This window comes from Cavia porcellus, unplaced genomic scaffold (assembly GCF_034190915.1).
Source record: "Cavia porcellus strain 051 isolate PalLab524CR breed Dunkin Hartley unplaced genomic scaffold, mCavPor4.1 scaffold_22, whole genome shotgun sequence".
Taxonomy (NCBI): Eukaryota; Metazoa; Chordata; class Mammalia; order Rodentia; family Caviidae; genus Cavia; species Cavia porcellus.
The window spans coordinates 27665978-27738066 of record NW_026947505.1 but is presented as its reverse complement, the minus strand read 5'-3'; the positions used below and the strand labels follow the sequence as shown (position 1 = coordinate 27738066).

Here is a 72089-nt window from a genome sequence, read left to right as displayed (position 1 = left end):
CCTTGTGAATGCTGTCTTTAGTATATACTTAAGCACTTTTACATCTTTGAGTCATCCAGATAATAACTACTTTATTCTTCCATTGGTTTGTATTTTAGATCAGCTTTTATCAAGGTAACGCTTACATATAATAAACCACATCCTTTCAAATTGCACACTTGGCTGGGGTTATAGCTCAGCAACACAAGTGCTGGCCTGGCAGGTGCTGAGTTTGATTCCCAATAACAAATTAAAAAAGTGAACACTTGGGTGAATTTTACAAGATACACATACCTGTGAAAACACTATCATGGTCAGTGCTAACAGTACTTGATATGGTCAAATTGATTTGGTTTGGTTTCACTTGGTTTGATTTGATTTGGTTTGATTTGGTTTGGTTTGGTTTGATTTGGTTTAGTTTGGTTTGGTTTGAATTTATTGACAAATTTATTCTAGTTACCTATTCCAGTGCATCTGCAATATCTTGTTATGGCTTAATTTGTATTTTCCATTGACTGGTGTAGTTGAGCATCTTTGCTCATTTGAGCAAAGGTTGAGTCAATCTTATACTCATTTTCTTTAAAATTGCCAGTCTTATAGAGACTGAATTTCAGGAATACTTTATATATTATAGATATAAACTCTTACATTTGAGAATATTTTCACCCCCTCTAAGGCTTATATTTTTACTTATGTCTCTTAACTGTGCCTTTTAAAGAGCAAATGATTTTATTTTGCTGAAATTCATTCTAAGATTTCTTTCCTTTGTGCTTTTTGTGTTCTGTTTAGTAAATGCTAGCTGTAAACTGGTGTCACAAAGATTTTTTTCCTCTGTTTTCTACTAGAAGTTTTATAGTCTAAGATTTTACATTTTCATCTATCTACAAGTTAATTTTTGTGTATGATGTAAGAGTCAACGTAGTTTTTGGAGGGTTGTTTGTTTGTTTGTTTGTTTTGTTTTCTATATGGAAAGACTACTTCATCCAAAGACTCTCCCCATTCACTGCCTTGGTGGCTTCGTCAAAAATCAATTGACTAGCGGTGTAAGATGTAAATCTATCAGAATGCTCTCTTCTGTCCCACTGAGCTATGTGCTTATTCTGCTTTTTTTCACATTGTGTTCATTACTGGAAGTTTGTAGGAAGTCTTTAAGTCATGTAAGTCTCATGAGTTTGTTCTTTTTTAATTATATGAACTATTTTAAATCCTTACAATGATATAAATTTTAGCATCAGTTTGTCATCTTTTAGAAACTTTGATTGGCATTGAATAGAATCTATTTATCAGTTGGGGCAAAACTGGTATCTTAAAACTGTTGAGTCTAAATCCTTTACAGGACAGCAAATATCCACACCGGTCTCAGAGCACACTGAAATACAAACCATCTAAATTCATTCTTTCCAGGATTTTTACTTAAAAATAATATTCAGTGAACTCTTTTAAACATAGGGATTATCTGTTCAACAAGCATTACAGCAGATCCAAGAGCAAAACATTCTGTAAACCTGGGCATCTAGCCCCCCCTAAAAAATCTCCTCTAAAATTGCCACACTAGTGTTGCTAAACCTAGCAGTTCTTGCCTAAGAATTTCCACAGGTGTTCATTTGCATGTATGAAATTCCTCCTGTCACATCAGTTGTTAAGCAAGTTGGGTCAGGTTTCAAGTCTAATTTATGGACATTGGTTTCTGACTGTCCTCACAGAAGAGATACCAACTTGCAAATTTTCCAACCATTCCTACAGATGAAAAGATTAGAAAATAAGCAAAATTTAAAGTATGATCTACTATCCAAGCTCATGTTATCCAATATCCAGGGTTAGAAAACATCTTGAAATTGGAACGTTGTTCAGCAGTAGAACACTTGCTTAAGATGTGTGAAGTCCTAGGTTTAATCACGAGCAATGCAAAAAAAAAAAAAAAAGAAGAAGGGGAATGGGGAATACAAAAGCATCTTATTAAATATTATTGCTTCAGGTGTCTTCCCCATGCAATTTATGTGATATATTTATTAATCTGTTTTTCATTGCTAGGACAAAATGATGAACATGCAAAAGTTTAAAGGCACATAGCTGGCGATAGCTAATAGGAACCACACTGGCTGACAGTGACCAGGCTACACCCGGCCACAGCTCTCAGGGCCATTGCAGTCCCCTGAGCTCCCTAGAGACAGGGACGGGCAAGCGAGAGCAGGAGGTCAGAAGGTGGCTCTGCACTTCCCTGAAAAAGGTGAGTAAACATGGGCCAAGCAGATCCTAAGAAGCAAGAAACAGAATGTCGTCCTGTGCATCCTTTCTGCAAACTTGCCAACAGGAGCACAAGAAGAGGCACCCAGACGCTTCCGTTGACTTCTCCAAGTTTTCTAAGAAGTGCTCAGAGAGGTGGAAGACCATATCTACTAAAGAGAAAGGAAAATTTTAAGACATGAGAAAAGCAGACAAGGCTCATTATGAAAGAGAAATGAAAACTTATTCCTCCCAAAGGAGAAACAAAGTTCAAAGATCCCAATGCGCCCCAGAGGCCTCCGTCCGTCTTCTTGTTCTGTTCGGAGCATTGCCCCAAAATCAAAGGCAAGTGCTCTCCCCTCTCCATTCAGGTTATTGCAAAGAAACGAGGAGAAATGTGGAATTACACTGCAGCAGGTGATATGCAGCCTTAGGAGAAGGTGCCAACCTTAGGAGAAGGTGCCAAGCTGAAGGAAGGGCATGAAAAAGACATTTCCTACCGAGCTAGAGGAAAACCTGATGCAGCAAAAAAGGGAGTTGTCAAGGCTGGAAAAAAGCAAAAAAATAAAGGTAGATGAGGAAAATGAAGAGGAGGAAAATGAAGAAGTAGATGATGATGATTATGATGATGATGATGAATTTGGTTGTAGTGCAGTTGTTTTGTCTCATCTATAAAGCCTTTAACACCTGCACACAACTCATTCCTTTCAAAGGAAAATAAACTGAGATATAAGGCTGTGTGCTATTTGTTTTTAAACTTTACAGTATCTTTTTTTTCTGGTATTGTTAACCCACTATCGAATGTGTCTGTAGATAGCTTTGTCCTGCTGGCATTTTTAGTAGCCACTAACCTTGCCTTGTACAGTATTGTTCTATTAACTGAATACCACTCTATAATCACATAAAAAAAAGTTGCAACTGCTTTGTTGACATTCTGAATGCTTCTAAATAAATACAATTTTTTATTTTAAAAAATTTTAAGGAAAAAACAATTCATTTTGAGATCACAGTTTCAGAGATTTCAGTCCATGGTTAGAGGACTCCAAGGCAGAAACATCACGGCAAAAGTGCTTGGTGGAGAAAATCTGCCAATTTCATAGCATCCAAGAAGCAGGGAGAGCAGGAAGAGCCCAGGAGGAAGGCACCAGGGAGCAGACAAAGTCCCAAGGCCATGACCCCACGACCCACCTAGACACACTCAAAAGTATGCTCTACTCATCTCCTAGATGTCTCTCATGTCAATTAAGGTGACAATCACGATTAGCCAGCACGGTATAATGCTGACTGGTAAACCATCTTCTAACCCCACCTGCATCATGTTTCCCCAAATTCTCAGATCCCATCCTGGCACCTGGCTTTTCGGGTTCCACTGCAGAACATTTATCCATCTTGACCATCACAGCTCTAACTTGTCACTCTGATGTGGCCCTTTACAGGCTTGCACTGTAAATCATGGGCCCTATACTGTCCTCACGTGGCCTGCCCACCTCTGAGCCCACTGCTCCAGATGCCCCTGAACCACAGCTGTCACCCTACTGCAGCTGCCACACACATGCAAAGCTGATGTACACCTGTGCCTCTGTTCAGTTCCTTACCTGGAAGGTCTCCACCGCCACACTCGCCTCCACCTTCCCAGCAGGCAGACAGTAACCACACTGCAGAAATAACTTCTGACCCCTCAAATACTCACTCCTCCTTTGTACCCCACATTTTAATACACTCATGTTTTCATGTTTATCTCCCCTAGTAGACTATAATTTTTTAAAGGTGTCCTTCTTTCTACTCTCCAGCAGCAAAAACTTCCTAGCACATGTTAAATGATCATTATGTGCTTGTTGAATTAATGAAAGAACAAATTAATAAATAATGTCTTCTTTAATCCAACCAAGAAAATATGACATGTATCTCCCTACACATAATTCATCTACTTACAGTTCAGCTTTATATAAAACTTTGTTCAAACTAGAATTTCTCCAAATGACAATCATTCAGCTGTTTTCTATCATTTCTTTAAAAATTTACCAGAAATTCTATAATTTAACCCTTTCCATTGAGCCTTTTTCTACTGTAATCCTGATTTCACTTCTCTCGTAAGCAGGTTTAAGGCTTTATTTTAAGCATTTATTTAAGTTGCTTCTTTGTGCCAGATACTAAACTAGATGGGGAGAGGGGTTTGGGGTTTTAGTTTTTAATTTCTTGCTGATTTGCTTAATTTTCACAATGCCCACGGATATTAATATCCATGTTTTGGCAGAAGAGCATCAATAATTTGCCAAGTCTCCCCAGTTAGCAGAGGCAAAGTCAGAGTTTGATAATGGGGCTGCCACATTCTGAGGACTTGCTCTTTACTCCTTGCCAGGGCAGGACAGAGGGAAATATTCTAGGCTGGATTCTCTGATTTTATGTTCATTCTGTAATGAATTGTCGTATTACACAGAATGAAATATTTTTAAAACCACAGAATAGAGCCCTCAAAATGAGTGGAGCTTATGTTGGATGAGAGATAAAGGCAAAGCCTCCTTGGCTCTGAATTTAAAATCTCATATGTTCAGAAGTAATTTTATCACCCAGGACCATGTTTCCTGAGGTTTAAACTGTGAAATACCAAGCATGCGAGTGTAGAGGAGTGAGTGGGGGCTGCACCAAGAATGAAATCACAGAATCATGGGACTTATCGCAACCTGCCAAATTCATTTCAAAAACATATACTCACATCTCAGATCCTCTGCCAAAAACAACTCTCATTTTCAAGAATAGGAAGAGTGGGGAGGTGAGGTGGTTTACATCTTCTTACAAGAAATTTCCATCCACTGGCTTTAAATTTTACTTTTTATTCAAAAGCACATCATGTTTTTATGTTGAAAACTTCCTAGGAAAATGAGAGCCAGTCTTCACACTCCAAAGCAGAGTTTTGGTCTGACTGGGCCGTCCTCATACTCTTGCTAGAGTGACTGAAACCTTTCAGATCAAAAGGAAGTGATCGGTAAGTACCTTCGCTGATTCTTAGGTCTTCTGGAGGAAGTGGAAAAACAGAGTCCTTACAATTCTGAGTATTAACAAAAGATTCAAAGAACAACTTGGCAAGAGAAGAAGGGTCGATCTGACAGCAGACTCCTCCAGGTCAGAACGAAGTTTCTGAGGCCCTGATATTTATAATTTTAGGGTCTCTCTAAGAAAAGGAAAATGAGCGTACAAACACAGATTTAATCATGATCACAAATATTTATCTTGAATGTGAGGCTAAGTCCTGAATTAAAAATTTAATATAAAGTGATAAATATAACAAACGAAATTCTCCCCCCCAAAATCAGATTTTTTACTAAGTCTCTACATATTTTTCTAATTCTCCTTTTTCTATATTTTTTTGGTTGCATGTCCTTTTAAATCACTTTTTCCTTTAAAAAATTAAATATTTTAAGTATTTTCTACAGAGAGAAAATTATTTTTATTTTACCTTGACTTAAATTTGGGGTTTCTGAGCCAGGCGTGGTGGCTCATGCCTGTAATCCCAGCACTCGGGAGGCTGAGGTGGGAGAATCTTTACGAGTTTGAGACCAGCCTGGGCTACAAAGTGAGCTCAAGGCCAGCCTGAACTGCATAGCGAGACCCTGTCTCAAAAAAGACAAAAAAAAATTGGGGGGTTCCTTTCAACCACTAAAGTTTACAATGATTTATTTTAGCTTCTTATGACATTATCGGCAATGCCACATAAATTTTAAGATTATTGTCAAATTTGGAGAAACCTCTACCATGTATTTTACATAAAGAGACTGTAAAATTTGGGGGAGAAATGTCCACGAACAACTTTCTGGCTTCATCTGTCTCAAACCTCACGCTTCTGCTACCTACATACTACCAATGTTAAGCTGTTGGTGAGATGTTCTTGTATCCAAGCCAGGTGGGCGAGCACGGCAGCCAGCTGGAATATCTCTGAAAGCCCCTCCTACTCCAGGGCAGCTACTAATCACTTACCTGTTTAAGAGAATGCTTGCAAAACATCTAAACAAATTCCAGCACAGTGATCTGAATATTTGTGTTGCCTCAAAGTTCATATGCTGAAATCCTGATCTCCAAGATAAATGTATTAGGAAGTACTACCTTTAGAAGGTAATTTAGTTTCTTATGAAAAAGACCCACAAACAGGTCAATAAGACACCATCTATAAATTAAAACAAAAGAGTCCTCCCCAGATAATGACGCTGTCACACTTTTTAATCTTGGACTTCTCAGCCTCCAGAACTATAAGAAATAAAGTTTCTGTTGTTTGCAAGCCTCCCAGTTTGTGGCATTCTGTTATAACTACTCAAAGAGACTAAGATGCCCAATAACCTAAAACTCAATATATCTGTAAGTCAGCTGTCCCTTGGCTTAGTTCCCAATTCCCCATGGCCACTCATCCCAGGGCCTTCCCTGGGGATGCTGTCAGTGTTGAAAGAGACAGCTGTGTTCATTTATCTTCGGTGAGATACCTTTGTAGATCTTACAAAGCTGCATGAACACAGGAATACATTTTGCCACTTCCTTAAACCTTAGCTGAAGGCCATATACCCAAAGGGCCCTGAGCCCAAGTGACATTGGCATCACAGTTACAGCCAACACAGGACTCCCTAGTTCCTTATGCCCTTGGTCTTCCAAGGCACGGTCTTCCATCATGGAAAAGACATGGCTGAGCTCCTAAAGTACTGACCGTCCCCATAGTCAAGTTACAGATTGTCTAACGCTTGGTAAAGAAGGAAGACATCAGTGACAATCACTGGATTAGGTGGTCCCATGGGTATCCACATAGATTAACTCATTTATCTCTCACAACAGCACTGAGAAGTGTTCTTTGCCACACATTAGGGAAGAGGCTCAGGGTAGACGAGCAGCACAGCAGGACCAGGACAAGCTGTAGGAGCCCTGGGCTGCTCATGCTCACTGGCGACTTGCTCTAACCTTCCTCTCTTCCCCCTAATCAAATTAACCCACAATCATTAACAAGTAGAAAGATAAAACAAATTACCTATAGTCACATTACCTAGATGCAACCATAGCAACATTTTGATATATTCCCATGTTTCATGGAACACAGAAATTGAAAGCATTAAATTAAATCAATTCTATTTCTTTCATTATTAAAGAAATATGTTCCTTGTCAAAAAAAAAAAAAAAACATGACAATAATGAAACAAAAGCCACATGTATTTGTTTCTTAAGACTTTTGTAACAAAGTGCCATAGATTGAATGTCTTAATAGAATTGATTGTGTCACGGGTCTGGAAGCCAGAAGTCCATGAACAATTTTAGATTGGCTGGTTCTTTTGAAAACTGAGAGAAGGAAGATTTCATTCCATGGTTCTCCACCCCAGCTTCTTGAAGTTTTCTGGCCAACTTTGGTATCCTTTGACTTGTAGAAGCCTGACTCTAATTTCTGCCTTCATCTTTACATAGTGTCGTCCCAGTATGCAGGTCTGTGTCCAAATTTCTGCTTCTGATGAAGACACCAGTAATACTAGACTCAAGGCCCTTTCCATTCCAATATGATTTCATTCTAATTTAACTAATTAATGACATCTGCATCTAATTTTAATGACATCTGCAAAGACCCTATTTCCAAATAAGGTCACATTGTGACATATTGGGGACCAGGCCTTCAACATATGAATTTGGTCAGAGGATACAATTCAACACATAACTACCCCAGATCCTATGAGCCAAATAAAACCAATATTAGCAATGTATTATTGTATTGTTCAGAGAATATGGCCATAAATTATTTTGACATTCTTTCCACTGGAATTGGGGTCTATGTCCCTTCTCTTTGAGTCTGACAAGCTGGCAATTGCTCTGCTCAGTAGCCCTAATACTCCAGTCATCAGGGCCCAAGCACCAGACCAGGAATGAAAGAATTCCAGTTCCCTGTTATCAAGTCATCCCCAGCTTGAGTCTTACTGAGTGGCAGCCCCAGACATCAAACCTTTCCCACTATGCCCTGTTGAAATGCCAGACTCACGGAATCTATAAGCACACTAAAACAGTGATTGGTCGTGATGATTAATTTTCTGTAAACCTAACTAGGCTGCAGGGTGCCCATTATTCTGGATGTGTTTGTGAGGGTGTTTCTGCATGAGATTAACATATGAATTAGTAGAATAAATAAAACAAATCTCTTATCCCAATGGGGGGAGACCTCACTGGAGACTGAGTAGAACAAGAAGTAAGATAAATGGGAAAGTATTCTCCACCTATCTTCTTGAGCTGGGATATTGGTCTTCTCTGCCTTCCAACTTAACAGTTCTCAGCACTATATCCCAACTATATAAATTGCTAAGCCAATACAAACAGACGTGCAGTCACACATTTGTGAATGCAAAAACAAAATCTAACTCAAGTCTTCTTACTCTAAATGCAGAACCCCTATCTTTTGGTTGCTAAGTTCAATGCATCTATGGGTGTTAGTCACAAAGTAAGACCAAGTGAGATCATGGTCTTGAAAAAAAAAAAAAAACCCTTCAAAATGTAAATAACTACCTTCTGGTTGGCGTACTTTGTAACTGTGATTTTTTTTTAAATGTGTTACTGTAAAAAGGTCTATCTATGCTGCAATGATTTTACTTAATAAAGCTAGTAAAGAATTAGTGACACCTTGTGGCTAAAATTTAATTCATGTGCTACCCATTTGCAGATGACAGATTTGCCCAAAGGTTTTATCCTCTTCACTAAGAAGGTCAGATAATAACAAAAAATTTCTTGAAAGAATAATCTAGGATCACCAACACTACTTCTGTAATTAGATATTCTCTTCTGTTACTGCATTTAGACTTCCGTTCTATCACCTCAGACGAACTACCAACCATCAAGTTGTCCTCAGACTATAGAGTTCAAAAATGACTTCCCTGCCAACAAACCCAATAGTTACTTCTCAATTCTCATCTTCCTTAACACCATAGTAGATTTGACCATACTGACCACACTGTTCCTGAAATCTCTAGTTCAACAAGACCACATTCCATTTCTCTCTTACCTTTTAGATTTTAGGAGCCCTCTAAGCGCTTACGGGTGCCAAGTTTCTCTCTCTTGACCTTTCCACGAGTCGTCAGACTCACATCCCTACCTGTCCACATGATGTATGCCGATGGATATCCAGAAGCACCTTACGATTAACATGTCCAAAACAGAGAGCTCTTGATTTCTTACTCCTTCCAAGAAATGACTGTGTCTCAATGAATGGTGTCATTATGGTGCCATTTTGCTCAAGCCAAAAACTTAGGGGTCATCCTCTGTTCCTCTACTCTTCAGCCCCATGTCTAAGATAACCCCATTAGCAGGTTATCTTAACTCATTCTCCACAATGTCTCAAACACGCTATTCCTCTCCATTTTCCCTACTATTATCCAAGTCACTGCCCCTCTCTAAGCTTCTGCAACACCTTCTTAACCAGTATCGTACTGTTCGCCTCTCACAATCCAGTCTTCATATGGCAATTGGTAACCTTGTAACCTATAACTCAGGTTATATCATTTGCCCTTAAACCCACTGTAGGGTCCCCCTTGGCCCCAACTCCCTAATCCCACCCCACAAGGTCCTACTGATTTACTACCTAGCCACCTCTACAGACTCTGGGAGCTCATTTCCACAACTCTCCCCTGGCACTCCACATCCAGGTCACCTGGACCTCCTTCAGCTCCCAAACATGACAAGCTTTCTCAGTCTTGCTTCTTCCTCTGAGTGATATCCAAGCTCCCACTCTGCCTGGACTACTTTCCCCGAAACTTTATGGGGTTGATTCCTCACTGTGATACTCAGGTTTCTGTTAAATATTACCTTCTCAGCCTCTCCTACCCATAACAACCTAATTTATTTTCATCATAACTTTTTCATTCTCCCAAAATTCCTTCTTTTATTCTTTTCTGATTTGTTTTATTTATTCTGTTATATTTGCCTATTATCTTCTTCCCTATATTAAGATGAAAGTCCCATCTGTCCCTAGCTCTTGCAATAGTGCCTGGTACAGAGAAAACGCTTCATGTTTCTTGAATGGTAAACTATCCTAAACTCTCTTTTGCATATCTATCCATGCCTGAAACAGTCTGTAAACCAAGTGTGGTGGCACATGCCTATAATCCCAGCACTCGGGCATCTGAGATAAGAAGATCACCATGAGTTCAAGGCCAGCCTGGGCTAAGTGAATTCCAAGCTAGCCAGAACTATATATTGAGACCCTGTCTCAAAACCAACAAAAACAAAAAAAACACTGAAACATTGGCCTTATGCTCATTTTTTTACATCGAAATTTAAAAGAAGCTCCCTCTTTTTTTACATTAAACCATGCACTTCTGAAATTCATTCATGCAGTAAATTGTCTCAGCCAAACATGAAGCTGTATGGGAGGGCCACAAATCTCAACAGGTCATTACCAAGCCCTCGAGGAACTCACAGACTTACTAAAGCAACAAACATGTTAACAGATGCCTATAAATGTCACATGGTGAGTAAAAGACAGCAGTGTGGTAGAGAAATATGTAAACCCAAATTAGAGGCCACATAAGTGTCATCCTAGAGAAAACAATGAGATCTGAGTCTTAAAGAGTGAGGATAAAATTATCTGGGAGAAGAGACAAAGAGAAAACCAAGAGCAGATATGGAGGTGGAAACACACTATGACCGTGGACCACACATTCTCAGCTTTGTTGAGAAAAAAAGAACAAGGCACACACAAGTAAGATCTGAGGTTAGAAAATAGGTAGTAACAGGCAGTTAAAGAATATGGTGTAGTTTAAGGAGTTTGATCTTTCTAGGCCATGTAGTTAGATAGAAATCCTAGAGGAGGCTGCCAGTGCAGCCAGTTACAATTCGCTGTATCATTCTATGGCTCCACAGAAGATGCAAACTTAGGATACAGGGAGTCAGAGTGCTCAGGACAAAGTCTCATAAGACTAGTAAAGATTTGAGAGAGAGACAGGGAAAACTCAGAATCAAAAAAAAAAAACCCCACAATGTAAAATACATAGGACTGACCAGTGTCTCCTGAGATCCGCGCCATATTAGAACTTAGGACGCTGGGAAACCAAGTAACCAGCCTGCCTTCCTGCTAAGCAATAGTGAACCTACTGGTGCATGGGCTGAGAGTCAATCATCCCATTTCCCCTACCCTCCTTCTCCTGTCCCCCCGTTAGCAAATGGGAAACAGAAATCTGAGCATCTCTTGGGAGGTTGACCATAGCAAATAAGGAGGATTTCCTTCTATCATCTCTCTGAAGGCAAATATTTTTATTACTGTTTTGCTTTATTCTGATTAATGGTACTGCTCTATTCAATATTCTGTTTTGATAAGTTCTATAATGTTCTGTATTTCATTTTATTTTGATATACATGATTGAAAGAACAACTATTGTAAAGATAACAAAATATACTGTGATACCTATTACTGTTATCCTGGTAACCTGCTGGGAAGTTCTATACCAATTTCACTACATGGTCTCAGTTGGCTTTATTCTGTCTTGTTGTAGTTTACTACCTTCAAAATTAAAAAAAAAAAACCAGATAGGACTTAGTGACTTTTAGGACATTGAGAAAGACGGATAGTGAAGGGGGCAATCATAAGAGGAAAGAAAAAAGAGGTTTGGGGATGGAAAAATAAAGATCACATGCCCATCCTTTGGAGCCTATGTTCCAGAGTCAAACAGACACAGGGGTGGTTTTGTTTCTGCTACTTACTTGTATGATTTTAAAAAGTTACTTGAATTTTATAAGCTTTAGGTCTCTTGAAAATTAAACAATAACATCAGAATCTATTTCCTAGGGTCATTATAGAAACTAAATGAGCCTGAGCATGGTAGTGTATGCCTGTAACCCCAGCACTTGAGAGCCTGAGGCAGGCGGATCGCTGTGAGTTCAAGGCCACCCTGAGCTTTACAGTGGATTCAAGGTCAACCTGAGCTGCAGAGTAAGACTCTGTCTCAAAAAAATTATAATATTAAAAAATAAATGAAAATGTATATTTGAAATGTTTATCATGGTATCTGCTATACCAGAATCTTCATTATTATTAAGGAATTTTAAATTATTATCAATCTCCCTGTGCCTGTGGTCAAGAATCTATCTTTCCTCCTCTGACTATAGGGGAACTCTGTTTCTAACAAGACCAACCCCTCTGCTTCTGTATAACAACCTATCTGCTGTTTGCCACATCATTGCACCAATTCTTCCCCCCTCTTGATCACATCCTTCCCTCATCTCTCCTTACTGAGTCTACCTATAAATATGTATTCAGTCAATTTGCCTATATAAAATACAAAATCTTTAAAATAATACAAAATCTTCTCTTGACTCAATTTCTCTCTAGCTACCAACCCATTTCTTTCTTTTTCTTTGCAGCAAGTCTCTGTGAGTCACAAACTTCCCTCCTCCCACCACTCTGAATCCATTATAATTGAGCTTTCTGGCCTACAAATAGCATTAGACATGGTTGATTGCTCCTTCTCCTTGACACTGTCATCACCTGATTCCCAGGTAGTCAGACTTTTTGCCTTTTCTTCTTTCTCTTTGGCCACTCTTTTTCAGTCTTCTTTATTGTTTATCCCTCATCTTCCTAACCTGTAAGTATTGGAGAAACTCAAGAGTTTATCTCTATTCTCTCTATGTCCCCTTGGGTAATCTCTCAAACCTCATCGATTAAAATACCACCTATATGCTATTGAGTCAAAAATCTTCTTCTCTACCCTGGCTGAATCCCCTGGAACTCCAGATTCCTGTGTCAAAATGTCTACTCAACTACACCCACTTGGATGACTCATGGGCCTCTCAAGTTTAATGTGCCCAAACAGGGTGCTGCAGTGACTTCAGTCACGTATCCCCCTCTCAAGCGGGATTGGTGAGCAGTGCCTAGCCTATGTGACATTGCTGGCTGAAACCCAGTAGGCTAGCACAACCCAGGTCCCAGCGCCTGAAGGTAGATTGACCTGGAGAGGCGGGCCCCGCATAGGCTGCTTGGTCTGCAACTTCCTGGTGTGCTGCAGTGGGCAGGAACACCTAGCCGGCGCAATTCAATCAGACTGTGGCTGATAGGGAAGGAAGCTGGGCCTCCTATATACGCTTGCATATATAAGGAGCAAAGAATATGGGAAGAGGCAGCAACAAGAAAGGGTCCTCAGCCCCCAATCCTGAAAAAGAGGCAATAGCAGACACAGCACCAATACATATAAAGTGCTATCTCCAGAGCCTCATAGACAAGTTCAGGAATGAAGTTATTAATGACCTGAAGCTAGACATAAGCAGAATAGTTAGAGAAATGCTAAGCACCACCCAAGAAAAAAACAGATGGTGGAATGGAAGAACAGAAAAAGAGGGGAGAATTGTTTAATGGAGAAAATAGAGAAAGCATAGAATACGTGAAGCAGGTTCAAAGAGATTACCAGGAAACTAAAAACTCTATCGAATACTGGCATAACAGCTTGAAAGAAACTAAGGACAGATTTTCTGAACTGGAGGGCAGATTTGTAATATGGGAGCATGAAATGAAACACTTCTTAAAAATAACAAAGAAACAAACAGCAATAATACAAAGACTAGAAGATGATAAGAGGGTCTATAACTTACGAATTAAGAACATAAAAGAAGTAGGGACACAAACAAATGAACTACAAAAGCTCTTCACAGAAATAATCCAGGAGAATTTTCCTAATTTAGCAAAAGGTAAAGATATTCAGTTGTATGAAGCATACAAGACCCCAGCCACCTACAACCAAACAGAGCAACACCCAGGCATATAATAATTAAAATTCCAGAAATCCAATACAAGAACAGAATATTAAAAGCCGTCAGAGACAAGAAACAGATCACTTACAAGGGAACACCCATCAGAATTACAGTAGACTTCTCGGCACAAACCATCAAATCATGAAGAGCGTGGGGGGAAATAATTCAAGCTTTGAAAGATAATAATCTCCAGCCAAGATTGATATATCCTGCACAACTATCCCTGGAAATTGATGGAAAAATAAGGCACTTCCAGGATAAAGAGGAACTAGGGGAATATGCAACCACCAATTCAACTCTACAGAGAATACTGCAGGATAGTCTAAAAAAGAAAAATACGAAGAATCCAGAAATAGCAGCAGAGAGGCCACAATGAATGGAGCAGAAAACAAAATGAAGAAGACAAACTGACAGCTACTGACAGAAAAAGAGCTCAACAAAAATGAGGCAGAGAAGATTGGATGATAGGAACAGCTATTTTGGAGAAAATGACGTCTTAAGAGGTAATATTGATTTAGTATCATCTTGTTTTGAAGTCTCATCAAGCTTTTGTTCTTCTGTCTCCATTGGTCTAAACAGGTTGTATGTTATTGGATTTTATTATATATGATAGCATAAGAAAAAACTTTTATAGACAAGGAGATTATACAGAAACCATTGTTCATTTTCTGTTAGTTGATTCTAAATATCCTGTAATACTGTCATTCTCTTAAATGGTTTTACATTGTTTTGATATATTTGATGCTACAGTATATGAAGTTATACTCAAAGATTTCAAGGAAAGAGACAATATGGTAAGTACTTTTATGTCAGGATTATCTTGTGGTGAAACACTATTTTGCTTAAATGGTTATGTTTTGATCTGCACTGTTTTGCTGTTATGCCCTCTTTTATCTCAATCTCCATTTTATTATTTACTTTTTATTTTTATCCTTTTAATTAAGGGAAAAATAAATTTTAAAAATGGCAGGATATATTATAGTAACCCACTTTGACTTGCCATTATCTTGATTTAAAGCCCTGTATTGCTCTCACCATCTTGTTTTGACTGATGTTCCTCTATTCTTTTTTGCTTGATAGTACCAGGTTCGAAAGTTTAGGCAACAGCTGTGAAGATAGTGGGATTCACTATGACGCCCATTCTGATTGACTATTATCTACTTTTGAAGACCTATAAATGTCTCCAATGTTTTGGTTTTGTTGGTTTTGTTGTTTACTGTTTTGTTCAATTTTATTATACCTGATGATATAGGCAATTCTATTAGAGATAGCAGGAGGCATCATGGTAACCATTGTTGATCACCTTGTATTATGCTTTTACATTATCTATTATGTCCACCCTTTTGATTTGACTGACTCTGTTCTGCATTATGTCACATTTGGTTCTACTCTCTTCCAAAAAAGTAATAAGAACTGTGGGAGCAACAAAATCCAAAATGTATAATTGTCATTGTACAAAAGAGAGGAAAAGAAAATGCTCTAAACACTATAACTGCATGTATATTTAAGTGTATAAGATAGCTAATGATATTACTGAGTTTTGTTGGATCATTGAACAGAACTGTTTGCAGTCTCACTGTTGCAATGTCTACTTTATAAGCTTTAATTTTGTAACATGAACAATTATTTCTAAGATGACAATATGTAATCCATTAACTAGTGATTTCCTACTGTTTATTTTTTTCTGTAAACCTGTATAACTTGTACCCTTTCTCTGCTTTTTTTATCTTTCTCATTAAATAAAATTTTTTTAAATGTTAAAAAAAAAAGTTTAATGTGCCCAGAGCTGAGCTTCCAATGCTCAACCCAAATCACATCCCACTCCAGTGTTCAATGTATCAGTAAATGGCAGCTCATTCATCCAGTTACTCTGGTCAGCAACCTTGGAGTGGCTTCTAGCTATGACTGAGTACTTCAGTCAGACCAAACTTCCCAAAGGAAAAACTGTAAAAATCTGTAGAAAAAAAACAAAACCTAGTGAAAATCACCGAGATTATTTGAAAGCATTGGAAAGCAATTAATATGGTCAGGGTATGAGGACCTGGCATCCCAGTGAGGAGAGAAATATATACAGTGATGTGGAGCTTTTCCATTGATTTATCTCCTGGGGAATTTACTAAGTACAGGGTATTTTGGGGAAACCAAAAGCAATGCTTAGAGAGGTGTCAGGTGCATTTTAGACCTAGAGAGATGAAAGCTGCAGTTGAGAACTATAGCCAAGACTTGAAGAGACAAGACCTAAGAGACAGGGAGAATGCAGAGAACACTGCCTGACTCTTAATCTTGATTTTGTTGATTTCTAAACTGGAAAGGCACTAGCAAACAAGAAATCTAGCAGTTTCTAAGTGTCTACAAAGCTCAGGAGACCTTGCAATAGTCTCAAAACTGAGAATACAAAAAATGGAATTCAAGCTCACTCAAAATTGGAGAACAGTTAAATATGCCAAGATTTCTTGTTGAGTGATTACAGAAAAGTACCAGGGCCCTGGTCTAGGACCACCAATCTCCTGCTTAAGGGTACAATGACAGAATAAAACAACACAGATTGGAATATACACACACACACACATATTAGTTACAGGGGGCACCAGGATGGTCAAAGCCCAATAAGGACTAAGACCACAAGGCACAATGTCCTTGGGCTTTATTAGGTTCACAGTTTAATTGGAGGGGAGGGTGCTGCTGGGCTGCAGGAAATAGTGGGGATGCACTGCTGACATAGTCAAGGTTCAAGAATTAAGGAGCATTGCATTTTTAGAAAAGCACACAGGAAGAGATCACGGCTAACTAGTAACCTGATTGTCTGCTAACTGAGTTAGAAGGAATTTGCATGATTCAAGTCCTCAGCTGCCTGCTTTAAGGTGCCAGAACTTAACAGACCGTTTACTAGTCTCAGATCTGGCTGTTGGCTTAAAGATTAATCTGTCTTTAAACCAGCCACACAAGTCTTGCCACAAGTTATGTAGGCCAAAGACAGACTCTCAATTTATTTTTGTGCCAATTTATTAATATTAATTATTGTCTACTCTGTACCTCATCAAGCTGGTCTTCAGCAAGAAAGTCTCATTTTTATGGTTTAAATCTAGTTGTTCTCCCACATAAGTGTGGCTTTTGAGAGGTGGCTGGATCATGGCTACAAACACATTGCTAGATTTCAGTGCCAGCCATTAATTTTTCAGGAAATTTTGAAATGGCTAGAGGAGAAGATGACATTTTTACTTATTTATTTCTGTATTGAAAATGACATTTAAATAACTGATGAATGATGATACTTTGACCAGCAAGGATCTTATCCAAAGTACAGTCAGAATGGCTCAGAGGCTCAAAAGCCCAGGATGTACTTGGATAACTCTTCAGTAGGGTGTGCATAGATGAATTGTGGGCATTCCATAGAAAGAAAGTTAGCACCATGTCATGGAAACATTGAACATGAGTTTATCAGAGTGTTTCTGCCATCATGGAACAGAATACCAATCCCAAGCAGTAGAAACAAGACGTGTATTATTTTGCTTGAGTTCAGAGATAGAATGCCTGCATTGGTATCCTGGAGGCTCAGTACATTATCAATACAATAACTTTTTCCCCCCACCTCTCCACTCTCTCACCTAGATCACTGGTATCAATAAGATAGCAAGAAGAGTATATAGATTGGAAAATAGAATAGAAAATCCACTTTTGAAAAGCATAAAAATCTTGCCTGTAAACTACCAAGTGACCGGAGTTACATCGCATCATTAAATTGGGGAACTATGTAGATCACATTTGGATTAGATGAGCCCCTCAGGTTTTAGGACAAGAAGCACTTGTTTGATTGGGGAAAGAGAGGAACAAATGCTGTTAGGAGAATGTTGGAACCAAGAAAAATGAGTGTTGATTGGACAACCAATAGCACTGTACAATCACAGCTAAAATTTCTGAAGAATTTGATAGCCACCAAAAATTCTTGTAGAAGCTTTTAACTGCAACCAATTTCTATTTTTATTGTACTCCCTCCTTGTACTCAAGATAGCAAAATATTTATCTCTAGACCAGATTGTCGTGTCTTGTTGAAGATCAGTTCAAAGACATTAGCAATTGCTCTGGGGTTAAAAGCTCCTAGAGGCTAGAAGCATGATTGATTTTTAACCTTCCTTTTTTTCCTCTAGTTCTGGTTTGAAAATAGGCTGAAGGGGAACAAAGGTATAATCAGGGAGACCAGAAAGGAGGCATCACCCAGTGCACCTGGCTGAGAGGGTGGCTGGGACTAGTGAGTAGGGGAAGGTTATGGTGAGAAGTGGTTAGATACTGGATCTATTCTGAAAGTAGAAACAGATGGATTGGCTATGGGCACAAGTGAAAGAAAGGAGCCAAAGATGACCTTAAATATTTGCTTAAATGTTGTACATTGTTTGGAAAAGATCATACAGAAGCTCTAGCTGATTATTGTCTTTCTCCAGAGAGGATTTAATTTTGTTCTAACTGGAAGTTGGAGTACGGGCAGGTGACCTTCAAGCAGAGTCAGAACTTGTAAGGACTGATCCTCTTCTGGTTTTTCCTTGTCCCAGAGCATAGGTATCTTAGTTACTTTCTTGTTGCTGGGGACAAATACTGGACACCCACAAGTTAAAGGAGCAAAGTTTAGCTTACAGTTCATAAAGGTTTCAGTCAACCTTGTTGGCTGGCTTCAATGGCAAAGTGGAGTGACAAAGGAGAAATAGTCTATGGCAAGGAAGGCAGGAAACTGGGAAGCAGCAGCCTCCTTTTCCCTTCTGTTCTATTCAGGTTATAAGCCTGTTGGTTGGTGCCGCCCACATGCAGGGTGGGACTTCTGTCTTTAGTAGATTCATTCAACCACAACCAGAACATATGCCTTTTTGCAAGTGCTCCACAATGCTAACATCTGCTTTAGACCACAAATCAGTGAAGGAGTCTGGGAGATAATAATACAAAGGTTGACATTTACCAGGTAAGGTCTTAAGTATTCTACCTTTATTAACACTTTTGATCTTCACAACAAAAGCTATGAGATATATTCTATCGTCTATTTTGCAGACTAGGAAAACAAAGTGCCCACAAGCATACACACACACACACTAATTCGACTGAGTGTTACAGGTGGGCCCACTGCAGAACCTGGATTTAAACCAAGTCACCACTTAGCTGAATTGAAAGTTGAACTGCAAATGCAAATGATCACAAAGGATACATCTGCTTCGCTTCGCAACAAACTGCGAGGTCTCTAGTACTAACCCCAAAGCATCTTTTGTTTCTGGGCACAGGCACAGACCCACCCCAGACACTCCAACCTTTGGAGCGTGGGGTTTGATGATTAAGGTTTAGGGGAACTGTGTCTTTCTCTGCACAGTCGAAACAAACTGCCCATTCCTTTCCCCAAGTTAAGCCTGTAAGGCGGCCCTCGTCGCTCCAGGCGCCCCAAGGTTTTTGATGCCCTGGAGGTAGGGGAACGCAGAAAAGACTGCGGAAGGGCGCAGTAGCCCGCGCGGAGGGGCTGGATGTGATGACCCCGGGAGACACCAGGAAGGCAGCGTTTTCCCAGCCCACACGTAACAGAGCCGGGAGCCTGCTCCCCAGGGCGTCATCACTGGGGCAGCAGGGTACACCGAGGTACTGTGAGAAGAGAAGCCAGGCGAGGCCGCCCTCGGAAATCTCAGGGGCACTTGGGCCTGTGAGAATAACGCTGACAGCGGCCATGCGAGGCTGCAACTCCAAACCCGGCGAGGTTCCGCTGAAACTGACGAAGAGCACACAGGCACTCCAGCTGTTAGAACGGCGCCTACAGCCAGAAAGCTCCCAACGCGCAGGCGCGCCTGAGGGGGGGCCATGGATGGGCGGAGCCCAGAGCCGGAAGTGCCTCCCACAGGAACTGCCTCGAGGTCCCGCCTCCAAGAGAACCTTTGGTTGCTGGGCAACTGGTGCTGGCGCTGCCTGCTGGTTCTATGCTCCCTGGAAAAGGCTGCCTGTAGCTCTCTCCTACAGCCCTGACAGCCTCCCTTCCCCTTCGTCGCTTCGCGTGCCGCTTCTCTTCGCTTCACTAAATCCGAATCCTTGGCACTGCTTGACATCTCTCTGCCTCCCACGCGTTGTTAGTGCCCACTTGCCGCAAAGCCAAGTTCCAGCGCAGGCAAAGCAGTCTGACCCCGGACCCTTCCTGCGAAACCACAGCTCTCCAGTCATGGCCACCTACACCTACACCAGCCGGCCCCGGGCCCTGCCCTGCCAGCGCCGCCGTTATCGGGACAGTCTGTTGCAGCCGTGAGTGACCAACCGGCCCGTCTCCACTTGCACTCCATCCTGGGTCCAGGTCCTGGCAAAAGCTGCCCAGGCTGCTTTCCCTTGTGTACACTCTGCTGAAAGAAATTTTCCGCGGTCAATAACTGCCGTGGTGTAGAGGGATGAAGCAAAAAGGAGCATGGCTGGCCTCTCTTAGTTCATTTTAGTGATAGTGAGTTGCTGGCATGATCCATAACCTGTATACAAACTGCCTTATTTCACAAAGCTTGTCAACTAATGCTTATTGAGGACTAGCCTCATACTAGACACTTCACTGGAGGCATTCATATTTTCTTAATCCGTAGTACTGCCACCTTGGTTTCATAATTCATTATGCATATAAGGAACCAAGGCACGAAAGTGTTAGACGCAGAAACGAGTACAAATGACAGCCTCATAAAGTTCTTTCCACACTTGTCTTTGGACAGGAATTAGGTTATTCATCCATGTACAGCCACAAATTGTACTTTTACACTAATGAATACAAATGTTCAAACATCTATATTTAGAAAAGACAATACACATTATGATTCCCTTAAAGTTATTTACCTAAGCCTCAAATTTTGGAATCAGCAGAATTTCACAAGAATGCAAGTTGTATGGAAGCAAGGACTTTGTATCTCATTCACCTAGGACTATGCCTAGCATGTAATAAGCACTTAATACACATTGTCTAGGTGGTGACTGACATCAAAGTGTAACTCTTGATGTTTATTTTACACACTGAGTCAAAATTTATAATTATCTTATTTTGACAAGGGTTTTTAGTAAGAGAGTTCTAACACTTAAAGGAAAAACAAGGTAGAAATTTTAAATTTGAAGATTTATTTTTATGAAGATTCAGTGTAAAAAGAACTCTTTCCAAAAACATGTTTTGGTAAAATTAAATGGTTGCTCACAAATCCTATTATTATTAAATCATTATTATTAAAACATTATTCAAAAAATTAGAAATGAGAATGTATGCTGATTCATTTGGCACAATTTTTATAAGTAGCAGATTTGTATATTATGTAATTTTTTAAGTAATTGATTAGTAATGCAGAAGAGAGTAAAATTTCAATTTCAAGAAAATAGTAGCTTATAGATGGTAATAATTGATATCCTTATGCATAAGGATGATATCTGTCTACAGTGTCCTTATGAATAAAATATTGAAAAAGTAGCCAGGAGAATACTGTTAGCTAAACTTTCTGGTGAATGACTAGAAGACTATGTCCAAGAAAGTATACCTTTATGTCAGTCTGTATATATCGTATACAGATATATGATATATAATATATGATATATCCTGTATAATATGTGATTTATCCTATATATAGTCATATCCTGTTCAGAGTTTTATATAAAAGAAATAAATCTAGCCTCTTTTCTACATCCTTATCAGCAATAAGTGTTAGGAATTTTCTTTTTTCTAAAGCTTTTTTTGTTTTTGTTTTCACTGTTTTGGCTTGTTTTAAATCTAGCCTGTTCTCTAAAGTTCTCACGTGTTCAAAGGTGGGACTTTCAGAAAGTTATTTGATCTTGGAGATGCTGTACGTAACATGGATTAATCCATAGATGAGGTCAACTTCTGAGTAAGGTGTTGAGGTGGGGCCTAGTGGAAGAGGCAGTAGCTAGGGAATTGACCCAGAAGAACATATATCTCCCTTTTGGCTCCTCCCTTCTTTCTCTGCTTCCTGGCTACCATGGGTGAGCAGCTTTTCTCTGAGGTAGGCTCTTCTGCTATGCTGTTTCTGCATTTGAGCCTGCTGACTATGGACTGAACTTCTGAAACCATAAGTCAAAATAAGCATCTTGGTCTTTAAATTACAGGTGTCAGGTATTATGTCCTAGCAACAAGAAAGAGACTAAGACAGCTTTGTTTCATTTTTTGTTTTTGATAAGGTCAAATCAAATTTTCCACATTAAATGTCTTCCAGCTATAGGACCAAGAGATCTTTTTTTTAAGTCAGTAACCTAGTTGTAGCTATAAGCAATAGATGGATGCAAAGATTTGAGAGTAGAGTCAGTATTTTTTCTGCATTAGGTGCAGGGACAGGGAAAAGTAAGGAAATCATGGATGACTCTCAGGCTTCTATATTAAGACAACTGTATGGTTGGTGGCACTGTTTAATGAAATGGGAAACGTGTCATAACAAGTTGAAATGGAAGAGTGATAATTACATTTGGAAGTTGCCTTCCAAATATCTTATGGGCAACTGGATATACCTAGCATTCATTGAAGAGTTATGGGCTAAAAATAAAATAAAATTGGTGCATGGATCATATATGAAGCTTCAAAAATAGATAGGATCATCTTCAGAAAGCAGAAGGTGGAGCCTTGAGGGCTTCTCCTTCTCAGAAGGAGCAGCAAAGACTGAGAAAGAGCAGTCAGAGAAGTAACAAAACATAATCAGAAGAAACTGGTAAAGGAAGAAGTTAAAATTTTAAAAAAAGAATATGTTTGTATCACAGGGAAATAGAAAAGAGCACTTACATGAAGTGCTACATACTACCAAAGGCCAAGTAAAATAAGCAACAAATTATGTCAGGATGTGGCTTCAATATATGATAAGCGAACAGCTTATGCACAGTCAGATCGTTTCTGATAGAGTGCTGTTATTGGTGTTGGTTGTGGTCTGGCTTCACAGCTATTCATAGGTTATCTTTCTAAGAACTTAAAATGAAAATATCGGCTGCACATTTGTATTTTTCATCACTGATCATTCAGATCCCTGAAATTAGAAGTTTATTAAGAGTTTAAACATACCTTTTAAACATCCTTGGATTTAAAGAACAATGAGAAATTTGACTTGTTATATTTTTAAGCCTGATTCTTTTCTTTGTATAATTTTTCAATACTCAAATAAAGCTTTTTTTAGTCCTTTAGGTTAGGTTCCTTTTCAGATGGCCCATTTTCACATTTATTAAGTGAAATAAGATTACAGATTTACAGCCTGAGTCCAGCTCTGCCACTTACTAGCAATATGACTTTGAGTCTATTTCTTCTTGGGTCAGATAGGAGCTATAGTTCCCAAATTGAAGCTTATCATGAACAGGAAATAAAGTAATATACATGAAAGAGCCTGGCATTGCACAAATGGTAACTATTCGTGTCCTTGTTTTATGGGCCATTCTCAAACAAATCTATTCTCTTAAAAATAATTTATATTAGTCTACAACATATTACAAATGAGTTTACTTCAAAGATACGATGGATGCCACAGATAAAATATTTACTTAGACTTTGCTGTTTTACAGAGAGGAAGAGCCTGTCCGTTATGGAAACATAATGTACGACAGACGAGTGATCCGAGGCAACACATACGCACTACAGACAGGGCTGCTGGTAAGCACGATTTAAGTAGTCTCAGAGTGCTTTCTTTGTCCATAGGGAAGCATCAGTTTGTATATTTGCGTTAATTTCAGAGCCATTGCAGACTAAAACACCAATAAAATGAAATGAGGATGAATTACTAGAAAAGTTAAATTTTAATAAAAGATATGCAGAAACTGTAGCTGTGTCTCAGTGATACAGTGCTTGCATAGTATTCACAAGGTCCTAGGATTAATTCCCAGCACCACGGAGGGGATTTATTTATTCTCCAGTATGCTTCCTAGAAGCTCAAGACAAAGGGGTATTGTTTAATAGGCATACAGTTTCCGTTCTGGAGTGGATGGTAAAGATGGATTTAGAACAATGTGAATATACTTAATGCCACTGAATTGTATATTTTAAAATGATTTTAAAATGATTGAAGTTATAAGCTTTTCATTATGTATATTTTATCATATTTAATAACTTTAAAAACCCTTTCAATGCAACTCTAGCAAACTGCTCTGAAAGTTTTTAGACTTTTACTATCAATTTCTGTAGTTGTTATAGACCAATCTAAACGTTCCAAAAACTGCTATTCTTGGGCAGTCCTATCTACTACATTTAGATTTGTTTAGCTGTGTCATACCCCAATACTGTTATCATTTCATCAAAAAGTCTGAGTTACATTTGATTCAACCAGTAGTTACTTAATGAGATTTAGGTCCTGCACTGGGTCATTACCTAGGATACAACAATGACTAAGACGTGGTATCAATTATAGTTAGTGATTGGCATAGAAATGAAATATAGTTAATGTATAAGCAACACATGACGTAAATAAGTAGCACAAGATGGTCACGTATGGAGTGTTAGTCTAAAGTAGTATTTGTGTTCCATAGTAGACTCTGCATCAGAATTGCTGGGAAAACTTATTAAAAATGTGTATGCTTCAGCCCTACTCTGCTCCGCCTGCATTAGAACCTGTAAGGTTAGGACACAGGAATGTGAACTTTTAATAAACTTCTATAGACAATTCTGGTACAGACAGATCAGGGTCAGCATAAATATGTGATCTGGATATATGTTTTAGCAATTTCTTTTATCAGTACCGACATATATAAAACAAAAGTGAAAAAAAAAGATCATCTTTGGTTTTTTTTCTTTGTCAATTAATCAGCACTTCATCTTAAAAGTCTGCCCTGAGATTCCACTTTTGCACAAGCAAGAATTCACACATTCCCTCTTTAAAAAAAATAGTAGTGCAGTAACAGAACAAGCAAACAGAAAGACCTCAAGATGCAAAGAGGAAAGCAGACTGGCCAGGAACTTTGGAACTTGAGGACCGGCACATTCCTCACGGAAGGAATGAGTGCCTGGGTTTTGTTTTTGCCTCCTGTCCATCTTGTTTAGTTAGGCCTCCAGAAAAACCTAAAACCTGAAACCACAACCCCAAGAAAAGCCTGCTCCATCTTCCCAAGGACTAGGAAAGGGGCAACCTTGCAGACCAAAAATGTACTTTTGATAACACTAACCCCCAGCCATATAGTAAGAGAAAAACTGAGCCACGCCTCCCCACAGTGCCAGTGAGGCTGAAAGGAAGCTGCACTTCCATCCCCACACGGCAGCACAAGACAGTGCAGATCAGTTCTCTGCTCTGCCCCTTGAGGTGGTGTCCACAGGGCGGAGCAGGAAGCTGAACTACTGCCACTCATGGGCAATGAGGTAGTAAGAAATGGCAAGAGTCAGTGCCCCTCTTTTTCTGGTGGTAGCAGGAGCAGCAGGGAGATGAATTTTCAGTTCTGTTTGGTAGTAACAAAGAGAACCAAGTTTGGATGTGGAAGTATTTGGTCAGTGCTTTGATTCCCTCAGAGAAAAATCAGATGAGAGAGAGAAAGAAAGAGGATAGGGGAGACACAGCCAATCATAGGATGCTAAAGAGTGAAAGCAAAGGATCTACATTCATATTATTGGAATCTAAGGAAGATAGGAGAAATAGCATGGGATGGAAAAAATATTCGAAGAAATACTGCCGGAAAATTTCGCAAATGTGCTGAAAGATACACATGTTTAGGAAGCTAAGTGAACTCCAAAGGTAAGCCCAATGCCTCAGTTACTTTTCTCTCATTGCTGGACAAAATGCCCAGCAACCCAAATGAAGAAAGGAAAAATTTATTTAGCTTGCAGTTTGTGGAGATTTCAGTCCATAATCAGCTGGCACCAAAACAGGATGGCATGGCACCCGGGCAACACTTCAAGGTAGCAGACAGAGCAAAAGAAGGGCAAACAAGCCTCTTTTCCTCCTTTATTTTATATTGCTCATAGGCCATCTCCCCCACCACACTGGAGTAGTACTCACAAAATCTCCCTGCCCTCCTCTTGCACAGGACAAGGATATTTACAAATTAAGAACCTGGCTCTCTGCTGAGTCTTTTAGTTCTAAACTTCTAAACTTCTCAAGTTGACACAGTGTTTCAACCATAATACCCAAAGAAAGGCATTCCAGGCCACATCAGAATCAAACTTCAAAATCAAACTTTAAAACTTCAAAAAACTAAAAACAAAAAATCTTGAAAGCAACTAGATAGAAATTGTAAGCAATGATGTAAAAGCAGCCAAGACCACCAGACTTCTGTAAAGGAAACATGGTATAGAATTTATTGGTGCAGGCAGACAAAAGACAAAAAGGCCGTCTGCAAGGAACAAAGACGAACAGGCTTTGTTAATAGGGCTTGAAAAAAGGCAAGGGACAGGAGGTGGGAAGATCTTGGTAAACATCAGTAATCCAAAGTTCTTTAAATGTCCGGTGCCTCAGTGGGCAAAGACCTGGGGCATCTGGTATAAATGTTCAGGTGTCTTCAAATGTCCCAGTGCTTGGAAGATTCCAGGCTCCATCTTAGTTCTTTGTACAACGTCCTGTGTTTGCCAAGGGCAGCCCCAGGGCTGAGCCAAGTCTCCACTGAGAACAATGCGTCTGTTGGCAAACAGAAGGTGCTGAAGAGTCATGCCTGAATTGACATGAAATGACATGTTAACTAAGCAAGATCAATGATTTGAACAACAGTGGATTTCTCACCTGAAACATGAGGGCAATCCTAAAAGCAAAGGACTAAACTGTAATTCTAACCAGTAGAGTATGGCATTGGAAACTATGTCAAGGGTGACTGAGCCTGGCTTCAGGTACAGGGAAGTTAAACTTATGTTTAAAACTGTATACCAGGGCAACATAAAATCATAGGCATTCATTATAGCCACAGGAAGATAGGGAAGAGAATAAATGGAAAAGAGAAAAAACAGAAGATGGCAGACCACTCCTAACATACCAATAATTATGTAAATGGGTACTGCATACATCAACTAAAAGTACAAAATGGATCAAAGATCTAAATATTAAAACAGAAACACTAAATCTATTGGAGGACAAGATAGGTAGAAAACTTGGATACACAGGGGTAGACAGGTAATTCAGAACAAAACGCAAACTGCATGAAATACTTCAACACATCAACAACTGGTTTCACATCTTATTAAAAAGTTTTTGCACTTCAAAAGAAATGACCAACAAGGCGTAAAGAAAACCTGCAGAATGGAAAAGAATTTTAGCTGACAATCCCTCACACAATGGACATATCCAGAGTATATAAAGAATTAAAAGACATCAAGCCCCCCAAATTCAAAGACCCTTTTCAAGAATGGGCATCTGAGATGAACACACATTTCACAGATGAAGATATATAAATGGCAAATAAATACATGAAGAAATGTTCACCATCACTGGGCATTCGAGGAATGCAAATTAAAACAGCTTTGAGATTTCATCTCACTCCAGAAAGAATGGCTGCGATCAAGAAATCAACTGATAATAAATGTTGGCAAAGTTGTAGAGAAAAAGGAACACTGCTCCATTGTTGGTGGGGGTGTAGACTGGTGCAGCCACTATGGAAATCAATATGGAGAGTCCTCAAAGCTAGGAATAGAAGTTTCATTCAACCCAGCTATTCCCCTCTTGGTTATTTTCTCCCCAAAATTGAAAAGATCATGTCACATTGATATATGTGTACCAATGTTTATAGCAGCACAATTTGTAATATCTAAATCTTGAAAACAACCCAAAATGCCCATCAACTGCAGAGTGGATGAAAAAGATGTGGTATTTTTATATGATGGAATATTACTCAACTATAAAAAAGGGCAATGTTGAAGCCTTAAATAGTCATCTCAATACAATCCAAAGACAGTCATTGAAGGGTTTTAGAAGTTATGTGCCAAGAAATGAGGATAAGGACCACATATGTGTTACAATAAATCACAATTTCATAAATATAAATAAATCTGCAATGTAAATTCAACCACACAAATTAGACGGTCCAACTCTTCAAATGACAAACTTAATAAGATTTACCTAATATAAAACAGAAGTTCTAAATAGTCCTATAACTATTAAAGAATCAAAGAATTTAAAATCTTCTAAAAACCATCAGACCAAGATCATTTCACAAAATTCTACCAAGAATTTAAAGAAGAATTAGCAACAGTTCTACAGTCTCTTCCAAAAACAATAAGAAAAGCACTTCCAAATTCATTTTTGAAGCCAGCATTATTACTGTGATACCCAAGACAATACAGTACAAAGAAAAAATTTGGACCAGAATCTCTCCTGAACTTATATGCAAAAATTCACAGCAAAATTTTAGCAAACAGAATCCAGCAGTAAATAAAAAGTTGTATACTATGACCAAGTAAAAAATGACATAGTGTTCCAACATTTGCTAGTCAATCTAATCAATATGTCGTTAAAGAAGAGAAAAATCCCGTAATCACACTCATTGATCCAGAAAAAAATTTTAATGAAATGCAATATTCATCATAAACATCACAAATTTAGAATTGAGCGAACTTCCCTCAACTTGATGAATATTTATCTACAGCTAATATCACAATGAAGAGAAGCTGACTGCTTTTTTCCTAGAACTGGGAACAAGGCAAGGGTGACTACTTTCACCCCTGTGAAACACAGTGGTACAAGTTCTAGTCAGTGCTGGAGCCAAATTTAGAAAGAAGTGAAACTGTTCCTAGTTGTAGGTGGCATAATTATCTACGTAGAAAATCCAAAGCAAGCTACAAAAAGGATCTACAACTGAAATTCCAACAACATCACAAGATTCAAGATCAACATTTTAAAAAGCAGTAACATCTATGGGTACTATAGAGAAACACTTGAAAAACAGTTAAAAATACAATGCTGTTTATAGTCACTCGCAAAACACTGAGATACTTAGATATAAATCTCACAAAACATGCATGGAATCAATAAAATTCTGATGAAAGAAACCAAAGGAGATGGAGATAAATGGATATACCATTTGCACAGATTGAAAGAGTCCCCATAACAAAGATGCCAGGGATGCAGCTCAGGGGTAGGGCGCTTGCCTATCAAACAAGAGGCTATGCTTTCAATCACCTTTTTTCTAGAAAATTAATGTTATTTTTCCCCAAATTTATATTTAAGTTCAGTAGAATTTCTAACAGAATTCCAGAGATTTGTTAGATCTAGACAACTTCTTTTTTTTTTTTTCTTTTTGTTTGCGTGTGTGTGTGTGCATGCATGCATGCGGGCCTGCGTGTTGGTAAGAATCAAACTCAGGGCCTTGTGCACACCACCTGAGCTACGCTGTCAGCCCCAGATAAAACTTATATAGAAAAGCAAAAGAACCAGAGGAGTTATGACTACCTTTAAGAAGAAGAATAAAGTGGGAGGAATCACTCTATCCAGTGTTAACACTTTCCATATAGATCTAGTTATCAAAACAGGGTTGTTTTGGGTAAAGAATGATCACATGGACCAATGAGACAGACAAAGAACTTGGAAATATACCAGCACAAATATCCCCAATTAATTTCTGTCAAGAGGGCAAAGACAATCTTGTTTGCATAAGGCTCAGGATTGAACCTAGGACTTTTTTTTTTTTTTTGGTCTTTTTCCTTTTTATCGGTACCAGGGATCGAACTCACGACTGCAGGCGCTTTATGCCGCTGAGCTAAATCCCCACCCCCGAACCTAGGACTTTTACACCAAGCTATATCCCAGCACTTTCCTACTTCCTATTTTGAGAAAGTCTCAGTAAGTGGCCAAATTGCCCTGATGGGCTTGAAGTTTCAGTCCTCCTGCTGCATACAGTCCTGGCATACAGTCATGTGATACCACACTTTGCTAAAACAATCCTTCCAACAAAATTATCTAACTGCTGGGGCAACTAGACACATAGGCAACAAAATTAAACTTTGTTCTTAGTCTCACACCATTTACAAAAATTACTTTAAATGGATCATGGATTTAAAAGTGAAATTATGAAATTTTTAACATAAAATATAGGAGAAGACGTTCAGAACTTGGGGCCAGGAGAAAATTGTTAGACATGACACTAAAAGTATGATTTATTTTCAAAAAATAATAAATTGCATTTCATCAAATTAAAAACCTATGATGCTTGGAAAACTTCATAAGAAGATGAAGAAAGGTTACCAAAAAAATCTGCAAACTGCATATCCACCAGAGTTATGTCTACAATATATAAAGAACCCTCCAAACTCAAAAATAAACAACAAAAAACAAGCCAACTAGAAAATGATCGAATGATAAAAGCAGACATTTCACCAAAAGGAGGAGTTATTGATGGCAAATATGCACATAAAAAGATGTCCAAAATTAGCCATTGTGGAAATACAAATTTAAAAACCACATGATATGTTACGCTCCCTTTTTTTTTTTTTTTTAAGACTGGATCTCACTATGTAGTCCTGGCTGGCCTCAAACTCATGGGAATCCTCATGCCTCAGCCTCCTGAGTGCTGTGATTACAGGCACACACCACCGTGGCTGGCTTACACAGCTCTAACTTTTTTTTTTTTTTTTTTTGATTCAGGGCCTTGTGATACAGTTCAGTATGGCCTTGGGCTCACTTTGTAGCCCAGGCTGGTCTCAAACTTGCAAAGATCCTCCTGCCTCAGCTTCCTGAGTGTTGGGAGGCTGGGAAGCCACCACACCCAGCTTAAATTCTAAAATAATGATAGTAATAAGTACTTAAAAGGATGTAGAGCAACTAGAACTCTCACATATGGGCAATGAGAATGTAAAATGATGCATCCCTTCTGGAAAACTGCTCAGCAGTTACTTATAAAACTACACATGCACTTAACCATTCAGTCTCACAATTGCATTCTTATTTACCCCAGAGAAATGAAAACTTACGTTTGTACATAAACATGCATATGAACACTCTTAGTATTATAGTAGTCCAAAACTAAGAATTCATTGTTAGTGTTAAAATACTTGAGAAAAACAGCGTAAAGGAGGCAAGGTTTATTTCAGCTTCAGTTTCAAAGGTTTTGGCCCGTGCTTGGCTGTCTCCGTGGCTGCAGGACTGCAGTGAGGCAGACATCATGGTGGCAGGAGTGTGTAGCAGAACCTGCTCACCTCTCAACAGTCAGGAAGCAGAGAAAGCACCAGAGAGTGAGGGGCAGGGGGCAAGATACAGCCCATAAGAGAGTGTCCCTAGGACCCACTCCCTTCAACTAGGCCCAACCCCTAAATTTCTGTCACATCCCAATAATGCAGTGAGATTACAGACCCATCCTGAGACGGCATCCTCAGGATCCATTCACCTTCCAGAAACCCCATCTCTATACACAGTGAGCTTTTTGAGCAACAGTTTTGGTCCAAACCATAGCACACATCCTAATCTTCCTTTCAAAGGGTAAATGATGAACAAACTGGTATTCATACAGTCCACTACTATTAAGTAAATTTGGAAAAAACTGAGCAACGCAGTGACCCTTAAGGGCATTACATTTATTGAAAAAACCAATCTCTCCAGGTGTGACACCACATGCCTGTAACCCCAGCCCTCAGAAGGCTGAGGCAGCAGGGTTGCCACAATCCAAGGCCAGCCTGGGCAACATAATGAGTCCAAGGCCAGCCTGACTTATACAGTGAAACCCTGTCTCAAAAAAAAAAAAAAAAAAGCTTTTAAATAAAGAGCGTATCTCAAAAGGTTATGTGCCACATGATTCCTTGTCTGTTTTGCCCTCCCAAAAAACTACTATTTCAAAATAGCTGGTAAAAGGATTTTACTGTTTCCAACACACAAACAAAGGATAGATACACCAGTTACTCTGATCTGATCATTACAAATTATATAAATGTATTGACATATCACACTGTACTCCACAAATATGTATAATTACTGTATATCAACTAAAAATAAAAATATATTTTTTAATAACTTTAAAGATAAAGAACATAATATTGGCTATCAAGAGCAGCAAAGGCAGGAGGGGGACTTGAAAGCAAACATAGAGGACTCCTCAGGGAGCCCCTCTGCGTAGTGAGACAGGTCTGTATCGTGACAGTGGGTTTGGCTTCAGGACTCTGCATATGGGGTAAGATCACATAAATCACATCTAGAGATGCAAACACTAATCAATGATGGTTACAATTGTGAAAAATAATTGACCTCTGTTGACAGTATTTTCCCCCTGTTTATTTCGTGAATTTGGTATTGTGCTATATTAGATAACAATCAGCATTAGGGGAGGTGGATGAAAAATACACAAGACTAATTCTACCATTTTGTGATCTCCTGTGAGTTATTCCAAAGAGATCTTTTTCTTTTTCTTTTTTTTTTTATTTAAGGAGAAAAAAATAGAAAAAGGGTAGAAGTTATACAGAATTTCAGAAAACATAAACAGTAGGAAATCACTAATAGATTACATAGTGTTATCTTAGAAATAATTGTTCAAGTTACAAAATTAAAGCATATAAAGTGGACTCTCAAACAGTGAGACTGGAAACAGTTCTGTTCAATGATCCAACAAAACTCAGTAATACGGTTATGTATCTTATACACTTAAATATATATGCAGTTATGTTCTTTAGAGCACTTTCTTTTCCTCTCTTTTGTATCATAATAGAACAGAGTCAGTCAAATCAAAAGATGGACATAATAGATAATGTAAAAACAAAATACTAGGTGATCAACAATGGTTACCGTACTGCCTCTTGCTATCTTAAAAAGAATTGCCTATATCATCAGTTATAATAAAATTGAACAAAACAGTAAAGAATAAAACCAAAGCATTGGAGACATACAGGACTTTAAAAGAAGGTAATAGTCAACCGGAATGGGCATCATAATGATTCTTACTGTCTTCACAGTTATGCCTATACTTTTGAACTTGGTACTATCAAGCAAAGCAGAATAGGGGAAAATCAGTCAAAGCAAGATGGTGAGGGCTATACAGGGTTTCAAATCAAGTTAATAGGAAATCAAAGTGGGTTACTATAATGTATCATGCTATTTTTTTATTTTTCCTGTAATTAAAAAGATAAAAATAAAAAAGTAAATAATTTTTTAAAAAAGGAGATTGAGATAAAAGAGGGCATAACAACAAAACAGCGCAGGTCAAAGCATAACCATTTAAGCAAAATAGTGTTTCACCACAAGATATCCTGACATAAAAGTAGTTACCATAGTGTCTCTTTCCTTGAAATCTTTGAGTATAACTTCGTATACTGTAGCACCAACATATCAAGACAATGTAAAACCATTCAAGAGAATGACAGTATTACAGGGTATTTAGAACCAACTACCAGAAAATGAACAATGATTTCTGTATAATCTCCTTGTCTATAAAAGTTTTTGCTTATATTATCACATATAATAAAATACAATAAGATATAACCTGTTAAGACCGATGGAGACAAGAGAATAAAAGCTTGATGGGACTTCAAAACAAGATGATACTAAATCAGCACTAGCTATTATGATGTCTTGTTTTCTCCAAAATAGCTGTTCCTACCATCCAATCTTCTCTACCTCATTTCTGTTGAGCTCTTTTTCTGTCGTTAGTTGTCAGTTTGTCTTCTTCATTTCACTTTCTGCTCCATTCATTGTGGCCTCTCTGCCACTGTTTCTGGAGTCTTGGTATTTTCCTTTTTTAGAATATCCTGCAGTATTCTCTGTAGAGTTGAATTGGTGGTTGCAAATTCCCCTAGTTCCTCTTTATCCTCGAAGCACTTTGTTTTTTCCATCAATTTTGAGGGACAGTTGTGCAGGAAATATCAATCTTGGCTGGAGGTTGTTATCTTTCAAAGCTTGAATTATTTCCCCCCCACACTCTTTGTGATTTGATGGTTTGTGCCGAGAAGTCTGCTGTGATTCTGATGGGTGTTCCCTTGTAAGTGATCTGTTTCTTGTCTCTGACAGCTTTTAGTATTCTGTTCTTATATTAGATTTCTGGAATTTTGATTATTATATGCCTGGGTGTAGCTCTGTTTGGGTTGTAGGTGGCTGGGGTCCTGTATGCCTCATATATCTGAGTATCTTTACCATTTGCTAAATTAGGGCAATTCTCTTGGATTATTTCTGTGAATAGCTTTTATAGTCCATTTGTTTGTGTCCCTACTTCTTCTTTTACATTTTTAATTCTTAAGTTATAGATCCTCTTATCATCTTCTAGCCTTTGTATTATTGCTGTTTGTTTTCTTCTTATTTTTAAGAAGTTTCTCATTTCATGCTCCCATATTACAAATCTGCCCTCCAATTCAGATAATCTATCCTTAGTTTCTTTCAAGCTGTTATGCCAGCTTTCAATAGAGTTTTTAGTTTCCTGGTAATCTGTTTGAACCTGCTGCACATATTCTATGTTTTCTGTATTTTCTCCGTCAAACAATTCTCCCCTTTTTTTCTATTCTTCCATTCCACCATCTGTTTTTTCTTAGGTGGTACTTAGCATTTCTCTAACTATTCTACTTATATCTTGCTTTATTTCGTTAAATACTTCATTTTTAAACTCATCTATGAGGCTCTGGATATACTGCTTTATGTCTATTGGTGCCATGTCTGATATTGCATGTTTTCTGTCTTCCTTTGCGTTTCCCTTTCCTGCATCAGTGTTCTGAGGATTGGGGCCTGAGGACCCTTTCTTGTTGCTTCCTCTTCCCATCCTTTTTGTTCCTTCCATACAAGCGAATGTAGGAGGCCCAATTTTTTTCTCTTTGCCGGTTACGGTCTGTTTGAATTGTGCCGGCTAGATGTTCCCACCCACTGCAGTGTACTAGGGAGACACAGACCTCAGCAGCCTCTGCTGGGCCTGCCCCTCCAGGTCAACCTACTGAAAGCTTCACTGCTAAGGTGCACCTCCAGGGACTGGGACCTGCTTTGGGCTAGCCTACTGGGTCTTAGTCAGCGGCATCACCCAGGCCAGGTACTCGCCACCAATCCTGCTTGAGAGGGGAATATGCAGCTAATGTCACTGCAGCATCCTGTTCCAGCAAGTCTGCCCGGTCCCAGTATGTCCTTTGCTGGAGCCTCCTACTCTATGAAAGGGTCCCCGTTCCGCTCACTCACAGAAAGTCGATGTTGGGCTCTCTGCCAGTCCTGCTCTCAATTCTGTTCACAGATTCCTGCTCTCAGAGCTTTCGCGCGTCTCTCCCTGCCCAGCAGATTTGGATGCAACATCGGCAGCAGGAAATTCAAATCGCAGCTTCCAGTGGCACGGGTTCTAGCTTCCCACGCTGAGGTTTTATCTGTTCCTGTTATAGCACCAGGATTGGATTTCCAGTTGGTTTCTCTTAGCTTAGTTCGTTCCTGGGCCAGCAGGGTGTATCTCCCCTTGCTTAGGAGTCCTCGTACCACACCATCCCTGGATTTTAAGCAGGGTATCTCAGAGAGCCTCCATAGCTGCTGCTATCTATCCACCATGTTCTCCTGGAAGTCCAAAGAGATCTTTTTCAAAATGTGTTTTCGCTAGACCATGAAACAGTTTGGCCAGGCAATATATTTCTAAAATGAACTTCATGTGTTTAACACCCTCTTCTTTTGAGAACTGAGATTTATAATTCTAGCTTATAAAAAAATAAGGACAGCTTCCAGGAGAACATGGCGGACAGATAACAGATACTACAGAGGCTATCTGAAAGGCTTGGTTCAGAAGTCAGGAAGGGTGCAGAGTAAGGAGACATAAGCAGGTGGAGATATGCTCTGCTGACTCAGGAACGAACTGGGTTGAGAGAAACTAACTTGGAATGCAGTCCTGGTGCTAAAACAGGAACAGAAAAGCCTCAGTGTGGAGACTGGACCCCGTGCCATTGGAAGCCGCGATTTGGGTTTCCCGCCACACGGCGACTGCCTCTACAGCAGCTCGGCGAGGAGAGAGACGCGCGGAAGCTCTGAGAATGGCAATCTGCGAATGGAGTCGAAAACAGGACGGGCAGGGAGGCGTGCACTGACTTGTGGTGAGGTGAGTGAGAGAAACTGACACTCTACCAAAGTTTGACTCCAGCGGAGGACTTTCTGGGTCCAGGCAGTCCTGCGGGAGCAGGGCACGGTGGCGACTCCAGCCACACATCCCCCTCTCGGGTGGGATTGGTGAAAAGTGCCTGGCCTGCGTGACGCTGCTGGTGGACCTGGTAAGCTGGCCCAGCCCAGATCCCAGAGCCTGACGGTGGCCGGGAGGGGCGGGCCCCGCATAGGCTGCCTGGTCCGTAACTGACTGGTGCGCTGTGGTGGGCAGGAACACCTAACCGGCGCAATTCGATCAGGCTGTGGCTGACAGGGAGAAAAGCTGGGTCTCCTATATAAGTTTGCATAAATAAGGAACAGAGAATATGGGAAGAGGCAGCAACAAGAAAGGCTCCTCGGCCCCCAATTCTGAGAAACAGGCAATAGCGGACACCGCACCAATAGACATAAAGCACCATATAGAGAGCCTCATAGATCAATTCAGGAATGAAGTTATCAATGACCTGAAGCTAGAAGTGTGCAGAATAGTTAGAGAAATGCTAAGCACCACCCAAGAAAAAACAGATGGTGGAATGGAAGAACAGAAAAAGAGGGGAGAATTGTTTGATGGAGAAAACAGAGAAAGCATAAAATACGTGAAGCAGGTTCAAAGGGACTACCAAGAAACTAAGAAGTCTATCGAAGACTGGCATAACAGCTTGAAAGAAACTAAGGACAGACTATCTGAACTGGAGGGCAGACTTGTAATATGGGAGAATGAAATGAAAAACTTCTTAAAAATAACAAAGAAACAAACAGCAATAATACAAAGACAAGAAGATGATAAGAGGATCCATAACTTAAGGATTAAGAACATAAAAGAAGAAGTAGGGACACAAACAAGTGAACTACAAAAGCTACTCACAGAAATAATCCAGGAGAGTTTTCCTAATTTAGCAAAAGGTAAAGATACTCAGATGTATGAGGCATACAGGACCCCAGCTACCTACAACCCAAACAGAGCAACACCCAGGCATATAATAATAAAAATTCCAGAAATTCAATACAAGAACAGAATATTAAAAGCTGTCAGAGACAAGAAACAGACCACTTACAAGGGAACACCCATCAGAATTACAGCAGATTTCTCTGCACAAACCATCAAATCACGAAGAGTGTGGGGGGAAATAATTCAAGCTTTGAAAGATAATAATCTCCAGCCAAGATTGAGATATCCTGCACAACTGTCCCTGGAAATTGATGGAAAAACAAGGTGCTTCCAGGATAAAGAGGAACTGGGGGAATTTGCAACCACCAATTCAACTCTACAGAGAGTATTGCAGGATATTCTAAAAAAAGAAAAATACAAAGAATCCAGAAATAGTGGCAGGGAGGCCACAACAAATGGAGCAGAGAACAAAATGAAGAAGACAAACTGACAGCTACTGACAGAAAAAGAGCTCAGCTGAAATGAGGCAAAGAAGATTGGATGATAGGAACAGCTATTTTGGAGAAAATGACATCTTAATAGGTAATACTGATTTAGTATCATCTTGTTTTGAAGTCTCATCTAGCTTTTGTTCTCCTGTCTCCAATGGTCTAAATAGGTTGTATCTTATTGGATTTTATTATGTACGATAGTATAAGCAAAAACCTTTTAAAGACAAGGAGATTATACAGAAACCATTGTTCATTTTCTGTTAGTCGATTCTAAACACTCTGTAATGCTGCCATTCTCTTAAATGGTTTTACATTGTTTTGATATACTTAATGCTACAGTATACGAAGTTGTACTCAAGGATTTCAAGGAAAGAGACAATATGGTAACTACTTTTAGGTCAGGATTATCTGGTGGTGAAACACTATTCTGCTTAAATGGTTATGTTTTGATCTGCGCTGTTTCGCTGTTATGCCCTCTTTTATCTCAATCTCCACTCCATTATTTATTTTTTTATTTTTATCCTTTTAATTAAAGGAAAAAAATAGCAAGATATATTATAGTAACCCACTTTGACTTTCATTATCTCGATTTAAAGCCCTGTATTACTCTCACCATCTTGTTTTTGACTGATGTTCCCCTATTCTGTTTTGCTGGATAGTATCAGGTTCGAAAGTTTAGGCATCAGCTGTGAAGATAAAGAGATTCATTATAACGCCCATTCTCGTTGACTTTTATCTACTTTTGAAGACGTACAATGTCTCCAATGTTTTAGTTTTGTCGGTTTTATTCTTTACTGTTTTGCTCAATTGTATTATAACTAATGATATAGGCAATTCTATTAGAGATAGCGGGAGGCATTATGGTAACCATTCATGATCACCTTGTATTATGTTTTTACATTATATATTATGTCCACCCTTTTGACTTGACCGATTCTGTTCTGTTATGTCACATTTGGTTTTACTCTCTTCCAAAAAAGTAATAAGAACCATGGGAGCAATGAAACCCAAAATGTGTAATAGTCATTGTACAAGAGAGAGGAAAAGAAAGTGCTCTAAACGATGTAACTGCATGTATATTTAAGTGTATAAGATAGAAAATGATATCACAGAGTTTTATTGGATCATTGAACAGAACTGTTTGCAGTATCATTGTTGGAATGTCCACTTTACAAGCTTTAATTTTGTGACTTGAACAATTATTTCTAAGATGACAATATGTAATCCATTAACTAGTGATTTCCTACGTTTATTTTTTTTCTGTAAATCTGTATAACTTGTACCCTTTCTCTGCTTTTTTTTTTCTTTTCTCCTTAAATAAAATTTAAAAAAAAGAAATAAGGACAGTATTAATAAAAGTATAGAATAAATACACAAAGAAAAAAGTCTTCACTGAATGATCCCAAAATGATAGCAATAATTGTATTATTCAGATTTAACTACAGGCAATTCTTTTTCTTTTTCCTCATGTGGTTTTACCATTTTATAATGAAAGGATATGATAATGAGGTAGGGGAGGATAATGTGTAAAGCTCATTACGTTGTCTTCTGATTTGCTTCTTATTGCCAAAACCTTACGTAGATTTAGTATCATCTTTACATAGATAAGAAAAATACCTTAGGGTTAGGGTTAGTTACTTGAAGCTTTAGTAATCCTAGGATTTTAGTAATCTTAGTAATTAATAAATTGAGAAGTTGGAATTTGAACATCAGAAATAGTGCTCTCATTTACTCTGTATAATGCACACATAGGGAAAAGTTTATGATAGATAATATCATACATAAACTTTATGATAAATTAGAACAATAATAAAAACGTGTATGGTATCACACAGCTTTAAAAAACACTTCATTTAAGTGACATGGGATCGATCATAGGTGATTGTCTTATTTTTAAAAATGTTAATGTTACTACACTGTCATTTCAATTAAAATGCGTTTAAAATTCTACTTTTAAATGTTTATCCATGTGAAGAAGCAACTAGAGACCATGTTCATAAATGAAAGAAATCAGACTCGTATATGTAAATAACGTATTGTCTCCCTAGTGTAAGAAACTGAAAAAGTAAAATCTACAATAGATATTATGAAAAGGAAAGAACAACTAGGATGAGTGAAAGGAGAAAAGAAGGAGGGAAATATATATATATATATATATATATATATATATATATATACACACACACACACACACACACACACACACACACACAAAGATAACTAAGATAGTTATACTACTGATTTCTTTGGTAGGGAACTTACTGGGGATCACACTCACGACTGTGCACTAGCAAGGCAGGCACTTACGCCGCTGAGCTAAATCCCCAGCCCCTACTACTCGTTTCTTTAAGTTCATTGAAAAAACGCTTTGCACTTATAATTTGATCGATGCATGCCTATATCTTATAATCTGACCAATTTTGAAGATGACAATACACAATATATTAATCATTGTTAATTTCCTATTATCTTGTTTTGAAATTCTTAAAAAAAAAAAGAAATTCTTTGGACTTTACATTTGCCAGGCAGACAGTTGTGCTGCTGAGCTATCTCCCCAACTGAAATCCTGAATCATTGTTTTTATTGGGTTTTTTTAAAAAACAAATAAATAAATGCTTATCCATGTGCAATATTTTCACATACCCCTTCTCAATTTAGCTTGAGGTAAGATAAACGAGCTATAGAGAATGACTACAAAGTAAGATACAGATATCAAATAATAATGACTGTGAACAATTACATTTACAATCCCTTTGTCAGCTTATTTTACACTTAGAGAAGCTTTCTGAGAATGTTTTCTTTGTGAGCTAATAAATTTGTTAAGGAAATTCTGTTAAAATGAAATTCAAATTTTAAAAATCCTACTTTTCAATTTCTCAAGTATTCATTAAAGTTTATCATAATGGAACAGTTATACCAGTTCTACTAGGAAGCAAAAGATTTGATGATAAAAATGCTTGAGTAAGGAAAACATATATGTAATTAGATAGGATTCTGACCCTTTTACGCTGTTACAGGCATACTTGGAGTAACTTTTATGCTTTGTCAGATACCTACGTATTACCTGACAAAATTCCAATAAAGTTTTAACCATCAAGTCTCTAGTAATCACGAAGCATTCTTGTAACACATGCTTTACGGTAGAATAGCAGTTCTTTCGTTGTTTGAGAAATATGCCCTGACTGTTAGAAGCCTTTTCTATCCCTCTCAGCCTGGGCAGCCTGATCCTGTAGAGCTGCAGAGAAAGCAGCAGGCTAAGAAGAAGGCTCTTGCCAAAAAACGAGCTCAAGAGCAGCTCAAACCACGGACACCTGAACCCGTAGAAGGCAGGAAGCATGTGGATGTACAGACAGGTAAGTGATTATGCCATTGGCATTGTGCCTCCCTGAGCTGTCTGTGTCTGGTCATTTTCAATAAACCATCATGTTATTTATGTATCTGTTGTAATCTCCAATCCTTCCCAATCACACAACAGAGATGTCCATTCCTTAAAAAAATACACAGACTGTATATTATTATTGTATTGGATATAGCTAGAAGTGGGAATCAGGGTTAAAAGTAAGAGTTTTATGAACAAATTAACTCTTCCTTTGTGCTTTTCACATATACTATTTCAAACCAGGATTGTTTGTTGCAGCCCAGTATGAATCAGTGTTCTTTTCTTTTTTTAAATTTTTGTTACCATGTTTGTAGTATGGAAGTTTATGACCATCTTAGGGACTAGGTGCATGCATGTAAGATGTCATAATACTTTTTAATCCCCTTCCTCTTTTTTTTTTTTTTTAATTTTTATTTAAGGAGAAAAGAAAAGAAAGAAAAAAAACAGTGAAGGGGTACAAGTTATACAGGTTTACAGAATAAAAAAATGCGCAGTAGGAAATCACTAGTTAATGGATTACATATTGCCATCTTAGAAATAATTGTTCAAGTCACAAAATTAAAGCTTGTAGAGTGGACATTCCAACAATGATACTGCAAACAGTTCTGTTCAATGATCCAATAAAACTCTGTGATATCATTTTCTATCTTATACTTTTAAATGTACATGCAGTTATATAGTTTAGAGCACTTTCTTTTCCTCTCTTTTGTACAGTGACTATTACACATTTTGGGTTTCATTGCTCCCACAGTTCTTGTTGCTTTTTTGGAAGAGAGTAAAACCAAATGTGACATAACAGAACAGAATCGGTCAAGTCAAAAGGGTGGACATAATAGATAATATAAAAAACATAATACAAGGTGATCAACAATGGTTACCATAATGCCTCCCGCTATTTCTAATAGAATTGCCTATATCATTAGTTGTAATACAATTGAACAAAACCGTAAAGAATAAAACCGACAAAACCAAAACATTGGAGATATTGTAGGTCTTCAAAAGTAGATAAAAGTCAACGAGAATGGGCGTTATAATGAATCTCATTATCTTCTCAGCTGATGCCTAAACTTTCGAACCTGATACTATCCAGCAAAACAGAATATAGGAACCTCAGTCAAAAACAAGATGGTGAGAGTAATACAGGGCTTCAAATCGAGATAATAGAAAGTCAAAGTGGGTTACTATATTATATCCTGCTATATTTTTCCCTGTAATTAAATGGATAAAAATAAAAAAGTAAATAATGGAGTGGAGATTGAGAAAAAAAGAGGGCATAACAGCGAAACAGGGCAGATCAAAACATAACCATTTAAGCAGAATAGTGTTTCACCACCAGCTAATCCTGACCCAAAAATGGTTACCATATTGACTCCCTCCCTGAAGTCCTTGAGTACAACTTCATATACTGTAGCATTAAGTATATCAAAACAATGTAAATCCATTTAAGAGAATGACAGCATTATAGAGTATTTAGAATCGACTAACAGAAAATGAACAATGGTCTCTGTATAATCTCCTTGTCTTTAAAAGGTTTTTTCTTATACTATCGTACATAACAAAATCCAATAAGCTACAACCTGTTTAGACCATTGGAGACAGAAGAACAAAAGCTAGATGAGACTTCAAAACAAGATGGTACTAAATCAGCATTACCTATTAAGATGTCATTTTCTCCAAAAAAAGCTGTTCCTATCATCCAATCTTCTCTGTCTCATTTCTGTTGAGCTCTTTTTCTGTCAGTAGCTGTCAGTTTGTCTTCTTCGTTTTGTTCTCTGCTCCATTCGTTGTGGCCTCCCCGCCCCTATTTCTGGGTTCTTTGTATTTTTCTTTTTTTAGAATATCCTGCAATACTTTCTGTAGGGTTGAATTGGTGGTTGCAAATTCCCCCAGTTCCTCTTTATCTTGGAAGCACCTCGTTTTTCCATCAATTTCCAGGGACAGTTGTGCAGGATATCTCAATCTTGGCTGTAGATTATTATCTTTCAAAGCTTGAATTATTTCTCCCCATGCTCTTCGTGATTTGATGGTTTGTGAAGAGAAATCTGCTGTAATTTTGATGGGTCTTCCCTTGTAAGTGATCTGTTTCTTGTCTCTTACAGCTTTTAATATTCTGTTCTTGTATTGAATTTCTGGAATTTTTATTATTATATGTCTGGGTGTTTCTCTGTTAGGGTTGTAGGTAGCTGGGGTCCTGTATGCCTCATATATTTGAGTATCTTTACCTTTTGCTAAATTAGGAAAATTCTCCTGGATTATTTCTGTGAGTAGCTTTTGTAGTTCACTTGTTTGTGTCCCTACTTCTTCTTTTATGTTCTTAATCCTTAAGTTATGGCTCCTCTTATCATCTTCTTGTCTTTGTATTATTGCTGTGTGTTTCTTTGTTATTTTTAAGAAGTTTTTCATTTCATTCTCCCATGTTTCAAGTCTGCCCTCCAATTCAGATAGTCTGTCCTTAGTTTCTTTCAAGCTGTTATGCCAGTCTTGGGTATACTTCTTGATTTCTTGATAGTCCCTTTGCACCTGCTTCACATACTCCATGCTTTCTCTGTTTTCTCCATCAAGCAATTCTCCCCTCTTTTTCTGTTCTTCCACTCCACCATCTGCTTTTTCCTGGGTGGTGCTTAGCATTTCTCTAACTATTCTGCATACTTCTAGCTTCAGGTCATTGATAACTTCATTCCTGAATTGGTCTATGAGGCTCTCTAAATGGCGCTTAATGTATATTGGTACAGTGTCCACTATTGCCTGATTCTCAGGATTGGGGGTCGAGGAGCCTTTTTTGTTGCTTCCCTTCCCCATATTTTCTGTTCCTTATGAAATGTAATCTTACACAGGAGGCCCGGCTTCCCTGCCTGTCAGCTACAGCTTGATCGAATTGCGCTGGCTAGTTGTTCCAGCTCACTGCTGCGCCCCAGGGAGTTGCGGAGGAGGCAGCCTACGCGGAAGTCGGTCGCTCCTACGGGCCACCGTCAGGCTCTGGGATCTGGGCTAGGCCAGCCTAGGGGGTCTGCGAGCAGCGTCCCTCCGGCCAGGCACCTTTCACCAATCCCGTCCGAGAGGGAACCGTGCGGCTGCAGTTGCCGCCGCGCCCTGCTCTTACAGGACTGCCCGCGCCCAGAAAATCCTCCGCTGGAGTCAGACTGCGGTAGGGAGTCAGTTCCTCGCTCACCTCGCCTCCAGTCAGCCTTCCTTCCTGTCCGTCGCGTTTCCGACTCCGTTCCCGAGCTCGGAGGTCGCGTCTCTCCTTGCTGAGCCGCTGTGGAGGTAGCCGGCCGCCGCGCGGCGGGAAATCCAAACCGCGGTTTCCAATGGCGCAGAGTCGAGCCTCCACACCGAGATTTTTCTGTTCCTATTTTAGCGCCAGGACTGTATTCCAAGTTGGATTCTCTCAGCCCAGTTTGTTCCTGAGTCAGCAGAGCATATCTCTACTGGTTCGTATCTCCTTAGTCCGCATCATTCCTGGCCTCTGAGCCGAGCCTTTAGAGAGCGTTCAGTAGTTGCTGTTGTCTGTCCGCCATGTTCTCCAGAGTCAATCCCCTTCCTCTTTGTCCCTCCCCTACCATCTCTAGATGCCTTTCCCATTTGCAAAAGATCTATCTCCCTGTTTTCTATTTAAAAAAAAAAAATACTTATGCTTTAGGTTTACCCTATAAGAGAAGTATCTGATATTTAAGCTTGTGTGTCTGATTTGCTTCACATTTTGGTCTCAGGTTGTGGCCATTTTCCTACAAATCAAATTCTCCCTTCTTTATGGCAGTCTTACTCCATTACATATAAATAACACCTTTTCTTTATCCATTCATCTGTTGATGGACAGATAGGGTCCTTACAAGATTTAGCTATTCTGAATTATGCTGCTATAAACGTGTTATGGCTTGTATCTAGATGCTGCCCCAAAGCCTTAGGCTGTCATGGGGGGGCTTTTTGAAGGTAGTTAGGTATAGGGTATGTGGTGCTGGGATCAAGCATATGATGCTGGATTGATTTGCCAGTGCTAGGATTAAGTGTGTGAGTGCTACCTACCCTTACAATATCCTGGGTACGACATAGGGGACAAAAAGAACTGCTATGCTCATTGCTGGTCACTTGTCACTTGCTTCGGCCTGCCTGCTTTGCAGTGCCCCTGCCCTGGAGCCAGCAGACTATGAACTGAAACATCTACAAACTGTGAGCTAAATAAACCTTTCTCTTTATCTTTGGGTGCTGAGTATTTTGTCTCCACAACAATAAAAGTAACTAAGACAATGAATATGCATGTATCACTGTAATATGATGACTTTAACTCTTTTGGGAAGATACAGAGAAGGAGAATAACTAAGTCAAGTGAAATTTCTAATTTTAATTTTTTGAGGCATCTCCATACTGATTTCCATAATGTTTTACCAGTTTAGATTCCCATCAACAATGTAGAAGGGTGGTGCCTTTTTCATTCTTCTGGGAAGAATTTATTGAAAAAGAGAAAATCTTCTGTCTAAGAGAGACAGAGGGATCCTGAAAAGTGGGTTTCCCCAGTGCCTTTTTTCCTGTAGCCTCAAATCTATCTTCTTTTCATTGGGACTTAAGGAGAGGAGAGCAGTATGTATCTGTTTTGTCATTTTATTTGTCTCTTGAATGGAGTAAGTCCACTCATATCTGATCGTTTGCCTTTCACATCGGACTTTTTTGTTCTCTTCACCATGTGTGGTCTCCAGGGCCACGTGGGTGCTTCTGAGGCAGGTGCCAGAACTTTCTATTTGTCCCACTGTTCTCAGTTATCGAAACTTACCCAGACCTGGGGATCTACCTGTGTCGCTGACAGAATACTTAGTAATCTGACAGTACTCGGTGTTACATCTTAAGATTCACCTTACACACTGCCAAGATCATGAACAGATTTATCAGGGTTATTTCTGTAGTAAAATAAGGAGAATCATTCTTTGGTTTATACCATGAGAATATTATGTGATACAGTAGGCATTTTTTGTGTGGGCATTTCCTCAGAGATTATACCAGGTCTTTTGCTTCTGTATCTTCTCCGTTCTTGCTAAGACTCCATACCACAAGTAATGGAAATCTCTTTTATGCATGAAGAAACTGAGGTCTGGAGAGGTTGTTTGCTGGCTGAGTCTTGTGTTTGACCTCTGCCTCCAGTGTTCCTGTGCATCACATGATTCCACAGCATCCTTGTTTCGTATAAGTCATTTTTAACATGAATTGTGTTTTCAGATTACTGATTATAATCTGTAGAATAACATCACGACATGCTGCATGAGTTTTTAAAATAACTCGGGGGTTTTCAAATCTTTATATGTTTACTCTCTTATAACTCAATTACATATACGTATCATCAATTTGTTATTCCCTATTATACTTTGCCTCTTATATACACACTGATGCTCTCTTGTTCTTCCTTGAGAACTTGTTTAAGGTCTAGCGGGAGAGTGTCTCTACTCCAGATCCTTGACCAAGGCAATGGCCCTTCTTTATCGGGGTAGTCATGCTCTCCCACTGAGCACAAAGCTTCACAGCTTGGGCAGGGACGCACATGGAGTGGTGAGGGAGGAAGGGGACACCGGGACAGCCAGCCGGTCAGGTCTGCCAAATTAATCCTGAAGAGCAGTGGGGTGACAGATGTTGCAGCCAGATCGCCCTCACATTGTTAAGTTATTCTTTATTTCAGTTTTCTCATGCAAATCTAGGCAGTGAGTACATTTTCTAGCCTGACCGACTTTATGATCTTCCAAATCTCTTAACTCTTAACTTAGTATATGAACTGAACCCTACATTTAAGCCCTGTTACTGGATTTATCTTCTGATTCATGTAATTCTGTTTAGAAAGAGTGGAAATTTCAAATACAAATATGTTTGAAGTAGACCTGAATGCCAAACTAAGTGTCTATGTTATTATTTTTAGAATTGTATCTTGAAGAAATTGCTGACCGCGTAATAGAAGTTGACATGGAATGCCAAACAGATGCATTTCTGGACAGACCACCAACACCACTTTTCATTCCTGCCAGAACTAACAAAGATGTGGCCACTGAGATACTAGAAGGAGAGGTAAGTGCATTACTTTGACTTCCCATTATATTGGTAAATGAGGTAAAGTTGAGTTTAGGTAAAGCTAAATATAGTCAAGAACCAGTTCACAATCAGAAAGACTAGTTTTGGGGTTTCTTTATAAATGTTATTTTAATAGTTTTATCCTGTAGTACCTAAAAATGTTTTTAAAAGACATGTTATGATATTTCCTCTTTGCTTGCCAAAAGTAAATTATTAGAAATATTTTTAGTATAATTCTATATTCTATACATTTGTTTAATATATGTACATTATAGATTTGTACAGTATAAGGAAGAATAATTTCTCTGGATAAGAGACTCCAGTCTTGGTTGTTTACAGGTTACATAACTTTTATGAAGATACTATCTCTGTTCTTAAAATCTTTATTACATGTTTCTATCAATATGGAATGCATAGACAAGTTTACTAAATTAAAGACACATTAATTATATGTATAATGACCTAAGTAAGATTTAAAATTTGAAGGAACTTAGGAGAATTGTCATTGAAATTGAGGAATAAAATAAGTCTTCAGAAGCTACGTTGAAGGACATATTTATGTCTAAATCCTACACATGAGTCACTTAAAATATCATTCATACATATGTAGCACTGGGGATTGAACCCAGGTGTACTCTGGATTCAATCCTCTAGCCTTTTATTCTTCTTTTTTCTTCTGATCTACATTCCCAGGCTTTTATTTTTCTTTTTGTTTTGTTTTGGTTTTTTTTGTATTGTTTTGTTTTTGTGAGACAGACTCTCACTGAGTTGCCCAGGATGGGCTCAAACTTGAGATTATCTTTCTTCAGCTCCCCAAGTACCTGAGATTACAGGCACAACCTACCATAATGAGCTAAAATATCCATTATTCTTCCTTAGTTCATCACAGTATTGTTTTTAAAACAGCCTGTAAAAAACCAGCAGGAAAGTTGGAGAATAAAGGATATTTTCCCTTGGTTCTAAAGTTTGATCTTAAAACTGTTGAGTATCAAAGTTCATGTTGATAAATGCATGGGTTGTTGGGGTTTTTTTCCCATAACTTTTTACTTAATAGAGTTTTACCTATAAATAAAATGCTGTTTTGGTACCTTGCAGGGTTGTGTTGAGAATCAGAAACACACTTAATGTCCAGTGTTTGACACATAGGCAACACTTAAAATAAAATTATGTTATCGCTATTCCCCTCTCCCTTCCTTCCCCTTCACCCTCCTCCTTCCCTTCCCTCTTCCTTCTCCTCATTCTCTTTCTTCCCCTTTCTCCTCTTCTGTCTTGTCCTTCTCTTTCTTCTTCTTTTTCATAACACCAGCAATTGAACCCAGGGTTTTGCACTGAGCCACAACCCCGCCCTTTTTACTTTTTTATTTTTTATTTTGAGATAGAGTTCTTCCTGTGTTCCCCAGAGTAACCATGAGTTTGTAAGCCCCTTGCCTCAGTCTCTTTAGTAACTGGGATTACAGTGTTATTGCTATTCTTTATAACTGACCTTGCATTTAGTTCATGATTAAAATGCTGCTTTCTCTTGTATGTTTAGCTCTTTGATTTTGATCTTGAAGTTAAACCAATGTTGGAAGTTTTGGTGGGCAAGACAATTGAGCAGTCCCTACTGGAAGTGATGGAAGAAGAAGAGCTGGCCAACCTGCAGGCCAGTCAGTGTGCCTACGAAGAAATGCGGAACGTTGAGCTGGCTGAAGTCCAGCGACTGGAAGAGCAGAAGAGGCGACACGAAGAAGAAAAAGTATCGATTCTATGAATTCTATTTTTCTTTCTTAGGGTGGTCTTGTGGTGATGGTGATGATGGTGGTCTTCTTCTTCTTCTTCCTCCTCCTCCTCCTCCTCCTCTCTTCCTCTTCCTCTTCCTCCTCTTCTTCTTCCTCTTCTTCTTCTTCCTTTTCTTCGGATTGAACCCCGGTGACTCCCACATGCTTGTTACATCCTCTATCACTGAGCTATATCTTTCACCCCTCTTAGTCTTTTGGATACTTTATTTATTCTATATTCAGAGTTACATATAAAACTAAGTATCTTTGACAATCTGTTAGAAGATTTAGTATTTGTATGCTCTTTAGTATTTGTGCTCAAATCTTTCATTTAGATTATAAATCTTTCACGGATTAAGTGACTTTTTTAAATTTTAAAATATATTTAAATTGAGTTTCTAAACGTTCATTTAAATTAAATAAATGTTTCTAAATGACCTGTGTCCCAAATGGAAGATACTCTTAAATATGGAGCATCCTAGAGGAAGAATTATATTGATGTGCCATAATTCAGTGACAGAAAGATGAAAGGAGGAGGGGAAATGGGGTGTATTGGGGTTTTCTGTGGATTATGAAGCCAACGATTGAGATGGAATTTTGTTTGTTTTTTAGTGATCAAACTCTTCTCAGTACCCTTGGAAATACTCTAGAACTACTTGAGTCCTGACCCAGTATTTTTCAGATTATAGCTTTTACAATCCTTCAATTTAAAAAGTTTTATAACAGGTTTTTTCAAATATATCAATAGCTTTCAGTTAGGAAACTCTAAATTCAACAATCTTTCCTGGCTTTCTGGTTCTAACATTAACAGTCTTCCTCTATTATATACCAAATGAATAAATTAGAAAGTAGTGCTTGTGCCTAAACCCAGCCGAATTATCTCCCAAAGGTCTTACTTTCTGTGAAGAATAGCTTGGGTTTTGGGGGGGTAGAGGGACTCTTATTTAATACTTAATCGACTGCACTTTAAATTTTATTCCAAAGTGAATAGTTGTGTAAAGAGCATAGGGTTTATGGTAAGGATTGTGCAAATCTAAAACTTTTTTTACAAATATAAAATAAACACTTACCAAAAAAGCTTTATTGAAAAATCTGTGAATCCTTTATCAAAACATTTTTATTTACCACTAAGAAATGCATTATTTAAAAAAGAATATAAATGACCTAGATTTATATTTGCTTTAAACTTTGAAAAAAGATATGATTAGAAAATATATTAATGCTTCTATTTCTTCATGGGAGTAAAGAAGATTGCTCACTAGCTTTTAGTTCATCAAAAGGAACCAGCAACAAGAAATAAGCTTTCATAATGTTTAAGACCATTTCAGTTTTATGAATTCAAAGACTTGTAACAATTAATTCATTGCCTTAAATTCTTTAATTGAAGATGTCTAAGCAATTATAATTTTCATGTCAATATTATTTTATAATACTAATGAAACTATACATAATTGTCATGCTTTTCATATCATTCAAATATTATTTTATAATACTATATTATAATACTATATTATAATACTATATTATATTATTTTATAATACTAATGAAACTATACATAATTGTCATGCTTTTCATATCATTCAAATATTATTTTATAATACTATATTATAATACTATATTATAATACTATATTATATTATTTTATAATACTAATGAAACTATACATAATTGTCATGCTTTTCATATCATTCAAATAAGCAAGCATTTTGAAGTTATTTTCCTTGGAAATGAGTTTTAAATTGAGTGCCATTGTTTTGTCTTGTTTTGCTTTGTTTTGTTTCTTTTGCAGGAATGCAAGCCAACCCAGAACCTCATAAATGCTAGACAAACACTCTAATCCCCAGATCAAGCTCCATCTTTTATGTCTTTCTGAGTTCTGTAGCCAGTAGTTGTAGCCCATCAAAATCTTAATGAAGAATATGAATCCTTAATAGACACCTTGCTGTACATTTTTTTGATGAGTCCAAGTATTTTGACTTATGTACTTCACTAAAGTCAGTATCTAAGGAGAGTGTACTGCCTGAATAACCATCTGTGATGATGTTTTTCTCTGGGCAGGAACGTCGCAAGCGGCAGCAGTGGGAAATAGTGCACAAGCAGAACGAGACATCCCAGAAGATAGCGGCCTGTGCATTTGCACAGCGCTACCTGGCTGACCTCCTCCCCTCTGTTTTTAGCAGTCTCAGAGACAGTGGCTACTTTTATGATCCCATTAAAAGAGGTTTGTGGAGATTTTTGTTAGATTAACTCTATTAAAATAAGTATCCTCTTAGTGGTTCGAATTTCTTTCATGCTCATCTTTATTTTGAATTAGAATCTTTCTATTTCTAAAGTGAAAGTTACTTATATTTAAATAACTACTGTTACTAAGAAGAGGAATATTACAGTACCCTATAAATATGTATCTTCAAAAACTAAAATTAAAAATTTCTAAAGAGCTGTATCATAAAGATATTGATTATAAAATGTTGGCATTTCTTTACTGAGCCACAGAACATTGGACAGTAGAAAGAAATATGTGCACTATGTGAAAAACATAAGGTTTGATCCTGCCTTCATCATTAGCTAGCTTTATGACCTCCGGCTTCCTCATGTGTGACATGAAATTTTCATATATGAAATTCTGTATAAACAAATGCTCTATATGTAAAAAGCACAGTGCATGTATGTTGCTGTAATAACTCTTCTCAGCGACTTTCTTTTCCTATCTGAAACACTTTCAGGACAAATGTGAGATCATTGATCCATTTAATTAGGCCCTTACTCTGGCCCAGGCACTGCGTCAGTCACCTTGGTCTCTACCTTGATGGGCCCACAGCCTGGTAGCCATTTGTTAGTATCCCCTCAAAGCCCACTCACCTACCCAGTCTAGCCTACTGAAGGAAAAGAGGTGACACATTCTCCCTGCCATCACCCTTAGTTTAGAAAGCATTTACACCTCGAGTGCTTTGAATCCAAGCCCTGCCTCATTAGCGAATAGTATTTTGGGCCAGCTGTTAGTTATGTAAATCTTCACTGCTTGCATATTCAATCTTACACATAGAGGTGAGACTATAAACAAATGTCATTACATTCATTTCATACTTTCTAATTTATGTAGTGTTTTTTATAAGTGATATTATTTGATCCTCCCAGTAGGCCTATGGGGTAGACAGGGCAGATATAATTCCCATTTTTCAGAAGTAAAAAGTGAAGCATCAAGTAGTTAAACCACTGCTCCCAAATAGTCAGTCCAAGTGTCAGTCCAAGACCATCTGTGTGCCCGAACTATCATTTCAGAGTCTAGTTAGACCTCCTACGGCCACTCACAGAGACCAGTAACTTTTTTCCTATCATGGATCATTTAAAATTTTGCAAGCGAAATTCATGCTTGAGACTAAAATATTTATAATAGCAATGATAATATCCTGTCATACTCCCCCTTCTTACCATATTAAAAAATAACAATTAGATGCCTTCTCCCAAATAAAGCTGTTTTGAAACTTAGTGTTATACCATAACAGACCATATTTTAAACATTCTTCCACAGTAGATTTCTGTTTCTGATGGAGCAAACTTTTTACTAATGGAAACACCTGGTTTCTAGCCATTTCTAGAGCGCCACCTTCTCACATGCCCTTGGCCTGCATCCAGTCTGCATTGGCTTCCATTAGAGCCTGGGCCTCTGATGAGGGCATTCTTTGTACTTGGAGTACTCCATTTCAGATTTGTATCACATGTCCTTGGAATTCTCCCAGATCCACATCTTCCTTCTGTCCCCACAATCTGTTTCAGGTTGTACTGTGATGCTAGCTCTGACATCCTTGACTCCAAGGAAGGCCTCATAATTTTAAGAATATTTCTGTTTCAATAAAAGAAATTTGACCAGAACATATAGAATATGGGAAACATTATATAAATCCACTTAACATTTTGTATTGGAAAAATAATATAAATGAATCTGTTACATAATGGCCAAAGCACATTCTTCTGGTTTCAAATGATTAATAAAAATGACCAGACATGGTGATGCAAGCCTATAACCCCATCATTCAGGAGGCTGAAGCAAGAGAATCACTGTAAGTTCAAGGACAGTCTGATCTGCATAGTAAGACCCTATGTCAAAAAAAAAAAAAAAGAAAGAAATGACTTAGTGAAATGTTTTTATTACAGACATTGAGCTAGGATTTCTTCCATGGCTAATGAATGAAGTTGAAAAAACCATCGACTACAGCCTGGTTGGAAGGACAGTGCTTGACAGTAAGTTCTTTTGTTTTATTTGAAAGTCATCTCTCAACATTTCAGTGGAAGGAATAAATTAAAGAAAGATGTTAATTTTACAGTTTTAATACTTAAGTTTTCAGTATATTAATTATATTAAGAAAGGTACAAAATTTTATCCTCAATATTATTTTTTACTTTTTATAATTTTATCGATATTAATATCTTCTGTCACTATAAATGGTATTCTGTTGAAATAGGCAAAGACTATGACCCATACACAATGCATTAATTGCTACAGAAATTAAATATGGTGACTTTATGAAAGGTCAGGTGGGGAAGGGGGAGGCCTAGTGAATGTTTTATATGCATCTAGAACTTATCTAAAAAATGAAAACTCACAAAGACTTTTGTACTTTACAGTGTTGATCCGTGAAGTGGTTGAAAAGAGACTGAATAGTTATGAGCGTAAGGAGGGATCCCCTCCTTCGAAATGGGAGGAGGAGCTTGAGATTCCTGAAAGAAAGAGAGATTCCACCATAAACTACTTAACCCAAGAGCCAAGCACACTGCAGGCTCAGAAGCGATTATCAGACACAGAGTACTTGCGAGCACCATCAATTGACAGAGGGCCACCAACCCAAGAAAGGAAGCCTGTGGAAGAAGAGTTCCAGGGGCCAGATGATGACGCAGAAATGAGGAGATCTTTAGACACAGAAGACCCCACGGGAGCTTCAGAGCTGTGAAACCGATCAACAGCCAAGTCAACAAAGCAAGTGAGGTACTGATGCAGGAGGCCCCACGGGCGATAGAAATTGTACTGTGTCTGGTCAACATGTCTCTCTGTCTATGGCCTGAGTAAAGCACGTGTGATAAAATAATAAAAATTCATAAAATGACACTTTAACTCATTTATTTAATACTTAAAATCTACAATTTTAATTCTAATGAGAATTAGCTTTACTTTCTATCTTCCCACTGCCACCATCTATAACTAATAAATACATTTTTCTTTAAGTCTTCTAATTTTGATGCTACTCAGCTGCAGAATTCACCAGATTTTTGATCATACATATCTCAGAAAGATACTCATCAAAGACTTCCAGGGCTTCAACAAGTGGTAAGAACAATAGGATAAGTGTGTTCATGGGAGATGAAAGGAAATGTGTCTTTTTTTTTTTTTTTTTTTTTTTTTTTTTTTTTTTTTTGGTGGAGCTGGGGATCGAACCCAGGGCTTCTGCATACAAGGAAAGAACTGTACCATTAAACTACATCCCCAGCCTGGCAGTGTATCTTTCACTGTAGCAAGTTTTTAAATTTAAATATTCACCGTATGTTTAACCTTGAAGATTTGCTTATTAAGTAAAATCAAGTCTTCAAGGAAGATTTTAAAATTCAGGATAAAATATTTGAAAGATTAAAATAACACTTAGTCAATTTAATTCCCTTTTTAAAATATAGCTCATATTTTCAAATATAGTTTACTTTATTCATTCATGATTTTCATAAAATGAAGTTTGTGAATTGTATTTTAGATTTTATGAATGCTTCTATTTACCACCAGGTGTCAGTAAAACTCCGTGACAAAGTTAACTTGCCAACAGCTCCGTACATGATTTAATGATCTTAGGAGAACTTGATAGGAAAAGTTCAAAAACATCCCATATCCCTTGGCGACTCCAGACTCCCACTAAATATTTGTCTTGCCCTAGAGTTATCTACAAGCTCTATGATGGTGACGGACCCTTCAAATACTGGTTTTAGAATGGACTTCAACTGTCATAGATCCCAGTCTTCTAATTTAGGTTCCTTAACAGATGGTCATTTAGTCTTTCTCTAGGCGCTCTGACTGAGGCTTTCACTTTATGAGCTGTTGTAGGTGATAATTCTGTTTCATTTCATTATGGCTTCCTGGGCTAGAGCAATGTAAAAGCTTAGTCAGTTACACTGCTGAACAGATGTCATTAAGAATTTCTTGTGTACTGAATCAAAAGCAGTCCCATTTATAATGTGTGGTTACTAATCACATTCATGGAGACCTGATTATATGGAGAAAGACAGAATCATTCTTTACCATTTCACCTAGTCATAGACCCCAAGTAAGTTGCTTTCCCCCCCCCCCAAGTTTTTCTTTCTCCCAATGAATATCACCACTCTAAATTTTCCTCATGTAGCATGGTTTTAAAGCTTCCCACTCTCCATCTTAGTAACTGTAAGCTTCAAATTCCTATCTGATCCAAGTTCCTCTGAAAACATGTTGCCCAAAATGTGGTATACTGCTATAGTTATAATCTAATTTAGCAAAGAGTATTATGGGGCTAGTACCTCCTCTACTCTGTACATCACCAGCTCACTTGCTCCAAATTCAGATATCTAGAAACCAGATTCTCCAGAACATAGAAGAGAAAAACCCAAAATAACTTTTGAGTAGTCACCATGTCACGAATTCCACACACTTCACAGTGGACCCTCCTGGCCTGTCCTAAGATATCACTAACCAATTTTACTACTTCATTTTTAATCCTATAACATGTTAGAAGTGACACAATTACAAGGGGAGAAGTATTGCTAAGAGGAGACTCATGCAGCTAACATGTATAAAAGAAGAGGCAGGAAAATGCAAGAAAAAATAAAAATTCAAAAAGTATGATAACCTGGACAAAAATTGAATATTTTTCCACAGGTGCTAAATATGCCATTAAGTGAAATATATCAGTACTGAAATTAATGTTTGGAGAAAATACTTTCGTAAAAGTGAAATAAGGACCTCTGTCTTCCCGTGAAAACAATGAAAAAATAGGCAAAATTGGCCAAATCAGCACTTTATAAACTGGAAACTATAAACAAGCACTTGTAACGAGGAGCATTTATTAATGGAAAATGGTCAAATCTCAGAACAGTTACCTTCCCTTCTTTCTCAGCTCCACAACCGCCTTGAAAACCAACACACTCAGAAACACAGTAACTGAGAGCCACCAGCCCAGCAGCTACCAAAAAGCAGAAACGCTACATTCCACAGATGGTCATCACTCTTTGACTATGTGACAGCTCCCTGGAAAAGTCATTTATAGGGCTTGACTTTATTTGGCTTGACTCCAAACTGCTCACTGACAAAAGTTTTGACTGTAGAGCATTTGCTACTAAGTGAATTTTTAAAATGTAAAATAAACTAAAATAAAAAAAACCAGGAGCAACTGTTTAACACCACAGCAGCCTGACATAGAGATATCTGTTAGAGCAAATAACAGACTTCCTCCACCAAAAAAAAGTCTTGAAACTTACAAGTGAGATGTTAAGGGAGGTTGAAAAACTCTGATGTATTCCTGGAAGCCTATACCTCAAGTGCATGAGTAACACTTTGTGCCTGCCTAGGAAAACCTGACAAGGCTCAAATTCCTCATCATAACTGACTTCAAGGATCCGCACAAACAGAAACGGAAAGCTAAAGCAGAGTTGTAAAATGCTAAAATATTAGAAGCATGCCAAACTCTTACAGAACCCCACAGCCAAGGGTGGAAGAAAAGGATTTGAACAAGGCATTTAAATCTGTGGCTGGGCATGGTGGTGCCTGCCTATAATCCAGCACTCATGCATCTGAGACAGCAGAATTGCCGCAGTTTTAAGGCTAGTCTAGCCTAACAGTGAGCTCAAGGCCAACCTGGACTACACAGCAAGTCAAAACTGCCCCCCACAATCTCTGTCTAATTGCTCATTGTCCCTTAACCTGAGGAGAGATTTCAGTGGCTAAATACAAAACATCTCAATTTTTTCCAGGAAAGTCATTAAACAAAGAGCAACAATAAAAAGAAAAGTAACAAAAACACGTTTGGTGTAGGACAAGACTCCAAGACTATGATTATTCAAAATGTCTGATCTCCAGCAAAAAAATTTCAAAGCATGTAAAAGTACAAAAAAAAGTTAACAAAAATGTTCTCAAGTTCAGCTTGTGAAATTATCAGAAAAAAGATTTTAATCAAGTATTATATGTTCAAAGAACTAAACAGTTTTTTAAGTTATAAGAATTATGTCTCACCAACACTATTTTGCTTAAATGGTTATGTTTTGACCTGCGCTGTTTTGTTGTTATGCCCTCTTTTATCTCAATCTCCTTTTTTTAATTGTTTACTTTTTTATTTTTATCTTTTTAATTACGGGAAAAATAAATAACAAATAGCAGGATATATTATAGTAACCTACTTTGATTTCCTATTAACTTGATTTGAAATCCTGTACTGCCCTCACCATCTTGTTTTGACTGATTTTCCCCTATTCTGCTTTGCTTGATAGTACCAAGTTCAAAAGTATAAGCAACAACTGTGAAGACAATAAGATTCATTATGACGCCCATTCTAGTTGACTATTACCTTCTTTTAAAGTCCTGTAATGTCTCCAACGTTTTGGTTTTATTCTTTACTGTTTTGTTCAATTTTATTATAACTGACGATATAGGCAATTCTTTTTAAGATAGCAAGAGGCAGTATGGTAACCATTGTTGATCACCTATATTTTGTTTTCACATTATCTGTTATGTCCATCCTTTTGATTTGACTGACTCTGTTCTGTTATGTCACATTTGGTTTTACTCTCTTCAAAAAAAAGTAGTAAGAACTGTGGGAGTAATAAAACCCAGAATGTGTAATTGTCATTGTACAAAAGAAAGGAAAAGAAAGTGCTCTAAAGAATATAACTGCATATATATTTAAGTGTATAAGGTAGATAACCATATTACTGAGTTTTGTTGGATCATTGAACAAAACTGTTTGCAGTCTCACTGTTTGAAAGTCCACTTTATATGCTTTAAGTTTGTAACTTGAACAACTATTTCTAAGATAATAATATGTAATCTATTAACTAGTGATTTCCTACTGTTTTATTTTTTCTGAAATTCTGTATAACTTGTACCCTTTTTCTGTTTTTTTTCTTTTTCTCCTTAAATAAAATTTTAAAAAAATTATGTCTCACCAAATAACAAATGTCAACTAAGAGACAGAAATCATTTTTTAAAAAAAGAAAGAAAGAAAAAAAAAAAAACTCTGGGGTTGAAAAATACAATAACCACTTACCTACCATGCTGGAAGCTCTGGATTTAACGCCTGCAACACAAAAAGGAAGAGGAAGAAGAGGACAGAGGAAAAGTAGAAAGACCAGAAGGAAGAAGCAGGGAGGAAGGGAAAGTACAATAATCAAAAGTGAAAAATTCAACATGTCAGAAAAAAGTATCCCTGAAGTTGAGATTAAATCAAACAAGATAATCCACGCTATGAAACAGAAAGAAACATACAGAGACCCTTGGCCCTGCGTAGTACCATCAAGCATGAAAACAGGACTCCCAGAAAGAGACAGGGAAAGAGAAAGGCAGAAAAAGCATTTGAAGAGACCTCATCAAAAGCATACTACATTTGATGAAAAATACTGATTTTTCATTTCCAAGCGATCCAGCAAACACTACATATTCTATTAAAGGTACATAAAAGAGATCGAAATCTAGGCCCATCACAGTCAAACTGTCAGAGACAAAGCAAATAGAATCTTGAAAAAAAACAGCACCAAAATGACTCATCGTATACCTGTGATCCTTAATTAGACATTAACTAATTTCTCATTAGTCCCCATGGAGGCCAGAAGGTAACAGTAGAAGGTATTCACTGTATTCAAAGTGCTGAAAGAAAATTGCACAAGAATTCTCTATCTAGCAAAACTGTCCTTTAAAATGGAGGAAAGAATAAGAACAGTCCCGATAATCAAAAATGGATTCATCTCCAGCAAAAGAAAAAAACCAGCCTGAGAAAACTCAGCTTTAGCAGACCACCCTACAAGAAATACTAAAGGGAACCCTTTATGCTGACATGAAGGATACCGGTCCGTAACTCAAAGCTACATGGCCAAGTAATATAAAAACAACATAAATGTTCTTCCCTTTTCTTCTTTTATGGTAACCATGTCATAAAGCAATCATTATAAGACTATATTGTGGCCTTTTAATCTATGTAGAGGAAATTTGTAGAACAGTAATAGTACAAAGGAGGGGGAATAGAATGCAGTAGAAGGATACGAGAGGAAAAGTTGTATCTATTCTATTTAAATTAGTATTAGCTGAATATACTATTTTAAATTAAGATGTTATTTATAATCCCTACAGCAACTACAAAAAAATTAAAAATTGGAAAGGAAACAACAGTAATATTAAAATTATATACTAGAAAATTTCTAATGTGAAATGGGGACATAATGGATGCATCTCGAGAGAGAAATAGAAATGATTAATGAATCAAGCGATATTGTAGATCTGAGAAATACGATACTGCGACAGACCCTCCGTATCTCCATCCTCCACACACTCCCTTTAACTTCCCATCCTGAAGTACTCGGCTCCCAAGTGTCCACGTTTTGAAGCTTTCTAAGGGCTCCAGCATCTTGGCAGCTAGCACTCGAGGCCTGGGCAGCACCATATTCAAGGAAGGAGATGCGCAAGGATGAGTATGTGCGAGTGCAGGGCTTCCCGGGCTGCCCATCACAGTCGGCTGAGTGTTCTCAGTGGGCTCCAGGAGAGGAAGCTCAGCCCTGGACCCTTCATGCACATCATTTGCTACAAGCTAGAGGCAGTACTCAGCCCTCAACAGAGTCCTCCAAGGCCTGACAGTTGCAGCTGTGTAACTCAATTTTCCACCAGGATTAACTTCAGGGCCACCAGCCCCTGGCTACTGTCAGTATTTGAGGAGCAGAGGTTAGACCCTAATGGCTCTGTTCTACAGAGACAGGCTGCGTCTCTGAAAGGGCAGACTGCAGAGAAAGAGTACTGGACGAGTGGAATCTCTTTATGGTTCTCCCCTGAAATTCAGGGGAAGCTCACTGTGTGTTCTGTCATCAGCTCACTGTTTCGGGCATAGGATTCAAAGGCTGTCACTCACATGGTTCTTAAGGAGATGCAACAGAGTACATCAAGCACCATTGGAGCTCATCTCTTCAATGTTTCCTATTTTCTCCTCAATGTGCAGCTACCCAGGCTTAGAAAGCACCTCACTTCATAATTCACATTTTTAGTTTATGAACAAATGGTTGCCCAAATGACCAGCATTTTGTTTACTATATTTTTAACTCATAATACATTTATGTGCACATGGGTCAGAGCCAGTGTCATAGATATGAGTCCTGTGCCCCACATAGGACTCCGTACTCATAAGACTTCAAACCTGACTTGCTGCTCTGATATTCTTAATTTTTTTAATAGGGAACCCAACATTTGCTTTTCACATTGTACCCTCAGGCTATCCATGGGGGCATCATAAAAACCATCTTCTTCTTGAATTGGAGAGGCTGAGTATTCCTCCTAAATGCTTCCTCCCCAGTAGTCTTCATCCATATTCAGCATGATATGCTGGCCAGAAGCTTATGCAGTCTCAGCTGGCCAACCAAGCCAGGGTGACTCTGTTGTCTGGAGCCATCAAGGAGACTTGGTGGCTTGGGAAGTCTCCTTGGCTCTTTGGCAGAACACTGCTGGGAGGTTGGTGTCACTTTAGTCAGCTCAGTTACCCACACCCAAGAATGAAAAGCCTTGGGAGAATGTGGAATCTTCTGTATTCCACCAGAATATTCCACCACTCCACAGGAGATCGTACATTTCCACTGGGACCAGAGGTGGCTGTCAGGACAGTCCCACGAAAAGTCACAGGGATCGCTCCGTGATAGCTATTCTCCCTATTAGAGGACTCGATGGTGTAAAGAACTGAACACAGCTAGCACCTCAAGGCCAGGATATCCAGCTCACTGTGGTCTGTGGCATTCTCTGATGGCTTCCTGACCGTTTGCCCATGGTCTGCTCAGCTGCAGTCTAATCTCACTCAGCTAGAGTTCAGTCACCTGCTGTTAACCACCATTTATCCACCAGTTTCTGTCACTCCTCTATGAACTCCTTAAGGACCAGGATGTGCTTTTTATTTGAATTCTCAGTTATCTCTCTACGTAGCAGGGATCAACAAATATTTGCTGAATGGAGAACTGAGGAAGTATTAGCCAGACAATGTTGACATTAGTTTGGTTTGGACTTTAACAGAGCTATTATATCAAGTATAATTTATTAATTGTTTTCTGTATTTTCCTAGCTCCTTGATTTGCAGATACCACAGGCTGGGCCTAAAGAGTTTAAAGGAAAAGCCAGGAGTGGTGACGCACACCAGTAATCCCAGCACTTGGGAGGCTGAGGCAGGAAGATCATTGCAAGTTTGAGACCAGCTTGGGCTACAAAGTGAGCTCAAGGCCTGCCTGAACTGCGTAGTGAAACCCTGTCTCAGAAAGACAAAAACAAAAAAGTTTATAGGAGACAGACTGAAGCAGGAGGATCTTGAATTTGAGGTCATCCTAAGCTACATAGCAGGTATCAGGGCTGGCCCAGACTACATAGTGAGATCCTGTCTGAAAGAAAGAGGAAGGTAAGAAGGCAGAAAGGGAAAAAGGCAGGAAGGCAGAAAGGGAGAAAGGAAGGAAGGGAGGCAGGAGGGAGGGAAAAAGGAGATAGAAGAGAAAGAAAATGGGAGAGGAGGAAGGGTCCGTGGGAGAAAAAACAAAATTGCATTCTGCTCACCCTTGCAAATCCAGCTCACTCAACACTCCGGTCATACTATGTGGAGTAAATTGCATTCATTAAATGCTATGAAGGTTGCTGGGTGTGGTTGTGCAGGCCTGTGATTCTAGTGCTCAGAAGATTGAGACAGGAGAATCATGGTGAGTTTGAGGCCAACCTTAGCTGCATAAGCAAGTTCAAGGCCAGCCTGCACTCATAGTGAGACCTTCTCTCAAAAAAAAAAAAAGGCTATGAAGGGGAAATGCATATACCTGCTGCCTTGTTTCATTTCTTTTGTTCTATGCTTCATAGTCATTTTTCTTTCTCTAAATATAACAGGAAGGGAGGGCAAACAAACATTTATAGAACACTGAGTTTGTGAACAGCACGGCCAGGTTGCCTCTCTGCTGTAAATTTTAATACTTGGCAGCCAGCAACATCTCCGTGGGTCCCTGAATTATAACCAAAGCCTTTATAATCAATAGAAAGTACCAAGTGATGACTTCACATCTTTTACAATGATTCCTTTTAAGAAGGATATTTAGGAGTTTAAAAGCCTCCCTAACAACAGGAATCCAAGGAATTTTGCGCAATGCCAAACTGAATTAATTACTTGAAGGAGTTCTCATAATTTGTCTTTGTAGAGCTATATCCAAGTGTCTTGGTGTTTTAAGAATCTAAGGGAAAGTAAGCACAAGTTTTATCAATGCAGAATTATAGTAACTAAAAGGCTTGCCCGGAAAGTATGATATAAAATTTAAGTTCTCTCCAGGAGAACACAAGACTATTACATTAAACATGCTCATGAGTTCAGATGAGATCCAGGACAGGCCACCATCATGCTGGGCTTGGCAGTAGCATCAAAAGAATTTAGCATCAGCATGCTGACACCACACCAACCCATGTCATAGCACAGGCCATTATTACCTTGAGAATGAGATTTGTTTAACCTCAGGAAGTAAAGTAGTGAAACATCAGATTTTATTTCCACAAGATCTAGGAATAAGGCAATATTATCTGGAGACTGTCTCAGCCTGATAGTTTACCTCAGACCATTCTAGTGTCCTGCATGTATCTGGCAAATGCTAGGCAAGCATTAACTTTCAGTATGAGAGTGATACCTAATAAGGATTACTGGACACACAGACCTAAGCAACCTCATCTGGTGGACAGACGTGCTTGCTGTTGCTTTAATACCTCTACCCCCGCAACATGAAAGTCACATGACACTGCATATTTCAAATAATTATGCAGAGAAATAACACGATGCCTTTATAAGACACTGAAACCTACTCCATGAAGGCTAACTAAAAATTGTGTATACTAAGTTACTTGTCTTTATTGTTTAGTCTGAGTTGCAGAAATTCTTTTATTCTTGTTTCTGTGTTATCATGACTACGCAAGGATGAAATATTCTGAGGTTCGGGGAACAAGCATTATAGTTTTTGAGAAGGAAATGACATCAAACTAATATATATTTTTTGAAGATAATTTTAGCCAGCTGTAGTGACATGCTTATATCCAGCACTTGGGAGGCTGAGGCAGGAAGATTGCTCCAAGTTTGAGGCCAGCTAACTATAAGGTAAATTTTTGTTAAGAGTACAAATAAGAAGTTTAATTAATAGAATAAGTAGCATAGAGCTGAAAATCATGATTCTTTTGACAAGCAAACCTAGTATGAAAGCAGAGATGAAGCAAAGTCTGTAAAAAGTTAGGAGAGGATGAATCAAATTCAGGAAGAAACTGGATTATTTACTGAGTCTCTGTTTTCACATTTCTAAAGTGGAAATGTAACAGTATACTTCCTCTGCCTCACCACAAGCTTGTACAATAAATAAAACAGGTGCCAAGTGTAGTTTCAAAAGTAACCCACAAATGTTGGTCATTATTATCTACTTTAACGGATCCATGTGTCAAAGTAAAGGTATGCCACAGACAGCCAGAGCTGACACTCCTTTGTACAGCAAATAAATAAACCCTGCATGTTTGACCCGCCCTGGCTGCCACCCTTCTGTCCCTGGGTGACAGCAGTGAGCACAACAGATCTGCCCTTGTGAAGCCCATACTGTAATGTAAGGCAGACTCACTGCTGAGAGGAGAAACTGTAGAGGCCTGAAAGAATGGGGTGCTAGTGCCAGAAACAGAGTGCGGAGAGACTGGCTGCTGGGAAGGGACATGGCGTGACCTGGAACCTAATCAGTCTGAGTTGTGGGAAAACTGCTCCATAGATATGGGGTGACAAAGGAGAATTTTGGCTAGGAAAAAATAATGGGTTGGTTCAGGGATGTCACCCCATAACGATGAGAGCTGAAAATGTGAAATCTCAGGATTAAAAGCACAGAGAAATTCATAGAGGGAGAGCTGTGACGGCAGTTAAAGGACAAGGGGAGGGAAGAGGAGAATGTGAAAGGAAGGATGACGTGGTCAGAAGAGTTAGGATGGTAGACTAGGAAAGCAGGCTTTGTCTTTTAAAAAACCACTGAGCGTGGTGCTCCAGGCCGGTATCCCAGCGAGGCTGAGGCAGGAGGATTGCTGTGAGTTCAAGGCCGGCCTGAACTGCATAGTGAGTCCAGGCCAGCCTGAACTACACAGAGACCCTGTCTCAAAAAGAAAAAAAGAAAGAGACAGACAGATGAGAAAGAAAGAAAAAGAGAGAGAAAAAAGGAAGAAAAGAAAAAAGTCATAAGGATTCCTTCAGGCAATCTTTCATAAATTTAGAATTAAATGCACAATGTCAAAGTTCATGCAGAAGCTAAACATATATAAACTTCACGTAAGAAAACCATGCATCACATTTTCTAGCCCAAAATAATATTTAGTCATAGTAGAATCTAAAAAGAAAATCATATTCTCTGAAATGAATATTGAAACTTGACTGGTTTCTAAGAGAAAGAAGTATCGGTAGCTGTTCTGTGATTTATTTAGCACGGTGCTTATATTTCAGGGCATAGTTGTCCATTTACTTGTTCTGCCACACACGCACCCAAAAAAGAAGAGCCTGGTGTGGCAGGTTGAATAATACCTCCCAAAAGATATCCATGTTCGGATTCCCACAACCCATGACTATTACCTTTCGTAGACAAGGACTTCCAAAGTGGGAAGCTAAGAATCTCGGTGGAGAGAACATCATACATTATCCCCGGGGCTCAGGGTACTCAGAGGGGCTTTTAAAATTTCATTTATTATTAGTGCATGTTTGCAGTCATCCTGGGGAGTTAGTACAGGTACATAATCTAAATTGGGTCTTTTTTTAATACCATTCCCTCCTGCCTCCTCTAAATCCCCTTCCCCCATTTCATTCTTGTTGACTTTATTAATCTCCTCCCGTGTGTGCCACATACAATGTTTCCATTCATTGACATTATTGAGTTCTTGTACATAGCATATATTTATTCTACTTATTCCATCTTCCCTCCTCCTCCTCCCCTCTCCCCCACATTCTCTTGAACTTCTTCCCTTTTGCAAGAAATTGATCCCCTTGTTCACAAGGCTCTTTAAAGAGGGGAACAGGGAGAGGCAGAGAACACAACGTGACAACATTGTGCAACAGAAGTAGAGGTTGTAATGCTTCAGGGCCACAAGCCAAAGAGTGCAAGTGGCCTCTAGACTCTGGGAAAAAGCAAGGAAGCAGACTGAAAGATCTTCTGGACCTCACTGTAGTTTAGAAAAGTCTATGTTTGTAATACCATGGAAAAGTTATTGGAATTCTAGTAAGTTAATACCAATGCACGGCTTCCAGGGCAACGCATGGCAAGAATAATGACACTAACACAAATTTGTATTTACGAGGAGCCAAGGAGGTCCTAAGCCCAGCTAGAATGGTAGCTAACAGGAACAAAGGCCTCAACCCGGGGCCAAATCTGGGTTTTATTAATTTGTGAAGAGGAGAGTGACTGTGAAAGTGGCTGAAAGTACATGAGTGCTGTGAGCCAGGCTAGGCAGGCGGACTGACATCACCTCTGCAATATGCAGAGGGAGAGAGAGAGCGAGAGAGACAAACAGTAATCTGCATTCCACAGATTGGGGCCGAGTCTAGTGTTCTGATGTGTAACAAGCCCTGAGAAGTCAGAGCCTCTTTTCTCAAGGCTCATTCTCAGCTGAGCGCACGGCCACTCAGCCCAGCTCACACACCTTACTTGGGAGCTGCAGGAGGGGCATCACTGACCTGTGGCACTGCTTCAAAGACTGTACATCAGCACCTCGGCTAAACCCGTTTGCATTGCTTACAGCCAATTGAGGAGATAAGGACAAAACTTAGCCAGCTCTGCACGTATCAGTACACAGGAAATAGGGCCGGGGTTAGCCAAAAACGAGACAAATGCTCTTCTTTTGAGGACAGCCGCCCAGGCGGTCCTCCACAGAAGCAGGGTCTCCCCTGAGCTTCCAGGGCCACACAGCGCTGCCCGCACCTGATATTTAGCCAAACAGACTGATTTGGGACTTCTGACCTCTGACATAGCAAGATAATGAATTTATATGGTTCCAAGGCCACTAAATGTATGGAAATTGGTTACAGCAACAATAGAAAACTCATGAACTTGACATTTTTGAGACTTATAAAGTAGGATAAATAATCAAAAAATCCTGAATTTCAAGAATTATTTGCAGAAACTATCAAAGCAAAAAAGGAAAAGAAACTGTGCTCTGTAGCATGAGTACAAACAATTGGTAAGTCTATTATCAAGTTCCCTCCAGAAATCTATGCACAGGGCCCTTGGATGTCCACATTTGTTTCACTTTTCACATTTGTACAGATTCCTGTTATGCTTTCTCTTTACAGTTCAAGTATTGCACCAGACTTTGAGAACACTGGCTGTAACCCCCTTCTCAATGATGGCTTGCTGTGGTATTCTTAGGTTCACAGTCTCACAGTGGGTCCTCAGTAAATGTTTGTTGGAGTCAGGCACAGTGGTAAATTCCTTTAACCTCAGTGCTTAGGGGGATGAAGCAGGAGGGTCAAAAATTCAAAGTGAGCCTGACAACGCATCCAAATCCTGGATTCTGTCCAATAAGTGAGTGACACAAGCCCCATCCAGGAGTACTAGGCTATTGTCTTAGCCCCAGGAAGGTAGCTAAGTAATGGTAAAATACTGAGGTTCTCCCATTTCATTTCCTTCATTTGTTAAGTGAGGATCTCACCAAAGTTTATTCTAAATTTTTGACTATTCTGAAAGACAATATTTCACTCTTGTTTACTTCTTGGAGCCAGTAATAGATGTAAAAGGCAGGGTCAAAAATCCTCCACCATTTGCACCTGTGATTCACCACTCACATGGCCATTTCATTTTCCCCATCTGGTTCAAGGGACTGAACACAACAAGCCAGTGTGCACGTTAGGTACATGCTCTACCGCTGAGCTCCACTCCCAGGCCCAACCCACTTTTTTAAATCAAAGCAAATGTCATATACATGGGTCTTCTCAACACCCTCTAAGGAATCTTCTTTGCAGGACTTAGAATAATGCTGTAGCAGAGTACCAGCCACAACACCAAACATGAGAAGGCTCAGCTTCTGCAGTCACAGACATTTGTACCACACAAATGCACAAAATCCCCGGGAGAATAGAAGCCAAAGAGTACAAGTCTTTGGCAAGTGTGGGAGAGACTCACAGCCATGCTGAGTCCTCTGTAGGCACAGTGGCACTGTGGTCCCCAAATGCCTCATCTGTATGGCACAAGCTTTCAGTTTCTCTGTACACAGGAGAAGCTGAATCTAGAGAGGCTGAGTAATTTGTCCCAAACTCACAGTACTATTCAGATAGCAACTATTCAGGTCAGGGTGCTCACCCAGCTGCTGGCGCCAGAAAAAGCCCCCAAATGATGTCCTCCCACTGAGCAGGGCAAGGACACTCAGCTCCATAGTTACCACTGAAGTGAATGAGGAAAATACAAAAATTATTCACAGAAACTATATTTTACGTGTGAATTTTCAAATGGCCTGTCCCAATGCATAAAAAGATTTATCAGTAGCTTGGTTTTCAGATTAATTCTAATGCTACTTTGTTGGCCATATTTAGACCAACCAGAGCATCAGAAAATTCACATCACTTGAGAGGTAGAAGTGACTACATTCGCGTATTTCACACAGGATTTAAGGAGCTATTTCCACATTAGTGATGAAAACAGTAATGACGGGAAACATTGTCCCAGGATATCAAAAGGGAAAATTTTGTTGGTGTGGTTATTTATTTCTTTTAGTAGTTGTGTCCAGTAAGTTACTGACTACTTATAAATAACTCCCTTGTAAATATTTATAAACAGATTTAAAATGTCCTTAATTCTTAATAAAAATTTATCATTTCAAATTTTAAAATTTTGTGTTTCCTTTCTCAATTAATAGCAACAAAATATCCCTGAAGTAGCTCATCTACCTATGACCATTGTGTGTTTGTGTGTGTGTGTTACTCTTAGGAAAGTTTGAAGCTTTTAATGTTAAGCAAACTATATAAAGAACTCATCAATACACAAATTTGTTGTTTCTGAAACTTTTCAGTTCTCAGGTAGTACCTGTTAAAATTCTTTCTAAAAAATCACAGATAAGCAACAAATGTTAATATGGCATAACTATTATAAGCTATAAGATAGCTTTAGTAGATCTATAGGTTAATGTAGAGTTGCTTCAATTGTTGGGTATGGTGGCACATGCTTGTAATCCCAGTACTCAGGAGGCTGAGGCAGGAGGATTGCCATGAATTCAAGGGCACCCTATGCTACCTAGTGAGTTTGCCAACCTGAACTACATGGTGAGACTCTGTCAAAAAAAAAAAAAAAAAAAAAAAAAGGAAGAAAGAAGGAAAGAAAAGAAAAAAGAAACAAAAAAGAGAACTGCTTCAATAGTACTTCATTATAAAGGATCATTATTTTAGTACTATTCACATAGATTATTTGATAAATATCATGTGTTTCTCTCTGTTGTGGAATAATCCACAGCACTCTCGCACTCTTCATTAAACTCCTTCAGATGGGCACTTCTGTTTCTGAAATGTGGGGCTCATGGAAAGTCAAATTCTGTTTTGTTTTGTTTTTGTCTTTTTCTTTTTTACCGGTACCAGGGATTGAACTCACAATCACACACTTGCAAGGCAGGTGCTTATGCCGCTGAGCTAAATCCCCAGCCCCTGAAAGTCGCATTCTGGATCAGTGTTCTCAGTCTCTTCAATGAGATGGCTGCCTGTATTAAGTGAGATTTCCAGGTATCACCTATGTGTCTCCATAGGAAACCGACTTTATCCAACATCATTCTTCATCCCTTGCATCAAGAAGATTTTAACCACAACATTTTGATTCATTTGTTCATTTTTTAGTGGGGGAAAGAGATAAATAAAAATGTGAAGATTTCTATTTTGTGGTTAACATGTATGTGGCCATGGGTTCAACCTCCTACACCCCCTCATTACTTTTACGTATCCTTCACAATTGTCATAATGGGGCTAAAAGGAGCTTGCACGGAAGGGGGGCAAGACTCTAATTTCAATGAGATGCCAAAGTCAGGGTAACCACCTTACCTATTTGTTCATTGTCATGTTCCCACTCATCAAAATGGGTCCTGAGACACAGTAGTTACTTAATAAATATTTGTTGAATAACTAAAAACAAATTCTGAAGATCACACTGTTTCCTCCCACTAGTTCAGATTCACGCTCTGAGTTTTTTCCTCAAATGTGTAGCAGATTTCTCATGAAGCTTTCCCCTAGCAATTTGTCATCTGTCTAGCAAGCATATCTTATATATCTTTTCTTATTAAATGCTATGTTTTCGGGTTGATGTTTCTTCATTTTGTAAAGCATATATGGTGCTTTACAATTTTACAGATTTTACAAACTGGACCCAGTGTGTAGGGTGTGACCAGACCCTAGCATCCCTGTCAGTCTTGCAGGCCCGAGAATCAGGGGCTAGAGGTAGCAGGGCCATGTGCATGACACTCCCAGGAAATGGCTTAGCTCACTCCATCTGTCTTCACGGCCCTCTGCTATGTTAAATGTTCAGTTGGAAGAATAGATAAGAGTCCATGTCCTTTGAAAGGAAAATGCCCTAAATTTTCATTATACTTATAATGACTATAATCAAATTGTACTTTATTTTGAATTTTTAAGTAAAATAAATTCTATAAAAACAACAATATATCCTTCTTTATTCAGAATTTAAAATAGAATCTGAATTTTTAGAAGATAGCTATGGATTTATATTCAGGTAATATTAACAAAAGCAAAATTACAATGTCAAAATATTACTGCACACTAAAAATTAACTGAAGTAGTAAAGTTTTAGGTTTAAATAAGTTATCTGCTTTATTTGATCCATTGTGATAAAAAAAAAACACATGGACCTTTACTACAGTGCATTTTATGTTCAATAATAAGCCTTGGTTGAAAATGTAACTTTAATAAAAGGTAGTTAATGAGTTTCTAAATTGATATTGCAGCACAGATTGCAATGAATCTGATAGGATGGAAAGTCTCACAGCATGTAAAGTATAATGTTATGCCTTATATCTAGATGTCCCCCTAAAGCCACATGCAGTCAGTCATATGCCCCATGGGTGGATAACCTGATAAAATATGAGGAACAGAAAGTTGCTTGTTGCTTGTTGCTTGGATGGTTTTGCACCTTCTGCATATCATGAGCAACAGTTTATGATGCCTCTCTGCCACGCCCAACCTGCCTTGGAGGTAGTTGATTGTGGACTAAAACCTTTACAAATTCTGAGCCAAGTAAATCTTTTTCCTTTAACTTTGGGTGTCAGGTATTTTGTTTCAGCAATGAGAAAAAGTAACTAAAGCATATGGTCTGAGCAATCCTGACACTAAACTTACTGACTGAAGGCTCCTTGTCTTAGAATTTGTCACAGATGTTGATAAATTCCTTTTGTTGATAAATTGTATCTTATTTATTGGGCTCCTAGGTTTTAGAGATACACAAATAAACAAGGCAGAGAAGGGCCCTATCTTCATAGAGTTTAGACCACTGATACTTAAGGTCAGACCTCAAAATATGTCCAGAGTATACTCACTTAATCTGACATAAGATGGGCCTTTAACAAACATCCAGCACCAAGAATGAAATTAACATTTGTAAAAAGTTTTAATTTGCTAGTGATCTTAAAGCATATTCATCTGGAGGCAAAAAGGATGGAAAGTCTTTTTGTAAAGTTTATATTAATAGAATCTACATAATTAGAAGGTACAAAAATCTTTGAGACATAATATCATATATCATATGTAAGTAGGTCTAGGGGCACCCTCCTCTGCCCTACCCCCAATAGAACTAGGTCTATCACTCTGAGCTACATCCTCAGCGCTTTTAAAATATTTTTTCTTCTTCTTAGACAAAGGCTCAGTTACTCAGCAACTAAATGGTGTAAGCCAGTCTCAAATTTAAGATCCTCCTCCCTCAGCCTCCTAGAGTGCTAATATTATAGGCATATGTCACCATGCCTGGTTAAAAGCACATTCTTCATGATGTTTAAAATATTGTGGGTGTTAATTGCATGACCCACAAACTCCACTCTCTCCTAGAGAACAGGAGGTAGATTTTGAGTTCTTTTGTCAGTTCAATTAGTTTACTGATTGCAGAATCAATGTTAAGAAACAGTGTTAACCACCTGCTAAAATAGTGTGCTTATTGTTTCAAACTGTACCAAACACTCCCTAGGAACAGGGCACTCAACCCAGCATGTGAACTCCTTCAGACCCAGGAGGCTCTGATCAGGTCCAGACAGTAAGCACAGCCAGCAGCAAAGCCAAGTGACCCTGGAAGTAATTCCATCTTGAGCTCTCTCAGGACCCCTGAGATTCTGGGAAAGAAGCCACAGATAGCTTACTCAATTAAATTCAAAGTCATTTACAGAGCACAGTTAACAAAAGAATGGGAAGTGTAAGTTACCTCTCTCACCACAGAGAACAGAGACCCGAGACTGAGAATGTGAGCCAGAGGCCCCCATATACACAGAAACTGAGGTAACATTGATCTGTCAACGTGCTGTGGCTACAGTGTCACCTTAGGAACCCAGGCTTCTGAAGTCACCTAAGATTGTGATAAATATTTGGATCTCTATAGACTTAAAAATAATAGACTCTTTTACTGACAGTCTAATTCATGACTCCATTTTAAAGTGATTTTGTAAGTGTAACACACACACACACGTACTGTGCACAGAAAGTCTGGGTTCTGATTCTTGTAATGAATGACAATAGTCAATAAATTTTGGGAAAGATAGTTTGCCTAGCATTCTTAACTGAAACTAAAAGCAAACTGTATGAAAAATATAAATGAGATTTTTAGTCAGTGTTTTTAGAGTTAAAATTTGAACACTCTAAATCTATCATTCAATTTAAAAAATCATTCTGGGATTAGATAAAGAGAATGCAGTAGGACTCTGAAGATAATCTCATTTTGTGATTCTTAGTTGTTAATGGAAGTATTATTGACTACAGTGAGCTATGAGAGATAAAGGAAGACTTTAAAAAGGTATACAGACATCCACTAACCACATTCTCCATGACAGGATCAGATGCTATAATAATCTATTTTAAGCCAGAATTGTCCTGGAAATTTTAAGATGTAAGTTTGCAAAATAGATGAATTAAGTTTTTTTTTTTTTAACAGTAATAGGTATCACATATTTTGGTATCTTTATAATAGTTGTTCTTTCAATCACATATATCAAAATGAGATGAAATATAGAACACTATAGAACTTATCAAAACAGTATATTGAATAAAGCAGTACTATTAATCAGAAAAGAGCAAAACAGTAATAAAAATATTTGCCTTCAAAGAAATGGTAGAAGGAAGTCCCCCTTATTTGCTATGGTCAACCTCCCAGGAGATGCTCAGATTTCTGGTTCCCATTTGCTAATGGGCGGGGGGTGGGGAGGAGAAGGAGGATAGGGGAAGTGGGATATTTGACTCTAGGCCATGTAGAATAGG

The 72089-nt window shown here is 38.5% G+C and overlaps 1 protein-coding gene and 1 pseudogene across 1 annotated transcript; both read left to right on the top strand.

Annotated features, from left to right (window-relative positions):
• Nucleotides 1–2216: 2216 nt before the first annotated feature.
• On the top strand, nucleotides 2217–2877 carry LOC100717737 (high mobility group protein B1-like; annotated as a pseudogene).
• Nucleotides 2878–19554: 16677 nt separating this feature from the next.
• Rsph3 (radial spoke head 3) lies at nucleotides 19555–53506 on the top strand. Its single transcript, XM_003468499.5, is given in 10 exon segments — nucleotides 19555–19996; nucleotides 19998–20079; nucleotides 20082–20190; nucleotides 23452–23539; nucleotides 40438–40579; nucleotides 46499–46644; nucleotides 48179–48382; nucleotides 50464–50626; nucleotides 52558–52644; nucleotides 53029–53506. Coding segments are annotated over 10 exon segments (1713 nt in total). The 5' UTR covers nucleotides 19555–19627; the 3' UTR covers nucleotides 53352–53506.
• The last annotated feature ends 18583 nt before the right edge of the window (nucleotides 53507–72089 follow it).